General features: G+C 45.2%; 2 protein-coding genes across 2 annotated transcripts; one reads left to right on the top strand and one right to left on the bottom strand.

Moving 5' to 3' along the window:
- Nucleotides 1-20,350: 20,350 nt before the first annotated feature.
- On the bottom strand, nucleotides 20,351-47,912 carry SDHD (succinate dehydrogenase complex subunit D). The gene is made up of 4 exons (XM_063943195.1): nucleotides 47,754-47,912; nucleotides 33,720-33,824; nucleotides 31,549-31,690; nucleotides 20,351-21,185 (listed from the first exon to the last, which is right to left on the bottom strand). The coding sequence occupies exons 1-4, from the start codon at nucleotides 47,797-47,799 to the stop codon at nucleotides 21,020-21,022; spliced, it is 459 nt and encodes a 152-aa protein (XP_063799265.1). The 5' UTR covers nucleotides 47,800-47,912; the 3' UTR covers nucleotides 20,351-21,019.
- A 102-nt stretch (nucleotides 47,913-48,014) lies between these two features.
- On the top strand, nucleotides 48,015-49,937 carry TIMM8B (translocase of inner mitochondrial membrane 8 homolog B). The gene is made up of 2 exons (XM_063943196.1): nucleotides 48,015-48,248; nucleotides 49,582-49,937. The coding sequence occupies exons 1-2, from the start codon at nucleotides 48,132-48,134 to the stop codon at nucleotides 49,747-49,749; spliced, it is 285 nt and encodes a 94-aa protein (XP_063799266.1). The 5' UTR covers nucleotides 48,015-48,131; the 3' UTR covers nucleotides 49,750-49,937.
- The last annotated feature ends 22,152 nt before the right edge of the window (nucleotides 49,938-72,089 follow it).

Genomic DNA, 72,089 nt, shown 5'->3' with positions numbered 1-72,089 from the left:
TCAGCCTTTTGTTAGAGACACGTGTACGCTGGCCACAAAAATACAATTAGCACGTTTATCAATGCAAATGGCAAACAGGAAGGTGAGATATGTGAAAGTACACAGATGAAAATGCAATTCTAAATTTAATCTAATAACATACATTGATGTAAGCACACGCATATAGATATTACATATAAGTACCAATCACTATTACTTTTGATTGACTATGATATAGATTAAATAAATGCATAAAAAAAAAAAAACCTCATTAAATGATGATTTCTTTTTGACAATGGATGGCTGATTGTTTCCTGAGTCAACTGAAAATCAGCCGCTCAGAAAAAAAAAAAAAAATTGACCTTCCCAAAATGGCCGCTGCTCCTCCCCCTTCCACCTCCATGAGGGTCACACAAAATGGGGGACAGACCATGCGGCCTCTTATCACAAAGAAAGTCATCATTCAAACTCCTAAAGTTATTCTAGGCCTGAGTTTTTTTTTTTTTTAAACTATATCAAGGCTATGCAGCAACTACTTTTAAACCTACTTAAACAGATAAACCATCCAATCTGCGTGTGTTGTTAGGCACAAAATAGAAATAAAAAAAACAGATTTTCAAAGACAATAACGTACTGTTCCTACCTTCCAGTTCCCGAATTTCCTCAGCACTCCTTACCAAGTAAAGCAGGCGCTTATCTGGTCAGCACTGCAGTATCCCCGACCTCCAAACGGTTTAACGAGGGATACTACCTTCTACCTTCTTTGCTGACCGATAATGTCTGCTGAAGTTACCTAGTGCAGATATGTGAATCCCGGAGGACGAGTCCCCCAATTGACAATGTCTATAATATTTGTCCTATTAAAAACACGTTAAAGGTTAAAGAACACAGTACGCAATTGGCGCAAAAAGTACCGCAAGGGTACTCCCTTAACTATACCTTAAGGAATGTACTTATACTGTAAACCTCTGTGTAGTGGTAGAGTGTAAATGCAACACAGAATAACCTTATTACCTTTAAAGCTGTTCGAGCGTCACCGACGCTCTGAGAATACTTAACACTATAAGAAATACACAGATACCGTGCTCAGGGTCCAACGCCTAATATATATATTATGAATGATATACTTGCAAAAGAATTAATACAAATATAAATCATACACTACAATATAACATAGACTACCTAACCAGATAACTACACAGGAAATACAATACAATACAATACTATTTAAGGGAAAATAAGAGAGAAAGAGGGGAAGAGAGAGAGAAATGGCTCACAATAACAAGAAGATCAATATGATTGCAGAGAAGCTTACACATGTGAGGAACAATCGCTGCGCAGTTATTCAATGCTGAGAATCTTTGTGGAGAAAATACTTGACCTTACCCATACTGGCTGTCCCTATATACACACCCTACAATACCGCATGGGACAGAAGCTAGACTCCATTTTGAGAAAACTCCCATGAAGACTGCAACACATGGTTGAAAGGGGGAGGGGAAAACACCCGGCAGCAGCCATTTTAGATTTGCAGGTCCAAACACATGGCACTCTCTACTACACCACAATCACATAACAGAAGACACAAGACTCCATTTTATTCCAAAATGTCCAAGCCTCCGAACAATGCATATGTTCTGATTTTACAATTCCAAACCATCTAAATCACCTTTCACAATTTCAATCCAACTTCCTAGAACCATCTCATTCACTTTCACATTCCAAACAACTTCAGTATCTCAATAACCAGAGCAAATTCATCACAAGACCAGATCACAATGTAACCACACATCTCAGCCTGCCATTGCTACAAGCACATGCCCAAACGCAACTGCATGGTGGTATTTATGATTAACAAGATATATATTATAACTAACCAGTACAATCTATTTTAAATCACCATAGGCAAACAAACACCACAAATGCTATAGGTTGTCCAATGTCCCAGCTACCATCACAGACTCCCAGATCTATCACACACACACCCAACAATCACACAACCAAGTTACAACATCCTATCTAAACCAGAAAGCAATCTGTCTATATTTCCTTATCTAGCCATGTGAATTCAATACTTAGCCTTTGGTGCCTGGTGATGATCCAGCCATGCTTCCGAGAGCTTCGTTCTGAGTGTAGCTTCATTACATCTGTTCTCTGAGGCCACCAGCATCACTGACCCCCAACCCCCCCAGACAGGAACTATCCTCCTGTGTGTCTGTTCCTAGGGGAGGGGTCTCTCTCTCTCCTTTGTATATGTTAATCAGGTTCAGCCCTGAAAATCTTAGTAAAAGGTTGGCTTGATCATCCATTGTTCATCTAACAAAGTGATCTTAGCTTTTATACATATAATCATATCTATCCGCTGCAATGTCCCACAACTTCACAACCAGCATCAAACTAACCCACACATCATTCTGCTTGCTTCAATACCAAACATGATGGGCGCATCTGGTTCTGTTCAAATAATATTCATGACATCAATTCATCAGCCAATTCTAAATCTCCATGATGTCTGGTGCTTGACATTATTATAACCATGTACTGTATGAAACAAGCGCCGAATCCATCTCCGTGCCATGTCCGAGCAAATGCGTGTGTTTCCATATATTGCTGTGCTCGCTGCGCATATTTGCAAGTATAGCGACTTAAATGTGTGTGTGGTTTGTATGTTCTCTCTATGTAATATTTTTGACTTTGACAGTCTATGCCCCCCTACCAGACTCAGTCTAGAAACTGTGCCCGAGGAGACGGACAAACTTCGAGAGAAGGAAATACACAGATAGTGGTGAGATTCACACCAGCTCACACATAACAAGGCAAACCAGACTAACCTGTCTGAACAACTTCAGCAACAGCTGAACAACAGTACTTAACCAAGTAATAATGCAGTACTTAACCAAGTAACAAGGCAGTACTGAACTAAGTAACTACTGTAGGAAAATGAAGCGCTGGGCGGGCACCCAGCATCCTCTACGGACTTCGGGAAAAGGATTTATTGGTAGGTAATTAAAATCCTATTTTCTCTTGCGTCGTAGGAGGATGCTGGGGTCCACATTAGTACCATGGGGATGTACCAAAGCTCCCAGTACTGGAGGGAGAGCGCGGAGGCTCCTGCAGAACTGATTGACCAAACTTTAGGTCCTCAGAGGCCAAAGTAGTGAACTTGTAGAACTTAGCAAACGTGTTCAACCCTGACCAAGTAGCCACTCTGCAAAGCTGTAAAGCCAAGACACCCCGGGCAGCCGCCCGGGACGAACCCACCTTACGAGTAGAGTGGGCCTTAACAGATTTTGGACATGGCAAGCCTGCCGTAGAATAAGCATGCTGAATAGTAAACCTGATCCAGCGAGAAATTGTCTGCTTAGAAGCAGGACACCCAAACTTGTGGGGATCATAAAGGACAAACAGAGCGTCCGACTTCCTGTGACGCGCAGTCCTCTTCACATATATCTTCAAAGCCCTCACAACATCCAAGGACTTTGAGGGAATTGAGGAGTCAGTAGCCACTGGCACCACAATAGGTTGGTTGATATGAATAGCCGACAAAACCTTTGGAAGAAACTGCCGATGCATCCTGAGCTCAGCTCTATCCTCATGGAAAATTAAGTAGGGGCTTTTACAGGACAAAGCCCCCAATTCTGACACACGTCTAGCAGATGCCAATGCCAACAGTGTGACAGCCTTCCAAGTGAGAAACTTGACCTCCACCTCCTGTAAAGGCTCGAACCAATCCGACTGCAGGAACTGCAGCACCATGTTAAGATCCCAAGGTGCCGTAGGAGGCACAAAGGAAGGTTGGATGTGCAGAACCTCTTTCAAGAAAGTCTGAACCTCAGGGAAAGCAGCCAATTGTTTCTGGAAGAAGATGGATAAGGCTGAAATCTGGACTTTTATGGAGCCCAGGCACAAGCCCACATCCATCCCTGCTTGCAGGAAGAGGAGAAACCGTCCAAGTTTAAACTCCACAGTAGGATACTTCTTGGATTCACACCAAGACATGTACTTTTTCCAAATCCGATGGTAATGTTTTGACGTTACTCCTTTCCTAGCCTGTATCAGGGTAGGAATAACTTTGTTCAGAATGCCTTTCCGAGCTAAGATCTGGTGTTCAACCTCCATGCCGTCAAACGTAGCCGTGGTAAGTCTTGATAAGCGAATGGCCCCTGTTGCAGAAGGTCCTCTCGAAGAGGAAGAGGCCTCGGGTCTTCCAGCAGTAATTCCAGAAGATCCGCGTACCAAGCTCTTCTTGGCCAGTCTGGAGCAATGAGGATCGCCTGACCTCTTGCTTTCTTTATGCGTTTTAGAATTCTTGGGATGAGTGGAAGCGGGGGGAACACGTACACGGACTTGAACACCCATGGAATTACCAGAGCGTCCACCGCCACTGCCTGTGGATCCCGCGACCTGGAACAGTACCTCCGAAGCTTCTTGTTGAGGCGGGAGGCCATCATGTCTACTTGAGGTACACCCCAAAGATTTGTTACCTCCGTAAACACCTCCGGATGGAGGCCCCACTCTCCCGGATGGAGATCGTGTCTGCTGAGGAAGTCCGATTCCCAGTTGTCCACTCCCGGAATGAAGATTGCCGACAGCGCCACTGCGTGCTTTTCTGCCCAAAGTAGGATCCTCGTTACCTCCGACAGTGCAGCCCTGCTCTTTGTTCTGCCCTGTCGGTTTATGTATGCCACTGTCGTTAAATTGTCAGACTGCACCTGAATGGCTTGATCTTGTAGAAGATGTGCCGCTTGTAGAAAACCGTTGTATACGGCCCTTAGTTCCAGAATGTTTATTGGAAGAATGGATTCCAGACTTGACCACCTTCCTTGGAAGGTTTCCCCTTGGGTAACAGTGCCCCAACATCTGAGACTTGCATCCATGGTTAGAAGGATCAAGTTCTGAATCCCGAACCTGTGGCCTTCGAGAAGGTGAGGCATTTTTTAGCCACCATAGGAGCGAAATCCTGGCTTTCGGCGACAGCTGTAGTCTCTGGTGCATGTGCATGTGAGATCCAGACCACTTGTCCAGGAGATCCAGTTGGAAGGACCGCGCATGAAATCTTCCATGCTGCAGAGCCTCGTAGGAGGCAACCATCTTTCCCAGAAGGCGAATGCACTGATGAACCGATACCCAGGCAGGCTTCAAGACATCCCGGACCATTGTTTGTATCACCAACACCTTCTCCACTGGTAGAAACACCCACTGCACTTCCGTGTCGAGGATCATCCCCAGGAAAGACAATATCCTTGTCGGCTCCAAATGTGACTTTGGAAGATTCAGGATCCATTCATGATCCCTGAGCAGTCGAGACGTGAGAGCAATGGACTGAAACAACCTCTCCCTGGACGACGCCTTTATCAGCAGATTGTACAGATATGGAATTATGTTCACTCCCTGTCTGGGGAGTAGCATTATCATCTCTGCCGTGACCTTGGTGAACACAATTGGTGCTGTGGAGAGGCCGAATGGCAGTGCCTGGAACTGATAAAGACAGTCCAGCAGTGCAAATCTTAGATAAGCCTGGTGAGGCAGCCAGATTGTAATGTGAAGGTACACATCCTTGATATCCTCCTCCAGACCTGAGATCACCGCTCTCAGAGACTCCATTTTCCCTCAAATAAGGGTTTAACGACTTCAGGTTCAAAGTTGGGCTGATCGAACCATCCGAATTTGGTACCACAAATAGGTTTGAATAGTAACCCTTGCTTTCCAGAAGAGGTGGAACCGCAACAATGACATTTGCCCTTTCCAATTTTTTAATGGCTTCCTGTAGGATAACCCTTTCTGTCAGCAAAGCTTGTAAGCCTGATTTGAAGAATCTGTGAGGTGGGAGCTCTTGAAATTCCAGTCTGTACCCCTGGGACACAATTTCCTGTACCCAGGGATCCAGGCCGGATGATACCCAGACGTGGCTGAAAAGTCTGAGTCTCGCTCCCACCTGCCCGCTCTCCAGGCTGAGAGGTCCACCGTCATGCTGAGGATTTTGAGGAAACAGAGCCAGGCTTCTGTTCCTGGATTTTCCCCGACCACCTCTGAAGAAAGTGGTAGGGACTTTGGACTTCTTAACCTTTGTAGATGCAGAAAAAGATTTCTTCGTTGTCTGAGTGGCTGAGGGAAGAAAGGTTGACTTACCTACCGGCGGTTGCCATGGAGTTCCACGCATCCAAAGAGTTCTCCACACTTCTCTTTGATTCCGGGTCTGCAGACCATTGGCGCAGCCAGAGTCCCCTGCGTGCCGAGACAGCCATGGAAGATGTCCTTGCAGTCAGATGACCCAGGTGCTTCATGGCCTCCACCATGAAACCTGCAGAATCCTGTATGGGACGTAAAAACATTTCAACGTCACTTCTATCCATAGAATCTAATTCCTCTAGTAATGTGCCTGACCACTTTACTATGGGTTTAGAAATCCATGCACAGGCAAAAGTGTGCCTTTACGCCACACCTGAAGCAGTGTATATGGATTTGAGTGTAGTCTCAATTTAGCGGTCTGCCGGTTCTTTCAAAGCGGTAGACCCAGGGACCGGTAAAACCACCTTTTTAGACAGTCTAGATACAGAAGCATCTACTATAGGTGGGTTTCCCACTTTTTCCTATCCTCCTCAGGAAAGGGAAAAGCCACCAGGACCCTCTTTGGGATCTGGAATATTTTCTCCGGGTTTTCCCAGGATTTTTCAAATAATGCGTCTAAGGAATTTAAGTCAGGGAGGCTTTCTTATTGTCTGTAAAGTAAGCCTCCTCGACTTGCTCAGGTGCTTTGTCAGTAATGTGTAACACATCCCTAATGGCCTTAATTATGAGCTGCACCCCCTTTGCAAGGGATGCCTCACCCCCCCCCCTGCATATCCCACTCACCTTCTCCCGTATCAGAGTCGGTATCCGTGTCGACTTGCATAATTTGGGCAAGAGCGCACTTCCTTGGGCAGATACCAGGGGAGTTTGAGGAGACTGTGGGAACAGAACCAGACAAAGGCCCTCATTCCGAGATGATCGTAAGCACAGATACGATCATTCACACTGACATGCGGTGGGATGCCCAGCACAGGGCTAGTCCGCCCCACATGTCAGTGCCGCCCCCCCCCCCCCCCCCCTGGCAGAAGTGCAAAGGCATCGCACAGCGGCGATGCCTTTGCACTTCAACAGTTGTTCCCGACCAGCGCAGCTTTAGCGTGCTGGCCGGGAGCTACTCATCGCTCCCCGGCCCGCAGCGGCTGTTTATGTTGTCACGCAGCTGCTGCGGGCCGCTCCCCGCACAGTCCGGCTACACCTGCGTTGGCCAGATTGTACCCACAAAAGGGCGGGCCCCCTCCCGCCCAGCGACCGCCTCTGCCTGTCAATCAGGCAGAGGCGATCGCAGCCCAGCTACGGCCTTCGGCCGTCTGGCATGCTCTGGCGCACTACGGCACTGGTGCATGCGCAGTGGGTACCTGTTTGCTCGGCTGCGATAAAAAGCAGCGAGCGAACAGGTCAGAATGACCCCCAAAACCTCTACAGATTTTCCCAAAACCTGCGTTTCTGTCTCATTATGAGCTATCCTAGATGAAATCTGGGATATCATTCCCTTAAGAGTAGCCAGCCACAACGGTTCGGATTCAGAAGGCTGAGACATTACATTACATTCCTGAGTACATGGAATAGGTTCCTCTGGAGAAGATACATACTCCGCAGCACAAGATACAGAGTCCCTGGACATCATAATGTGAGAAAATGTACACACACACAAAAATGGCAGACACAGTTTCCCCCAAGTACCTTCAGAGGGGCACAGAGTTAATGGAGCCAGCACCCACACAGCGCCCCAGTAGGCAGTTATATCATAAAAGCCTGGCGCTGACTGTTCAACCTTAATAGACTACAGTTAAAATTGTGAATAACAACTCTCCCACTCTGCTATAACCCCCTGGTACTGCACAGGATAGCTGGAGATATGTGGAGGGTCAGCGCTCCCTGTCAGCGTCTGTGTGCCGATCTGCAGGGAGAAAATGGCGCTGGTGAGCTGCTAGATACGCACTGAGAAGCTCCATCCACTATCATGGCGCATCTTCCCGCACTTTATGATTATACTGGCCTGAGGTAAATTACACAGCTGGGAGCTGGCAGTAGAACACATTCCCTGATAGCCCAGTGACTAGTTGTAAGGGTGTTGCGCTGGCCCAGGGCGACCCCCACAGCACCGCACCATAGTACCGCTGAGCCCTCTGGAGCGCAGCCTTAACACTGCGCTCCAACCCTGATGCCATCATTCAAACCGGCTCCCCGCTTGCCGGGTCGCCGGTAATCTACTCACCACCGACGTCTTCTGGCTCTGTTAGGGGGTGTCGGCATGCTGCGGGAGTGAGCGGTCGCCTCGGGGGCTAGCGATCATCACCCTCAAGAGCTCAGTGTCCTGTCAGCAGAGATAGCGGCCATTAACCTCAGAGGGTTGGATACTACTCCCCCACTAATTCCCACGAGGCAGAGAGGCTGTTGCCAGCAGCCTCCCTGTGCCTAACTCTATTTAAAATAATAAAACTAGAAAAACTCTTATGGAGCTCCCCTAGCTGTGACCGGCTCCTCCGGGCACATTTTCTAAACTTAGTCTGGTAGGAGGGGCATAGAGGGAGGAGCCAGCCCACACTATTAAACTCTTAAAAGTGCCCATGGCTCCCAAGGGACCCATCTATACCCCATGGTACTAATGTGGACCCCAACATCCTCTAGGACGTAAGAGAAAGGGATATTTACATGTAATATATCACAGGCTATATCACATGCTGGATCTGGGGCTCTGTTACTGGATCTGTCAGTGTACTCTTTGGTCCCTCAGGGCCCTGATAGCCTTGCTGGGACTAGTAGCCCACCTGTAAATAACAATATTATCTATACTATTATCTTATCATTACAACCGTACACAAAGCCCTGGGGGTTCAAAGATGATCCATAGTGCTATCGGCACTAGGATGGTTGTACCCATGAGGGGGCAGGTTATATCCCAGAGGGGGGGAAAGCAGGTATTGTTTTGCGTGGCCTACTCCACTGGAGAAATCAGTCCTGGTGCCAACTAGCCTAGGGCTGGTAGAATCATGGTGAGGGGGCCCCCACACTGCAGATCTCCCCTCTATGGTTCCACTAGCCCTGGCTGGTCAAGCTTAGTGCTAGTAATGGATAAATTGAGGGAAGCCTGTGCTCTTTGGTCCCCCCCAATTTTTCCAAAACCATCTTAAGCAGAAGCGCTTCGAGGAAATGACCCTACAGACTTTCTTATTTTAAATTACTTATTTTAAACATCATTAAGACAGTTGGGGGGGGGGGGGAGGGGGGGTTATTCAGATGTGGAAGCAAACTAAAAAAGCAAGCAACTGGGCAAAAGCATGTTGCACTGCAGGTGGGGCAGATGTAACGTCCAGAGATATTTAGATTGGGTTGGGGTGTGTCCAAACTTAAATCTAAATTGCAGTATAAAAATAAAGCTGTCTAACATTTCTGGGCTACATGCAAAAGCAGCCAGTATTTACCCCGCACAGAAAAAAACATTAATATATTTCCTCCCCTTGCATTGCAAAATGGTTTGTTCCAGATACAAACTTACATGCATTTTCTTCCTTGCTTCCAAATCTGAACCAGGCCCATGGAGCACAATAAGATCGCTGCCCTCAAATCAGTCTATTGTTTAGTGAGTGAGTTTCTGCCAAATGTAAAACTCACTAGCTATTACATCTGGCAAGTTGTATGTTTACGATAGTAAAAATCGGGACATCAAGATTTGCCATGACAAGATTACTAGTGATCGTTTCTGGCGAGTTTGCCTGTACTTTGTGTTCTATTACATATAGGAACTTGAAGATCACAAGAGACATGCCAGATTTGGACCTTATTGTGATTTCTCCTATAATGTAGAGTAGATGACAGAGGGATTACTATACAGGAAGAAAATGTGTCTAGAATTACAAAACATTCTGTAATAAATTAGTTGTATGTGAGTGTAAACATTCTGTGTAAAGTAATTTTAGGCTGTGAGGAAGAAAGGGAGATGCGGTGCATGTGGGCATAGACGTGACTTTACAAAGTAGTGTGTAAATAAGAAAAGTGAAGCCAGTTTGCGTGTCAGGTGAAACAGAGTTGTAGAATGAACGGATTGTGAAGAAACATTCCAGAGTATCTTGTAATTGTCAAGTGCATTTAGCTTTGTTTAGTAATAGCTGATTGGCAGATATATAGTAGTAGGTATCCAATTCTTCTGCTGTACAGTACTTCTTCATTTGAATAATTATCCAGATACCATTTCCAAGTATTGGCTTGTCCCCAGCTATTGTAGAATCATAGAATTTTGACGGCAAAGTAGGTGGGCCACTTGGCCAACCTAGTCCCTAAATACATGTAACACGCATACTCTAGTTCATTTTTGTTGGGAGCCAATTCACCTAACCATATACTTTTGGATTGTGGGAGGAAACCTGGGTACCCAGAGGAAACTCCATAGAGTTAGGGCCGTGGTGGGAATAGAACCCATGACCTCAGTGCTGTGAGGCAGTAATGCTAACCATTACACTATCTGAACTAGGATCAGTACGAAATCCCGCTGGACGGGATCTCGGTGGTCGGAATACCGACACCGGAATCCCGACCAGCACAATCCCGATGGGGGCGAGCACAACGCAGCCCCTTGCGGGCTCGCTACGCTCGGCACACTAATCTATTCTCCCTCTATGGGTGTCGTGGACACCCACGGGGGGAGAATATGTTGGGATTGTGCCAGTCGGGATTCCGGTGTTGGTATTCCGACCACCGGGATTCCGTCCGGCGGGATGTTGACCACATCCCTCTGTACTGCCCATTACCCATCCGTGCTGTATGCTTCCCAAATTCATCTACTTCTACTCTGTCTTTGCTCCCCCTTGGATTCTCCCTAAAACCCCAGTATCTAATGTCAATGTTGGATATTTTCATGTCTCATTCATAATAATGCTGCTTTTAAACTTAAAATACATTTGTAGTGAAGCTACAATACGTTGCAAAATAGAAATTCCACTGGAAAAACTACATAGCTGGTAAGAATCTGACATTTACTCCAGTTTCAGGCAAAAATGTAACAAACTTTACCAGGAGTTATGAAGATGAAAAAGTTGCAGAAAAGAGAACTTAAGTACCCAGAAGCACCACTTCCTCTTAAAGAGAGATAAGACCTCTGTATGTAACAGAACAGAAAAGTGTTACATTGTAAGTAAAGCTCTATAAATGTTTGTTGAAAGCAATAAAATATAACTATCAACTACAAAATAATTATGGGCCCTCATTGTGTTCTATAACCACCTGTCATGCAGATTCCTCTGAGTGATTTGTCACATATTCTGTCACACCAGGCAGCCCCTCACATTATTATATTGTGAGGTACCACAATTCAGTTGAAGTGTACAAAATGGTGAAGTCTACAGGTAGATTAATCAGCATAAAACTAGGTAACGTGTTAAAACAAGATTATTTCTCTACAGACATTTGTTAATGTGAGGAGGAAGAATCAAGGGGCGGACAATGGTGAAGTATGTCAACATAATGAACTTCATTGGAGAATAAGACACTGTTATAAGTGAATGTTATATAGACCTACAGTATATCCCAAATAGAGCCCGAAAATAGATGCGTTCCAGTCCACCAGCCAAATGTCAGTAATCACAGTCGTCTACTACACTCCAAACCTAGTTCCTGGACCAGTGATGTCAGTACATCTACGTCTCTGCTAATCCTTCCCAAACGCTGACCCTATGAGACGAAACACATTTAAGTGGGACTAGCAGAGATGATTACACAGTGCAGTCACTGGTCAGGGAACGATGCTTCCGTGGTTTACCGGCATTTGGCTGATGGAAGGGAGCACTTATGTTTTCAGGCTCCATTTGTGATTTATGTCTATATCACATTTACTTACTGTATGTCAGTGTATTTTGTACTTCGCAGCTGAAATTTGTCTGGCATATTCTTAAATGTTTTATCAACATCTGTAGCTTTCTGATAGATTTCTTGAATAAAATACTTAGATTATATAGATCAGTGATCCATCATGTCAATGTTGAATCATTAAGAAAAGAAAACCTTATACTAAATATGAACTAAGTGTAAGAGATTTGGGTAGTTGGGTGCAAATGAGGTGTCCATTACAGTCCCTACAAAACTGTAATAACAATGAATTCTCTGTACAAACAAAATAGTGTTGTAAAACATGCAAATTGCTCTCCAAAGTAAATTTAGGGGCTCATTTATCAAGCCTTGGAGAGTGATAAATAGCACAGTGATAAAGTACCAGCCAATCAACTAATAACTGCCATGTCACAGGATGAGTTTGAAAAATAAAGGTTAGGAGCCGTTTGGTTAGTACTTTATCACTGTGCTATTTATCACTCTCCGAGGCTTGATAAATCTGGGCATTCATCTGTTGAGATTATAGTTTCTTACCAAAAATAGTAAGTGCCCAGAATTCATTGATAAGACACTTAGGGGGGTATGCAATTAGCTCCAATCATGTCAGAGCTAATGAATTCATCCCACTGAGTATTCCATTTGGGCTGTTTTCATCCATTTTGAAGGCATTTTAAAGACAGTTTATTGTTTAGTGAGTGAGTTTCTGCCAAATTTAAAACTCACTAGCTATTACATCTGGCGAGTTGTAGGTTTACGATAGTAAAAATCGGGACATCAAGTTTGGCCATGACAAGATTACAGTGATCGTTTCTGGCGAGTTTGCCTGTATTCCTATTCTATTACATATGGGAACTTGAAAAATCACAAGAAACATGCCTGATTGAATAAGAGACGTAAAGCAAGTTTCATGGCATGTGAAAGAGATGTGGAATGAACAGATTGTGATGAAACATCCAAAGAATTTTGTAATTTCAAGTGGAATAAGCTTTGTTTAATAATAGTTAATTGACACATATACAATGACTTGCTAAAGTATTCACCCTCTTTGCATTTTTCATGTTTTGTTGCCTCACAACCTGGTATTAAAATGGATTGTTTGAAGGTTTGCATCATTTCATTCACAGAACATGCCTACAACTTTGAAGATGTTTTCTTTTTTCTTTATTTATTGTGAAGCAAACAACAAATAATACAAAATAACAGAAAACTTCAATGTGCATAACTTTTCATCCCCCTAAAGTCAGTACTTTGTAGAGCCACCTTTTACGACAATTACAGCTGCAAGTCGCTTTGGATAAGTCTCTATGAGCTTGCCATTGGGATTTTTGCCCATTCCTCAAGGCAAAACTGCTCCAGCTCCTTCATGTTGGATGGTTTCTCCTTGTGAACAGCAATCTTCAAGTCTGACCACAGATTCTCAATTGGATTGAGATCTGGGCTTTGACTAGGCCATGCCAACACATTTAAATGTTTCCCCATAAAACACTTGAGTGTTGCTTTAGCAGTATGCTTCGAGTCATTGTCCTGCTGGAAGGTGAACCTCCATCCCAGTCTCAAATCATAGGCAAACAGGTTTTGCTCAAGAATATCCCTGTATTTAGCACCATCCATCTTTCCCTCGACTCAATAGTTTCCCAGTCCCTGCTGCTGAAAAAACAGCTCCACAGCATGATGCTGCCACCACCACCACCACCATGTTTCACTGTGGGAATGGTGTTCTTGGGGTGATGGGATGTGTTGGGTTTGCGCCAGACTTAGCATTTTCCTTTGTGGCCGAAAAGTTCAATTTTAGTCTCATCTGACCAGAGCACCTTCCTCCATACATTTGGGGAGTCGTCCACATGCCTTTTGGCAAACTCAAAACGTGCCTTATTTTTAACACTATGTAATGGCTTCTTTCTGGCCACTCTTCCATAAAGCCCAGCTCTATGGAGTGTACGGCTTATTGTGGTCACATGTGCAGATACACCAGTCACTGCTGTGGAACTCTGCAGCTCCTTCAAAGTTACCTTTGGTCTCTGTGCTGCCTCTAATTAATGCTCTCCTTGCCCGGTCTGTGAGTTTTGGTGGCCGGCCCTCTCTTGGCAGGTTTGTTGTGGTACCATGTTCTTTCCATTTGAAGATGATGGATTTGATGGTGCTCCAGGGATCATCAAAGATTTGGATATATATTTTTTTTTTTTTTTATAACCCAACCCTGACTTGTACTTCTCAACAATTTCGTCCCTGACTTGTTTGGAGAGCTCCTTGGTATTCATGGTGTGATGCCTCTTTCTTAGTGGTGTTGCAGCCTCTGGGGACTTTCAGAAAAGGTGTGTTTATACTGACACATCATGTGACACTTCAATTGCACACAGGTGGACTTCATTTCATTAATTATATGACTTCTGAAGGTAATTGGTTGCACCAGAACTTTTGAGGGGCTTAATACCATATGCACATGCCAATTTTAAATTATTTATAAAAAATATTTTTTATTTAAAATTTTCTAATTTCACTTCACCAACCTAGACTATTTTGTGCAGATCATCACATGAAATTCAGATAAAAAAAATTAAAAATTACAGGTTGTAATGTAACAAAATAGGTAAAAAGCCAAGGGGGTGAAAGAAGTAGGTATCCAATTCTTCATCAAATGCTGTACAGTATTTCATCTGAATAATTATCCGGATACCATTTCCATGTGTTGGCTTGCAGCAAGGTTGTATGAGGTCACAACTGTAGGTTCAGCAATGAAGGGGTCAAGTAGGGCACCCAATCTCAGAGTTACAGAAAAAAAATCCCCTAAAAAAACCCCAAACCTATATTTACTGTTATGGACAGGTATATTATTTTATTTTCATCTCTGTTTTTACTTACTCTAAACAGCATCTGGAACTTAGTTTTCCTTTTAAGAGAATTCGACTTAAAAAAATCAAAAACGACCAAATTTTATACAGACTGTGTATAAACTATACGCAATGAAAAAAATTCAGTCTATGTTCCGAAAATTCTTACAATCCCTTACAAACATATAGTTGTTTATCGCCACCTGGTGGGCAATTGTGTGTTTTATAGTCTTTAGATCTCCAAATTTCCAGTGAGTAGGTTTACAGGAGTGATGCTACGTAATAGTATTCCAAGGGGTATATGCAATTGCAGTCGAATTGCCGCAAATGTCGAAAAACGGGCCATTCGACAATGCAAAACAGTACTTTTCGCCAAAAAAACACAGACGTTTCAAATTTGACATTTCTCAAATTCGACATGTCTGCACTGTTAAAAATGCGGCTTTTCGACAAAAGTATATTCAATTGAAGTTTGTCGATTCGACAACAGTGCTTTTCGACAGTAAATTCGTCAATTTCATTCCGCCTCACTTTGCTGGTGGAATGTAATAAAAAAAATAATTAAAACATGTTTTTTTGTGTGTTTTTTTAATTGCTAATAGCATATCTATTTATATTAGAAGAGATTATGTACTTGGTTTGTCTATTAGGAGACACAAGTATTATTTATAGATTTTTTAACCTCCTAAGCATAACCAGCCTCGGGCTCTTTGAGCCGGTCCTGGTTGCAAAAATATGGGGGGGGGAAATCACAGGGGATCCCCCGTATTTTAACAACCAGCACCGGGCTCTGCGCCTGGTCCAAAAAATACAGGGGACAAAAAGCGTAGGGGTCCCCCGTTTTTTTTGTACCAGCACCGGGCTCCACTAGCTGGACAGATAATGCCACAGCCGGGGGACACTTTTATACCACTCCCTGCGGCCGTGGCATTAAATACCCAACCAGTCACCCCTGGCCGGGGTACCCTGGAGGAGTGGGTACCCCTTAAATCAAGGGGTCCCCCCCAGCCACCCAAGGGTGAAGCCCGAGGCTGTCCCCCCATCCATGGGCTGCGGATGGGGGGCTGATAGCCTTGTTGAAAATGTAAGAATATTGTTTTTTGCAGGAGAACTACAAGTGCCAGCAAGCCTCGCCCGCAAGCTGGTACTTGGAGAACCACAAGTACCAGCATGCGGGGGTAAAACGGGCCCGCTGGTACCTGTAGTTCTTCTGCAAAAAAATATCCAAATAAAAACAGGACATACACACCTTGAAAGTAAAACGTTATTACATACATGCCGACACATACATACTTACCTATGTTGACACGCCGACTCGGTCCCCTTCACCAGTAGAATCCATGTGGTACCTGAAAATAAAATTATACTCACCTAAATCCAGTGTCCTGTTATTATTTGTAATCCACGTACTTGGCAAATAAACAAACCGCATACCCGATCCACACGGACTGAAAGGGGTCCCATGTTTACACATGGGACCCCTTTCCCCGAATGCTGTCACAGAGGGTCCCTTCAGCCAATCTGGGAGCACCACGTCGTGGCACTCTCCTGATTGCCTGTGCGCGTCTGAGATGTCAGACGCGCATCGCACAGCTCCTCGATTATGTTCAATGGTGGGAATTTTGCGGTCAGCGGTGAGGTTACCCGCAGTCAGCCGCTGACTGCGGGTAACCCCACCGCTGACCGCAAAATTCCCACCATTGAAACTAATGCAGCGGCTGTGCGATGCGCTGACAGCTCAGACGCGCATAGCCAATCAGGAGAGTGCCACTACGTGGCGCTCCCTGATTGGCTGAAGGGACCCTCTGTGACAGCAGTCACGGGGAGTCTCTGCATTCGGGGAAAGGGGTCCCATGTGTAAACATGGGACCCCTTTCAGTCCGTGTGGATCGGGTATGCATTTTTTTTTTTTTGCCAAGTACGTGGATTACAAATATCACTGGACACTGGATTTAGGCGAGTATAATTTTATTTTCAGGTACCCCATGGGTTCTACTGGTGAAGGGGACAGAGTCGGCATGTCAACATAGGTATGTACGTGTCGGCACGAATGTAATAAAGTTTCTTTCAAGGTGTGCGTGTACTGTTTTTATTTGGGTATTTTTTTTTGCAGAAGAACTACAGGTACCAGCGGGCCCATTTTACCCCCCGCATGCTGGTACTTGTGGTTCTCCAAGTACCAGCTTGCGGGGAGGCTTGCTGGGACTTGTAGTTCTTCTGCAAAAAACAATATTCTTTCATTCTTAACAAGGCTATCAGCCCCCCATCCGCAGATCATGGGGGGGGGGAGGGGGGGGGGGGAGGAGAGACAGCCTCGGACTTCACCCCTGGCCCTTGGGTGGCTGATTTAAGGGGTCCCCACTCCTCCAGGGTACCCCAGCCAGGGGTGACTAGTTGGGTATTTAATGCCACGGCCGCAGGTAGCGGTATAAAAGTGTTCCCCGGCTGTGGCATTATCTGTCCAGCTAGTGGAGCCCGGTGCTGGTACAAAATATACGGGGGACCCCGACGCTTTTTGTCCCCCATATTTTTTGCACCAGGACCAGGCGCAGAGCCCGGTGCTGGTTGTTAAAATACGGGGGATCCCCTGTCATTTCCCCCCCGCATTTTTGCAACCAGGACCAGCTCAAAGAGCCAGAGGCTGGTTATGCTTAGGAGGGGGGACCACACGCATTTTCCCCCCGTGTTTTTTAACCATTTCTGCGCCGTCGGAAAAGTCGAATCCAGAACGCACTTATCCGTCAATTCCTCCGTTTTTCGACAGCGGGACTGTCGAATCCGTTTTGTATTGAATATGTCGAATTCCGGCATCCCCCGGCCGGAATTCGACTGTCGAATTGTGTCGAATTTAAAAACGGTCGAATTCCAGACGTAATTCGACCGCAATTGCATATACCCCCAAGTGTACGGTTTGTGTTTTGGAATGGTTTTTCTTCATGAATACTGATGCGTATGCAATATGTAGGTGTGAGCGTATTGGAGGTGGCTGTAAACTCCTAGTGTATAGAGTGCATATTTGTGAAGCCGCAGCACTGCAGTTAGCTAGCCCAGTATCTACAGCATGATGGGGCAGATGTATTAAGCCTGGAGAAGTAATAAAGTGGAAGGTGATAATACACCAGCCAGTCAGCCCCTATCATTTTTTGAACCCAGCCTGTAACTTGACAGTTAGAAGCTGATTGGCTGGTGCGTTATCACCTTTCACTATCACTTCTCTAGGCTTACTAGGACATATGCTACTATTGAGGACATATGCTACTATTTACAAGCTGTGAATTAGTGTAAATGCATTGTGGAAGCTCTGAAGCCTACTGTAAATCATCAGAGTATAACACAGCTACCACAGATAGTAATAGATCACCTTATACATACTCTGCCAATGTGGATGACAAGAAATGTATCTGAATAAAGGATGATCATTTCAAAACTGTAGGGCTCAATGTACTATAGAGCTGTGGTGCGCCATCATATGTAATGTTTGGTTATTATAAACAACGTTGCTCTGCTCAATTAACAAAGGTGAGCTGACCAACTCCAGCTCGGAGATGGCAGAGATCTAGGAGCACAGAGGAAGGGAGATAGCACACACGTGCTCCTTGATAATGATTAATCAAGTTTCCTTGAGTACGCTGGACATCCTTACTCTGGTCTAACGTATCCTCCAGGGGGTATATTTACTAAATTGTAATTATGAGATCACTTTCATTTATCTACAAAATCAACCGAAATCACTTCTATTTGATTTTCTAAATCCCTGAAAAGATCCCTCATTTACTAAAAATCGTTTTTGCATTTGATTTTCAAATCAAATTCGATTCATGTTTAGAAGGGGATTTTAGGTTGAGATTTTGAAATCCCTTCCAAAAATGTAACCTTAAATCACCATTAAAATCCCCAACAAAATCGAACAGAACTTCCTCATTGCTTCCAACTGGTCCAAATGTATCACATGCACACTAATTAAAGGGGAAGCTCTCTGTTTACAGTTTTATACAGTAAACCTAACTGATTAAAATGTTTTTATTTTTTAAATACTTACAGCTGAAATAATTGGCAATAAATTAAGCCCTAATCTGCCTTCCACTTTCTGTGCTCACATGGTCAGTTGTTGGTAGCAAAACCTCTGTCTGCTCCCTGTTTATTGCATAATCTGGGGTGGGGGGGGGAGTGCTTTATTTAATGCGTGATTAACTAATAGACAGCAGCAGACCACAATATCGGACACGTCTGCCAAATTATATAATAATATGCCTCCTGATTTATTTTTAATAGACTAAAGGTGCATTCTGTCATGGATTAGGTGGCATATTAGCGCAACGGAATATGCTGCGCTATATAAGAAACTGTTAATAAATAAAAAAAATTTTTTATATATATATATATATATATATATATATATATATATATATATATATATATATATATATATATATATATATAATGTAACTTACCCAACAACCATCCCTCTGGCATTTAACTCACCTCAAATTCTGCAGGCAGGGATGATTTGCGGAGGATGGAGGCATCATGGCACAGACTAGGATAGCTAGTTACAACACTCATGAATTTAAGGTGCATCATATCATCCGACAAAAGTGTCAGATATTGTGTTACGCTGCTATCTATTGCACATTCATGGACTAGGTATGATGCCCATTGGTATAAAAATGTGCAGTATTCAACTCATGAAACGGTTGATGTTGCTCTGATGATTGCTCCTGGGGTCTCTTAGGCGATAATTGCATACTGCAGGTAGGTGTACAACAACCGTGGACAGCTATTATTCCTACATATACATTGCTCCGCATGCATTTGGGTACTAGAATGGTGTTAAGAAGCTGAAATCAAATGTCTAACTTCATTCTATTCATTTGGGGATTTCAAGTTCGATTTAGAGTTCGATTTTACTTTAGTAAATGAGGAGATTCTATATTGGACTATGGGAAAACTATTTTTTATTTTTATTTTTAGAAATTCGATTTTGAGTGGGATTTGAATTAAATTTGGTGATAAAATCAATTTGTCATTCGATTTTGACTTTAGGAAATCTGTTCAATCAAAATCGAATAGAAATAGAACGCCAAAATCCCTTCTAAATCAAAAGATAGTAAATTCTGCCCCAGGTGTGCACCCCGGCAGATAGCTCTGTACAGCGGCCCAGAGGAGGCAAATACGCGTGGAAATGTAGCTCCTCACTCTTCCATACATGCCTTAGTACAGAGACCACTAAGACTGCAGTAGTCATAAAGAATTATGAGCTCATAATGAACAAGGATTGAATTAGTTCACCCACTTAATAGCTCTGAATAAAGCTTTCCTATTCACTAATAATCTTCCAGACTAAGGTCACGCAATCCTCTATGTGTTACTCGGGAGAGTAACCTAAAAAGTGTAAAATATGTATTTCCTGCAGTTTAAACAGAAATAAAATGAACGCATTCAACAAACAGAAATATAACAGATTGTTAGCTCTTTAGAAAAGGATTTCATGCCACTTAATGTTGAGATATGGATCTTTACAGTTTTTCATCTTTGTATAAATAATTGCAATTATGCAAAGCAATACACTGCAAAGATACAGTACACACAACACAAGTTATGCTATCATACACAATGATACCCATGTATATCTGAATGAAGTAACAATGCTTCAGTTGCAAGTAGCTCTTATTCTTTATTCAAGCATTAAGTGATGTCTTCCAAACACGATTAACATTGAAAATAAACTCTTAACTGTTTTAACAAGTTTCTTCAATGCAATAATTATTAAAGTACAGTTGCAGACAGTGCAATGTACTGGTGTCTTTACCATCTGGAAGACACACATTTATGTTGGATTAAATTGATCAGATTGGCAAATCCTGTCTTTTATTGTTTTACTAGCCGGACCATCTTGTTTGTGACGGTAACACTTGAGCCAGAAGAAAATCTGACTTCACTCGTCCACTGCCAAATTATATACAAAATCTGCATGAAATATATGTTGAGGTTCTCTTACAATGAACAGAAATTGGAACGGTAATTTATAGATCCAGTTCATGCTCTTCAATCTACAGACTGTAGCTATAGGATAAAGTAGCCACCCATAACTTAACCACTTTTGTGGCATGACTTAGCCTTCTTAGATGTGTATATGCAATGGTGAGTGGAGGTGTTCTCTGTGGAAATCACATTACTCCAGTCCAACCATGAAACAATTAAATGTACTGTAACCTGCAAAGAAGAATCTCCAGCGTATGTCAAGCGGTTACTGTTGCTGTCCACTGTATTATCCCTCTACTGTATAAAACAATAGTGATGATATACATTCATCTGCTGATCAATTACAGACTCCAAAGCATGGCGACTGCTTTGCAGATGCCGACATCATTGTAGTTGAAGTAACACAGGCCGGCAAATGTCAAGGACGAAAGCGCGAGCAGTCCAAAGTTGGCCAGTTTGACCTTCGAGTCTCCATGAACGTAGTCCGTCACCACTTGCCCAAAACCCCTTAAAAAACAAAAAGGATACAGGTTAGAAAGCAAGTTTTAGCAACAGTTTACCATTTCTTGGATAACTGAAGAACGGAGGGTGTGTTGCAGGGGCGTAACCAGAACTTTGTGGGCCCCATAGCAACATATTGAAGGAACCCCTGTCCTAATGGTTCGAGACACCTCTCCTCAGCACTTATTAATATTATGCCCCATAATACTGCCCTAGTTCATTTTCTGAACCATAATAGTGCCCTAGTTACTATTATTACCCATAGTAGTGCCGTGGTTTATTTTATGAGCCACTGTAGTTCCCTAGTTTACATGTCGTCACATTGTAGGACTGCAGCACACATTTTGCCATATAATAATATCCCCAAATCACTTTAAGACAGTGTCAAAGCCAGTTAATATTAAATTAGGTTAAAAAAAAAAAAAAAATATTCTGGGGGTGCGGGCGCTCTCCACAAGGGGAAGGGCGTGTATCTGTGTTTGCCATTTTAACTTGATCAGGAAGCCAGTAACATCTTCCCAGTGAAATTTGGGAAGAGAACGTTGGCAACTAGAGAGGAAAGACTCTGGCACAGTACCAGAGTCTTTGCTTTCAATGAGCGGGCGCTATCTTCCCGAAGATATTACCAGGAAGATAGCGCCGGCCACAGGTATACTCCAGACTGTGGGGGGTAGCTGACTCGGGCCCCCCCTAGCAGCCCGGTACAGGTAATTAGTACCCTCCTCCTCAGCGCCACTACAATACAGTGCCCCAGTTCATATTATGCCACGCTATAGTGCCCCAGTTCTTATTATGTAACATTCTAGTGCCCTCCACATCAAAATGAGCAGACCAAAGTATGCCACATTACAGTGCCCACAAGTTCATATTGTGCCACATTAAAGTGGCCTTCCATTCAAATTATGCCACATTACAGTGGCACCCATACCATTATGACATCCACTACACATACCTCTCACTGACAATAATGTCACACAACTCAGACTAGGCAATGGATCAGGGCCAATTGCTTAGCAGGCAAATCTGGCAAAATTGTATGCAACTAACCTGGGTCCAGGCCCCACTAAGCCTCTGGGCCCCATAGCAATGGCACCTCTTACACCCACTATACTTACGTTCATGGAGTGTCGTATTAAACAAAACGGGAACATTTCCGCATCACAGAACTAACTAGGCTACTTTCCTATTAGAACGTAGAAGTGTTCAGCAAAAGGTATACATAGCAGAGTACATTTATGAAGCATCAAACAGCCGAAGACAGTTAGATATAACATCTGGTCCCAGCGTGAGCCAGATACCCACAAAAGACCTTTACTTATGAAGCGGCGGCTTTCAGCTGAAAATTTAAAGAGGCACCAACATTGAATGTATAAAACGCCAGGCTTTACAATTAATGTTAGTGCCGCTTTACATTTTCAACTGAACTCATAAAAAACAGCCCTAAATATAGCCCTAAAACGCATACGTTTTCTGAGAATGATAGCTGAGGAGCAAAAGCTGAACTGATTGAGAGCATCCATTGTGAAGTATTGAGTGGTTCCAAAACAAGCATTCGTATTGCAGACTGTGATTACTGACAAGTTCCACATGTGGATGTGATACATTTCAGAGGTACTGCTTTCTGTGCAGAGAAGTGCATGGCCATAGTCACTCTGGCAAAAGGACTTTTGCACAAAATAAGAACTGGCAAAGATTGTGTTTTGACCTATAGTATTAATTAGGCCAGAAGTCGGTTGTAACTTCCGCGTTGTAGGATCAAGATTCAATGAAACCACAAATTAGTCTAAAATGTGCAGTATGTTAGCTGCAAAAAGTTTAAATTGCGGTGATCCTTAGGTAATATATTTGCACCTTTACACAATGGGGCAGATGTAAGTACGTGCACTTTGTGCTTTTTGTACATAGTGCACGCTAAATGCCGCTGTTACCGCATTACCGCTATGTATGATCCGGATCACAGCAGCATTTTAAGGAAATCGCATAGCGCATGGTGCCACTTCGTCTGGTGCGCTGTGCCTAGTGTGTTGGTGTCGGCTAGCTGATGTACGATGTGGGTGGCCGCGCCTTACCGCTCGTTCCCCCCCCCTCTGTCAGTTCGGCAGGGCTGGGTTGGAGCTGCCGTTGTGGCTCAAGGATCGCTATGGGATTTTAAACAGAGGATATGTAGTGCAGCGCCTCCCTGCATTTGCCGGGCACATTGCGCGGCCGCTGGCTCAGGACCCCGCACCACCGCCCGTTCTGTTTAAATGGCGGGAGTCTGCATTCACTGAGGAGATCAGGCGCATTGAGCGGCCGCTGGCTAAGGACACTGGGGCCAGCTTACAAGATGTGCATGCCTCAGTTCTCTGCCTCAGCCATGTCCCGGCTGCCTGGGGAGCCCAACGTCCGTCTCCATCCAGCGTGCATGTGCAGACACAGGCGCGCGGAGGACGCTGGGCAGCAGGTACAATTGCGCATGTGCAGGGACACAACGAATGGGGAAGAGAGGGGTGTGACTGCATTGGCATCCCTGCACATAACGATTCCTTAAAGGGCCGGGAGCAGCAGTCGTACATAATGGAGAAAAGTAAGTTCATAACAGCGAAAATGTGGTGAAGTGACAAGTGCACATACAGAACGTTAGAGCACACTTTCATACATCTGCCTCAGTGTGCTCTCTGAGACTTTTTGCCACTTTCCATAGACCTCTAGTTTGCAGACATCTGCAAGTGGAGAGTAGGCATGCATTTAGATGTGCCCCATGACAGACCATTAAGACATGTGGGGCTAAACCAAGATGTTTTGCATCAAGGCCCAGTGAATGGAGAATTTTTCCTGGACTATAATTACATTCATGGACTGATACATCAGTATAGCAAACTGATATGAAATACAATACTGTGAATACAGATTGCAGTGGAGTGTCTCTGGACTATATTATTACACGCATCCTTTTCATCCATTTACAGCAATAGTAGGAAACTTTTTACATTTTAAAAAAGTGATTTTAATCTCACATAACTTCTGCAGAGATTTATCTGACATTCTATAATAATGGACCAGCATAAAGGGATTACAAGATCCTAACAGAACATTAATACACATTTGGCTAGCCTGTTTAGAAAAAAAATAAATTACAGCCATGGACTGTCATACAACATGTTTTGGGTGAATGCGTTCACTAATAGTTATTTACACACTCAAGTGCCCAGAAAGTCTGATACAGAAACATATTTTATTTTAAGAGAAGAATGCGGGGTATATTTGCTAAAGGTTGATTGTGTTTTCCACTGATTTTTGCTTGATTTTGCATATTGGATATTTACTAAAGGTAAAAATCAACTAAAAAATAAATAAATGAATTTTTAATCAATATTGGGAAAAAACAGCTATGTTTTTCTGGTGTGTTCAATGCAAATCAAAGATTTACTAAGAGTCGTAAAAACCAACCAAACAATAGAATAAACGATAAGCATTTTCACTTCTAAAACTAATTTTATTGCCAAAGTCAATTAATCAAATGGCTCAAGGGGCACTGCATAGGCACCCCACCATCAGAAATGTACGCAAACCAGAATTACAGCAGCCTCTTGCATGTGGTATGTTATGTCCAAAAGAAAATAAGCAGGAAGTGGTAGTCGATTTTTGACAGATTTATATTTTTACCTGTAGTCGATTTTGAATGAAACTGACAAAAATTGACTGACTTTAAAAAGCGACCAACATGGACAATGAATGTATAAAAAAATAAGAATTTACTCACCGGTAATTCTATTTCTCGTAGTCCATAGTGGATGCTGGGTACTCCGTAAGGACCATGGGAATAGACGGGCTCCGCAGGAGACTGGGCACTCTAAAAGAAAGATTAGGTACTATCTGGTGTGCACTGGCTCCTCCCTCTATGCCCCTCCTCCAGACCTCAGTTAGGGAAACTGTGCCCGGAAGAGCTGACACTACAAGGAAAGGATTTGGAATCCCGGGTAAGACTCATACCAGCCACACCGTACAACTTGTGATAACTATACCCAGTTAACAGTATGAACAACAAATGAGCCTCATTAACAGATGGCTCATAACAATAACCCTTTAGTTAAGCAATAACTATATACACGTATTGCAGAGAATCCGCACTTGGGACGGGCTCCCAGCATCCACTACGGACTACGAGAAATAGAATTACCGGTGAGTAAATTCTTATTTTCTCTGACGTCCTAGTGGATGCTGGGTACTCCGTAAGGACCATGGGGATTATACCAAAGCTCGCAAACGGGCGGGAGAGTGCGGATGACTCTGCAGCACCGCATGAGCAAACTCAAGGTCCTCCTCAGCCAGGGTATCAAACTTGTAGAATTTTGCAAACGTGTTTGACCCCGACCAGGTAGCGGCTCGGCAAAGTTGTAATGCAGAGACCCCTTGGGCAGGCGCCCAAGAAGAGCCCCCTTCCTCGTGGAATGGGCTTTTACTGATTTAGGATGCGGCAGTCCAGCCGCAGAATGTGCAAGTTGAATCGCGCCACAGATCCAGCGAGCACTAGTCTGCTTAGAAGCAGGAGCACCCAGCTTGTTGGGTGCATGCAGGATAACAGCGAGTCAGTATTTTTGACTCTAGCCGTCCTGGAAACTGAAATTTTCAGGGCCCGGACTACATCCAGCAACTTGGAGGCCTCCAAGTCCCGAGTAGCCGCAGGCACCACAAAGGTTGGTTCAATGAAACGCGGATACCACCTTAGGGAGAAATTGGGGACGAATCCTCAATTCTGCCCTGTCCCTATGGAAGATCAGATAAGGGCTTTCACATGACAAAGCCGCCAATTCTGACACACGCCTAGCCGAAGCCAAGGCCAAATATATATGACCACTTTCCACGTGAGATATTTCAACTCCACGTTCTGAAGTGGCTCGAAACAATGTGATTTTAGGAAAACCAACATTACGTTGAGATCCCAAGGTGCCACTGGAGGCACAAAAGGGGGCTGAATATGCAGCACTCCCTTAACAACGTCTGAACTTCAGGCAGCGTCTTTCCTAGCCTTTAACAGCGTAGGAATCACTTCATCTGGAACGCCCTTTTCCGTTAGGATCCTGCGTTCAACCGCCAAGCCTTCAAACGCAGCCGCGGTAAGTCTTGGAACAGACAGGGCCCCTGCAGTAACAGGTCCGTCTGAGAGACAGAGGCCATGGGTCCTCCGATCATTTCTTGTAGTTCTAGGTACCAAGTTCTTCTCGGCCAATCCGGAACTACGAGTATAGTTCTTACTCCTCTCTTACTTACTATCCTCAGTACCTTGGGTATGAGAGGAAGAGGAGGGAACACATAAACCTACTGGTACACCCACGGTGTCACTAGTGCGTCCACAGCTATCACCTGAGGGTCTCTTGACCTGGCGCAATACTTTAGCTTTTTGTTGAGGCGGGACGCCATCATGTCCACCTGTGGCCGTTCCCAACGGTTCACAATCTGCGTGAAGACTTCTGGATGAAGTCCCCACTCTCCCGGGTGGAGGTCGTGCCTGCTGAGGAAGTCTGCTTCCTAGTTTTCCACACCCGGAATGAACACTGCTGACAGTGTTAGCACGTGATACTCCGCCCATCGGAGAATCCTTGTGGCTTCTGCCAACGCCATCCTGCTTCTTGTGCCGCCTTGTCGGTTTACATGGGCGACAGCCGTGGTGTTGTCTGACTGAATCAGCACCGGCTGGTTTTGAAGTAGGGGTTCTGCTTGCCTTAGGGCATTGTAAATGGCCCTTAGGTCCATAATATTTATGTGTAGGGAAGTCTCCTGACTCGACCGTTGTCATTGGAAGTTTCTTCCCTGAGTGACTGCTCCCCAACCTCGGAGGCTTGCATCCGCGGTCACCAGGACCCAGTCCTGAATGCCGAATCTGCGGCCCTCGAGAAGAGCACTCTGCAGCCTCCACAGCAAAGACACCCTGGCCCTCGGGGACAGGGTGATCAGCTGATGCATCTGAAGATGCGATCCTCACTTGTCTAACAGGTCCCACTGAAAGTTCCTTGCATGGAACCTGCCAAAGGGAATTGCTTCGTAAGAAGTTACCACCTTTTCCAGGACTCGCGTGCAATGATGCACCGACACCTGTTTTGGTTTTAGGAGGTCTCTGACCAGAGATGACAACTCCTTGGCCTTCTCCTCCGGGAGAAACACCTTCTTCTGTTCTGTGTCCAGAACATGCCCAATATCAGCAGATGCGTCGTAGGAACCAGCTGCGACTTTGGGATATTCAGAATCCAGCCGTGCTGTTGTAGCACTTCCTGAGATAGTGCTACTCCGATCAACGACTGCTCCTTGGACCTCGCCTTTATAAGGAGATCGTCCAAGTACGGGATAATTATAACTCCCTTCTTTCGAAGGAATATCATCATTTTTTGGCCATTACCTTGGAACACACCCTCGGTGCCGTGGACAGACCAAACGGCAACGTCTGAAAATGGTAATGGCAGTTCTGTACCACAATCTTGAGGTACTCCTGGTGAGGTGGGTAAATGGGGACATGTAGGTAAGCATCCATGATGTCCAGTGATACCATGTAATCCCCCTCTTCCAGGCTTGCAATAACCGCCCTGAGCGATTTCATTTTGAACTCGAACTTCCTTATATAAGTGTTCAAGGATTTCAAATTTAGAATGGGTCTCACCGAACCGTCTGGTTTCGGTACCACAAACATTGTGGAATAGTAACCCCGTCCCTGTTGAAGGAGGGGAACTTTTATTATCACCAGCTTGTGAATTGCCGCCAGTATTACCTCCCTGTCCTGGGGAGTAGTTGGCAAGGCAGATTTGAGGTAACGGCGAGGGGGAGACGCCTCGAATTCCAGCTTGTATCCCTGCGATACCACTTGTAGAACCCAGAGATCCACCTGTGAGCGAACCCACTGGTCGCTGAAGTTCCGGAGACGCGCCCCCACCGCACCTGGCTCCGTCTGTGGAGCCCAGCGTCATGCGGTGGACTCAGTAGAAGCAGGGGAGGATTTTTGTTCCTGGGAACTGGCTGTCTGGTGCAGCTTTTTCCCTCTCCCCCTGCCTCTGGGCAGAAAGGAAGCACCTTTGATCCGCTTGCCTTTCTGAGGCCGAAAGGACTGCACCTGATAGTACGGTGCTTTCTTAGGTTGTGAGGGAGCCTGAGGTAAAAATGTCGATTTCCCAGCTGTTGCTGTGGATACGAGGTCCGAGAGACCATCCCCAAACAATTCCTCACCCTTATAAGGCAAAACCTCCATGTGTCTTTTAGAATCAGCATCACCTGTCCACTGCCGGGTCCATAATACCCTTCTGGCAGAAATTGACATTGCATTAATTCTAGATGCCAGCCGGCAAAGATCCCTCTGTGCATCCCTCATATATAAGACGACGTCTTTAATATGCTCTATGGTCAGCAAAATAGTATCCCTGTCGAGGGTATCAATATTATCTGACAGGGTATCAGACCACGCTGCAGCAGCACTACACATCCATGCTGAAGCAATTGCAGGTCTCCGTATAGTACCCGAGTGTGTATATACAGACTTCAGGATAGCCTCCTGCTTTCTATCAGCAGGCTCCTTCAAGGCGGCCGTATCCTGAGACGGCAGTGCCACCTTTTTTGACAAGCGTGTGAGCGCCTTATCCACCCTAGGAGATATCTCCCAACGTGACCTATCCTCTGGCGGGAAAGGGTACGCCATCAGTAATTTTTTAGAAATTACCAGTTTCTTATCGGGTGAACCCCACGCTTCTTCACACACTTCATTCAACTCATCTGATGGGGGAAAAAACACTGGCTGCTTTTTCTCCCCAAACATAATACCCTTTTTAGTGGTACCTGGGGTAATGTCAGAAATGTGTAACACATTTTTCATTGCCGTAATCATGCAACGGATGCCCCTTGTGGATTGTGTATATGTCTCATCCTCGTCGACACTGGAGTCAGACTCAGTGTCGACATCTGTGTCTGCCATCTGAGGTAGCGGTCGTTTGTGAGCCCCTGATGGTCTTTGAGACGCCTGGGCAGGCACGGGCTGAGAAGCCGGCTGTCCCACGGCTGTTACGTCATCCAGCCTTTTATGTAAAGGAGTTGACACTGTCCGTTAATACCTTCCACATATCCATCCACTCTGGTGTCGACCCCGCAGGGGGTGACATCACATTTATCGGCACCTGCTCCGCCTCCACATTAGCCTCCTCATCAAACATGTCGACACAGCCGTACCGACACACCGCACACACACAGGGAATGCTCTGACTGAGGACAGGACCCCACAAAGTCCTTTGGGGAGACAGAGAGAGAGTATGCCAGCACACACCACAGCGCTATATAATTAGGGATTTACACTAACACCAAGTGATTTTTCCCTATAGCTGCTTTACATGTATAGTTTGCGCCTAAATTTAGTGCCCCCCCTCTCTTTTTTACCCTTTGAGCCTGGAAACTGCAGGGGAGAGCCTGGGGAGCTGTCTTCCAGCGGAACTGTGAAGAGAAAATGGCGCCAGTATGCTGAGGGAGATAGCCCCGCCCCCTTCATGGCTGACTTCTCCCGCTCTTTTATTAATATTATGGCAGGGGATTTTTGCACATAAATAGTTTATTAGACTATATTATGTGCTGTTTTGACACTTTAAGGTACTCTAATTGCAGCCCAGGGCGCCCCCCTCCAGCGCCCATCAGTGACCGGAGTATGTGGTGTCCATAGGGAGCAATGGCGCACAGCTGCAGTGCTGTGCGCTACCTTAATGAAGACCGGAGTCTTCAGCCGCCGACTTCCAGGACGTTCTTCTTGCTTCTGGCTCTGCAAGGGGGACGGCGGCGCGGCTCCGGACGACCGAGGCTGGGCCTGTGTTCGATCCCTCTGGAGCTAATGGTGTCCAGTAGGCTAGAAGCCCAAGCTAGCTGCAAGCAGGTAGGTTCGCTTCTCTCCCCTAAGTCCCTCGTAGCAGTGAGTCTGTTGCCAGCAGATCTCACTGAAAATAAAAAACCTAATAAATACTTTCTTTACTAGAAGCTCAGGAGAGCCCCTAGTGTGCAACCAGCTCGAGCCGGGCACAGATTCTAACTGAGGTCTGGAGGAGGGGCATAGAGGGAGGAGCCAGTGCACACCAGATAGTACCTAATCTTTCTTTTAGAGTGCCCAGTCTCCTGCGGAGCCCGTCTATTCCCATGGTCCTTACGGAGTACCCAGCATCCACTAGGACGTCAGAGAAAAAAAAAAAAAAAAATAAAATAAATGAAATTTTAATGCATATACACAGCAAAAAGGTGCACAGATCAAAAAACAGGAATATACATATAATAAAACAAATTTTTATGATAAAGTATTGTCAAAAACCCCTAAAACGGTGAAATAGTAAAATTAAGTGTACAGAATTTTTTTTTTTTTTTTTTTTTTAAATACAGGTGGATCCTTATACATCTAGCTTCAATACGCCACACAGTGGGAGATGCCTGGTGTGAGCAAGCAGACAGGTCCTGCCTGGCATTTTTTTTTTTTTTTTTAAGAAAATGTGTCTTATTCGCATCACTGTGTGAGTAAGACCCACAGGCAGACTCTGCTGATTGTAATGATATGCGGCATGCCTACATTCTGTGTGACCATGGCTGTATCTGCATATGAAATGCTATGTTACACTGATTTCTGGCAAAACACTAATGTCGCCTTTCATATGCAGATACAGCCAGCAACGGTCGCACACAGAATATAGCCATGCCGCATATCATTTTAATCAGAAAAAGCTGCTTTTGCATCCCATTTGCATCGGTTTGCGAATAAGACACATTTTAATGGAAAAAGTCGCACAAAAAGATGCTTGGCGCTACTAGAAGGGCTGTTTAACATGCATGGAGGCTAGATGTAAGTGGACACATCTGTACACAGGGGATAGCCACTTCTATAAATTTGGAACAGCTTGCACTATCCACTGGGCTGGTGTCTCACCTATAAAAAATGAAGAAGCTATGCTAAACATCAGGGTGTATAATTATTTGGTTGGTCACTATCATTAGTAGTTAGGAACATGTGCTTCAATTTGAGCAGAAGAACAATGTTTGTTACGTTTTGCATGGGCCAATGGTTTATTTGCTGAGCTGCGCTCACTGCTGCTTCACACAGCCAGATATAACTGCACCTATGGTTTACTGAACCCTTATAACACTCACTAGCAGTACACATGAGGGTTCACAGTGCACTCAGCAAACATGGACACAAGGCAACACTACATACCGCACCCATGTCTTAACGCTTGTGTGTACCCAGAGTATTTTTTTATTTTTTTTATAGGGTTCAAGGAACGCTACATGCAATGGCAGTTGTGCAGCATTCACCAACCATTGAAAGTAGCTCAAAGCAAATGCACCAACTGCCTATGTGCATGAGCTCTAAATGTGTAATGTGAATTATCCTTACCAGTGCCCATGTAGGGTGAGGGCTGCAGCCAGCGAGTAGTCCATAGCACCTCCAGGATACATGTAAGCTGCGGGTATAAGGCCTAGCAGAACCACACTTAATGCTCTCTCACTTGTCCAGTGTAGGGAGGCGGCTTTAGATCCTGCTGACAAAATAGGACACAATAGTTGTAGTTCTATGCTGTACTGTAATATACAGTCCTCTCACGCTGGTCAACTTTTCTCTAACAATAATTATGTATGTTGAGCGGGTAACCAAAGTTTAGTATGCATCAGTGGCATTGTGTGCTTTAAAGCATTGAAGCTGAAGACTGGCACTTTCTTTTCTCTCTTCTCCCCATCTACACCTAGCTACAGGGCTACTTGCCATACCATGCCGCCTCTCACGTACTGTTTACCCCCTAAAAGGCATTCCCTCCTGTCCTGTGGCTGCTGCTTCTCATCTGTTACTGTTACGTAAATTCAGTTTACAATGTGCGACACCAACGTAACAAAAGCAGCAGGCAAAAGGGGACGTCATTACGGCTGAAATACAGGAAAGCAAAGAGAGCTGTAGTAGCAGCATTAGCTGGCAGGCCATCATGTTGGGACAGAAGACAACCAGGGGAAAGTGGGTTACGTGATTTAGGGCAACCAAGATATGCAGTCTAGTGGTTCATTTCATCAGCAGGCGAACAGCAGAGAGAAAAGTTAATTTGTTTACTGTGGTAATCTATAAGCAAACCAAAACCAGGCGCTAATCAATCCCTACTTTATCCTGGTGATCGTATACCAATAATCTATACCAATTTGAATATGCTGCAGGAGAGTGCTTGACTTGGGGCTATCAAGTAAAAAAAAAACCCCAACACTGGAAATACCAGTGTCAGTATCCACAAAAACGGTCACAAATACCCTCTTGCGCAATAAAAAAATAAAATTATATACATACATACATATATATATATATATATTATTCCAACGTGCGGCACTCCGCTATCTCAGCTAGCTTATTAAACTGAGTACATGGACTGAGCTCTATCCGTGTCTGACATTATAGTTATCTGTGCACAGAATACGCTTTGATCCACCTCCATAGGAAGCTTATTATAGTGTATATGAATATTTGATTAAGTGTTGTGATGACCGGTCATGTTTCTTATTTATGAAATTCATTTCTTTTTATTAAATATATAAAATGTATAAACAAGTTTTGGTTTATTGAACTTTCAGCCATATCATATATATTTTTTTTTTATTGCGCAAGAGGGTATTTGTGAGAGTTACTGTGGTAATCTGTACAATAACATTAATACACCAAACTTCGTAATAACCCAAGATTATGATGAATGACAAAGAGATGGAAATCACTCAGTGCCAGGTCAAGGATGTAGAGGGGATGGTCCAGTATCTCCCCGTGGTAACGCCGTAACAACTCACGTGTGGTTGGCTAACGGTGACCTGGTGTTACCGTGATGTAATACACCACCTGTTATCACCGTAAACATTGACAAGTTGGCGACTAATTTCAGCTGCGGATGAGCCCTTTAGATGCAGATCTGATCACCTCACTGTGGCTATGTTTCTACCAGCCCGCCGAGGCGCAGTCTAATGGTCATGAGGGAAAGAAGTAGTCTACCTGCACTGGCCTGGCAGGAAATTAAAATGAAATGGAGAACATTACACACGTGAGAGTGCTCGTTACCTTACTCATTGAACCACCCTCGTAATAAAGTTTATCATTTTTCCATTGTTTCAATGGAAAGTACAAAATTAATGTTAACTTTCTAATATACCCAAGAATACCACTTCCAACTTGGTGAGTAATGTCTTCAGACCAAGTGTTACTATTGTGAAATGTATGGCATCACCCCTCCGGTCAACAGGAACGCCATAAAATGATAAACCTGCTCTGCAATACAATCCAGATCTCTGATCCATAATTATAATCAACAACATATGTTCCAACCAGCAAGTTGAGTATGAGCCATCGGCAGCTACTGAAGAGTTTTAGAGCACTGGATGAACCTGGAAGATCTGTATTGAATAACATTTTCGCAATAGGATTACATAATGGTTATAATACTATATAAGCCATCTTAAACACTATGAGGAAGAAGAGTAAACAGATAAAATGTGCACCCTGTGTATAAACCATATGAAGTGTGCAGATTTTTTTTTCTTTTGGCATACCGTGTCGATTTGGGGAAACATGGATTGGGAAAGCTTGCAATGAGGGGCGATCTTGTGGTAAAATCGCAGCTGGTCTTATCAGGAAAGGTTTACCAAAGGCAAAAGCTGAAACAGGAAGATATAACAGGGTAAATGCAACATGAAAACAAAAATATGAACATAATCAGGCACTAAATAATGTTTAACTACACAAATAAGCAACTATAGAACAAACCTGAATAACCCCCATAGTAATCAGCCTACAGAATAACACATACCTAGAACAAAAGAAATGGTGCTGTGTAACTAACCAATATTAATTGCATCACAATAAGGAAGCCAGTTCTGTCTGAAAACCAGCAAACATAGGGGATAATTCAGAGTTGATCGTAGCAGCAAATTTGTTAGTAGTTGGGCAAAACCATGTGCACTGCAGGGAGGAGGGGGCAGATGTAACATGTGCAGAGAGTTAAATTTGGGTGGGGTGTGTTCAAACTGAATCTAAATTGCAGTGTAAAAATAAAGCAGCCAGTATTTACTCTGCACAGAAACAATATAACCCATACAAATCTACCTCTCTCTCTGCACATGTCATATCTGCCCCCATGCAGTGCACATGGTTTTGCCCAACTGCTAACAAATTTGCTGCTGCGATCAACTCTGAATTACCTCCATAGATGACAAAAGAATTTTTAGCAAACCGGCTGACCATTGCGAAGAGAGGATCACATGACCAGTGGGGGCAGCATTTCCATGGAGATTACAGGTAGAAGTACAGTTTACCCACAGACATATCAATATCCTTACAAAGAATTAACAAAGAATTAAGGTTCAAAAAGGGTTGAGATTAAAGGATAAAAAAAAGGGGGCAGACTAGATGAGCCAAGTGGTTCTTATCTGCAGTCAAATTCTATGCAAAACGAAAAAACAAGACCCATATATTAAATCTTAAACTAGACATATCTAGTCGTAGATGGGAAATAATAAATAGGTATTATACACGTATATAGGAAGTTCTGCAGTCATACCTTTGCTCACATGGGGTTGGCAGGATGATGAATAAAAATAAGAATTTACTTACCGATAATTCTATTTCTCGGAGTCCGTAGTGGATGCTGGGGTTCCTGAAAGGACCATGGGGAATAGCGGCTCCGCAGGAGACAGGGCACAAAAGTAAAGCTTTCCGATCAGGTGGTGTGCACTGGCTCCTCCCCCTATGACCCTCCTCCAGACTCCAGTTAGATACTGTGCCCGGACGAGCGTACACAATAAGGGAGGAATTTTGAATCCCGGGTAAGACTCATACCAGCCACACCAATCACACTGTACAACCTGTGATCTGAACCCAGTTAACAGTATGATAACAGGGGAGCCTCTGAAAAGATGGCTCACAATAACAATAACCCGATTTAGTTAGCAATAACTATGTACAAGTATTGCAGATAATCCGCACTTGGGATGGGCGCCCAGCATCCACTACGGACTCCGAGAAATAGAATTATCGGTAAGTAAATTCTTATTTTCTCTATCGTCCTAGTGGATGCTGGGGTTCCTGAAAGGACCATGGGGATTATACCAAAGCTCCCAAACGGGCGGGAGAGTGCGGATGACTTCTGCAGCACCGAATGAGAGAACTCCAGGTCCTCTTTTGCCAGGGTATCAAATTTGTAGAATTTTACAAACGTGTTCTCCCCCGACCACGTAGCTGCTCGGCAGAGTTGTAATGCCGAGACCCCTCGGGCAGCCGCCCAAGATGAGCCCACCGTCCTTGTGGAATGGGCTTTAACAGATTTAGGCTGTGGCAGGCCTGCCACAGAATGTGCAAGTTGAATTGTGCTACCAATCCAACGAGCAATCGACTGCTTAAAAGCAGGAGCACCCAGCTTGTTGGGTGCATACAGGATAAACAGCAAGTCAGATTTCCTGACTCCAGCCGACCTGGAAACTATATTTTCAGGGCCCTGACAACATCCAGCAACTTGGAGTCCTCCAAGTCCCTAGTAGCCGCAGGTACCACAATAAGCTGGTTCAAGTGAAACGCTGACACCACCTTAAGGAGAAACTGGGGACGAGTCCGCAGCTTTGCTCTGTCCGAATGGACAATCAGATATGGCTATGTGAGTCAAAGCCGTCAAATCTGACACTCGCCTGGCCGCGGCCAGGACCAACAGCATGGCCACTTTCCATGTGAGATATATCAAATCCACAGATTTGAGTTGTTTTAAACCAATGTGATTTTAGGAATCCCAAAACTACGTTGAGATCTCCCAGTGCCACTGGAGACATCAAAGGGGGGTTGTATATGCAGTACTCCCTTAACAAACTTCTGGACTTCAGGAACTGAAGCCAATTTCTTTTCTGGAAGAAAATCGACAAGTCGAAATTTGAACCTTAATGGACCCCAATTTGAGACCCATAGACACTCCTGTTTGCAGGAAATGTAGGAATTAACCTAGTTGAAATTCTTCCGTGGAGCCTTCCTGGCCTCACACCATGGAACATATTTTCACCTAAGCGGTGATAATGTTGTGCGGTCACCTCCTTCCTGGCTCTGACCAGGGTAGGGATGACCTCTTCCGGAATGCCTTTTTCCCTTAGGATCCGGCGTTCACCCGCCCTGGCGTCAACGCAGCTGCGGTAACTCTTGGAACAGACATGATTCTTGCTGAATCAAGACCCTTCTTAGTATCTCTTGAAGTTCCGGGTACCAAGTCCTTCTTGGCCAAACCGGAGCCACGAGTATAGTTCTTACTCCTCTCCTTCCTATCATTCTCAATACACTGGGTATGAAAGGCAGAGGATGGAACACATACACCGACTGGTACACCCACGGTGTTACCAGAGCGTCCCAGCTATTGCCTGAGTGTCTCTTGACCTGGCGCTTCATGTGGGACGCCATCATGACCACCTTTGGTCTTTCCCAACGGTTTACAATCATGTGGAAACTTCCAGATTAAGTTCCCACTTTTCTGGGTGGAATTCATACATGCTGAGGAAATCTTCCCAGTTGTCCACTCCCGGAATGAACACTGCTGACAGTGTTATCACATGATTTTTCGCCCAGCGAAAAATCCTTGCTATCATTGCCCTCCTGCTTCTTGTGTCGCCCCGTCTGTTAACGTGGGCGACTGGTATGATGATGTCCTACTGGATCAGCACCGGTTGACTTTGAAGCAGAGGTCTTCCTAGGCTCAGAGCATTGTAAATTGCCCTTAGCTCCAGTATATTCATGTGGAGAGAAGTCTCCAGACTTTACCACACTTCCTTGGAAATTTCTTCCCTGTGTGACTGCTCCCCAGCCTCTCAGGCTGGCATCCGTGGTCACCAGAACACAGTCCTGAATGCTGAACGTGCTGCCCTCTAGAAGATTAGCACTCTGCAGCCCCCACAGAAGAGACACCCTTGTCCTTGGAGACAGGATTATCCGCTGATGCATCTGAAGATGCGATCCGGACCATTCGTCCCGCAAATCCCCCTGAAATTTTTTTTGCGTGAGATCTGCCGAATGGAATCGCTTCGTAAGAAGCCACCATTTTTCCCAGGACTCCTGTGCATTGATGCACTGATACCTGGTCTGGTTTTAGGAGGTTTCTGACTAGTTCGGATAACTCCCTGGCTTTCTCCTCCAGGAGAAAACCTTTTTCTGGACTATGCCCAGAATCATTCCTAGGAACAGCAGACGTATCGTCGGAAAACGGCTGCGATATTTGGAATATTTAAAATCCACTCGTGCTGTCGTAGAACTACTTTAGATAGTGCTCTTCCGACGTCCAACTGTTCTCTTGAACTTGCCCTTTTCAGGATATCGTCCAAGTAAGGGATAATTAAGATGCCTTTTTTTCTTTGAAGAATCATCTTTTCGGCCATTACCCTGGTAAAGGCCCGGGGTGCCGTGGATACTTCAACGGCAGCGCCTGAAACTGATATTGACAGTTCTGTACCACGAACCAGAGGTATCCTTGTTGAGAAGGACAAATTTGGACATGGAGGTAATCCTTGATGTCCAGGGACACCATATAGTCCCCTTTTTGGTTCGCTATCACTGCTCTGAGTGACTCCATCTTGATTTGAACCTTTTTATGTAAGTGTTCAAAGATTTCAGATTTAGACTACGTCTCACCAAGCCGTCTGGCTTCAGTACCACAATATAGTGTGGAAGACTAATACCCTTTTCCTTGTTGTAGGAGGGGTACTTTGATTATCACCTGCTGGAAATACAGCTTGTGAATCTTTTCCAATACTGCCTCCCTGTCGGAGGAAGCCGTTGGTAAAGCAGACTTCAGGAACCTGCGAGGAAAAGATGTCTCGACTCTCCAATCTGTACCCCTGGGATAATACTTGTACGATCTAGGGGTCAACTTGCGAGTGATCCCACTGCGCGCTGAGACTCTTGAGACTACCCCCCCCACCTCACCTGAGTCCGCTTGCACGGCCCCAGCGTCATGCTGAGGACTTGGCAGACGTGGTGGAGGGCTTCCTTTCCTGGGAAGGGGCTGCCCGCTGCAGTCTACTTCCCTTACCTCTATGTCTGGGCAGATATGACTGGCTTTTTGCCCGTTTGCCTCATGGAAACGGAAGGATTGAGGCTGAAAAGACGGTGTCTTTTTCTGCTGAGATGTAACTTGGGGTAAAAAGGTTGGATTTCCCAGCTGTTGCCGTGGTCCCCAGGTCCGATGGACCGACCCCAACTAACTCCTTCCCTTTATACGGCAATACTTCCATGTGCCGTATGGGATCTGTATCACCTGACCACTGTCGTGTCCATGACATCTTCTGGGAGATATGGACAACGCACTTATCTTGATGCCAGAGAGCAAATATCCCTCTGTGCATCTCGCGTACATATATATAGAATGCATCCTATTAAATGCTCTATATCAATAATATATTTTCAGTCAGGGAATCCGACCAAACCAACCCAGCACTGCATCTCCAGGCTGATGGCGATCGCTGGTCGCAGTATAACCACCGTATGTGTGTATATACTTTTTAGGATATTTTTCCAGCTTCCTATCAGCTGGCTCCTTGAGGGCGGCCGTATCTGGAGACGGTAACGCCACTTGTTAAGCGTGTGAGCGCCTTATCCACCCTAAGGGGTGTTTCCCAACGCGCCCTAACTTCTGGCGGGAAAGGGTATAACGCCAATATTTGCTATCGGGGTAACCCCACGCTTCATCACACACTTCATTTTATTTTATCTGATTCAGGAAAAACTACAGGTAGTTTTTTCACTCCCACATAATACCCTTTTTTGTGGTACTTGTAGTATCAGAAATATGTAACACCTCCTTCATTGCCCTTAACGTGTGGCCCTAATGAGAAATACGTTTGTTTATTCACCGTCGACACTGGATTCAGTGTCCGTGTCTGTGTCGACCGACTGAGGTAAATGGGCGTTTTTTAAAAACCCCTGACGGTGTTTCTGAGACGCCTGGACCGGTACTAATTGTTTGTCGGCCGTCTCATGTCGTCAACCGACCTTGCAGCGTGTTGACCTTCTCACGTAATTCTCTCAATAAGCCACCCATTTCGGTGTCGACTCCCTAGAGAGTGACATCCCCATTACAGGCAATTGCTCCGCCTCCTCACCAACATCGTCCTCATACATGTCGACACACACGTACCGACACACAGCACACACACCGGGAATGCTCTGACAGAGGACAGGACCCACTAGCCCTTTGGAGAGACAGAGGGAGAGTTTGCCAGCACACACCAAAAACGCTATAATATATATAGGGACAACCTTATATAAGTGTTTCTCCCTTATAGCATCTTTATATATATATTAATATCGCCAATTAATGCCCCCCCTCTCTGTTTTAACCCTGTTTCTGTAGTGCAGTGCAGGGGAGAGCCTGGGAGCCTTCTCTCCAGCCTTTCTGTGAGAGAAAATGGCGCTGTGTGCTGAGGAGATAGGCCCCGCCCCTTTTCCGGCGGCCTCGTCTCCCGCTCTTAACGGATTATGGCAGGGGTTAAATATCTCCATATAGCCTCTGGGGACTATATGTGAGGTATTTTTAGCCAATATATAGGTTTTCATTTGCCTCCCAGGGCGCCCCCCCCCAGCGCCCTGCACCCTCAGTGACTGCGTGTGAAGTGTGCTGAGAGGAAAATGGCGCACAGCTGCAGTGCTGCGCGCTACCTTTAGAAGACTGCAAGAGTCTTCTGCCGCCGATTCTGGACCTCTTCTTACTTCAGCATCTGCAAGGGGGCCGGCGGCGCGGCTCCGGTGACCATCCAGGCTGTACCTGTGATCGTCCCTCTGGAGCTGATGTCCAGTAGCCAAGAAGCCAATCCATCCTGCACGCAGGTGAGTTCACTTCTTCTCCCCTCAGTCCCTCGTTGCAGTGATCCTGTTGCCAGCAGGACTCACTGTAAAATAAAAAACCTAAGCTAAACTTTTTCTAAGCAGCTCTTTAGGAGAGCCACCTAGATTGCACCCTTCTCGGCCGGGCACAAAAATCTAACTGGAGTCTGGAGGAGGGTCATAGGGGGAGGAGCCAGTGCACACCACCTGATCGGAAAGCTTTACTTTTGTGCCCTGTCTCCTGCGGAGCCGCTATTCCCCATGGTCCTTTCAGGAACCCCAGCATCCACTAGGACGATAGAGAAATAACATTTGCAGGGTAATGAGTAATTGGCACAAGTCTGGGTAATGGCTCAGGGTCTGCCCCTGTAAGAAGTGTAAGTGATCAACTTCTATTTCATATGGTTTGCTAGAATTCTAGTAAAGATCTCTTCTCAATAACCTTGTGTACTAGACGTCCTGGCTATGTATGTATGTATGTATGTATGTATGTATACATACATACATACACACACAGTATGTACCATGGATTTTTAGATTTACGCAATACACACTGCCTTGTGTCTCCTCCACCCTGTCTTTCAATAGGTCTTTTCTTCTATGGAAATTTAAATTCATGGTGATTATTAACTTGTGTTAGAGACTGTGGAAGGGAACAGTATAGTCCATTAACGACGGTAAGGGTTCCAGAATCCGTGGGACTCTAGGAATATTTACTTCACTCTGTATTTTTGCTTTGCGCTTACTGTATGTAGATATTGTGTGTATAATATTATATATATATATATATATATATATATATATATATATATATATATAACGAGTCGGGTAGTCAATGATTTGTGAGCGTTCTGTTTGTTTAAGTGGCAATCATGTACATGGTAAAACCAGGTTGATTTTGCCATGTACATGATTGCCGCTTTAAAAATTCCAGGAGAACTCTCACTTCCTGATTCTCACACCCTATTACATTCCCCCCCATATACTTTTATGTAGACCATGCAAACTATAGAGCTTCTCACTTACAGGTTAAAGGAATTGTCCCCTTTGGGATTACTTGCCCTTGTTAGTAACCAACCATTAACCCTTATCGCTTCTAAAGGGAGACACTAAAACAGATGTTGCCGATTCACCCAAGTACCAATCAGTATGCAATCTGGCCACACATAGGTGGCAAAATTGGATGAGTGTGCACACAGCACAACAACAGTCTGGCCACATTTTCCCAAATGTCAAATAATGGATAATGATCCAATCAGATGGTTATTATTGGACTTGCACAACATTAATGAGCGAGTACCCTATAAGCACAATTTGGCAGTCATATCTATATAATTAATTATTGCATGTCCTAAGATTAACGTGCCTTGTTACAGCTCTCCCCCACACTAATGACTCCCTCTGTGGGGGGACAGCAAGCAAGAAATGATGTCCAGAGCAAGTGTAGGGGTGGGAGGATAAGAGAGCCCTCAGCACAAGCATTCACTGGGCCAAATATACTAGCAATATGTATAATAAGGCTATGCACTGGCAAGTTTTATCATTCAAATTAAATATCTGGAATGTTTATTACTGAGTAAATATCTCACCCATTCTGACCGTCACACCTCACTGTAGCAGAATGCCATCTTATGAGGGAGAAACTCCTCTAGACAGATTGGAGGCTTGGAATGCTTGCATTGCAGAAACACACTAGTAGTGATGCCGTATTGGGAATACACTGTTTAGCATAGAACAGTGTTTTCCACCCCAGTCATCAGGGAACAGTGCACGTTTTCCATATTTCATGCTGAAGCACAGGCGTATTCATTAGTGCGGACATATTTTAAATGATGATATAAGTTATTTCACTTGTGATACTGTGAAGAGAGCTGGTATGCGTACACTGCTAGGCTTCCCTGAGGACTGGGCTTGGGAAAGAGTGCATAAAATATGCAAACTTGTACTGCACATGCCCACAACGAACGGAAAATACAAGTAAAAAAAACCCAGTGGACAGATTGAGTCTCCCATTACCAAAATATTCTAGAGCAGCCATGACCTGACGTCATGACGTAACCTAGGGTCAGTGGCCAATGACTGGCGCTGTGGGCGTTGCTTTGCAGCCATTCCTTCACCTGGAACTGCTTTGCCATCTTCTCCACCCCACGGAACCCTACAAGAACCGCCAAAGGTATTCAGAAATGGTTAATGTTAGGTAGTGATCAATACTTTTCTTGTGTTCCTTCAACACGCTGTAAATTTGCTGTTGTTCTTCTTCACCCAAGGCAAAATCGCACCGTGTTTGACTCTACTGTATTGTTGTGTGGGATATGCCCGATTCCTATACTGTTGTCCTATAGTTCCTGTAAAAAGGCACTCGTTCTCATGGTACAGTGTCTGAATCCTGCCCAGAATTGCCGTTGTATTTATCATACTGTATTAAAAAAATGTTTATAAAGTTTTCAGATGAAAAAAAAAATTTGTGTATTTTTTTTTTTTTTTTTTTAAATGTAATGGTTACATTTGTTATTGGCAAAAACGTGCTATGGCGTTTTTAGGTGGGGGATGGGTGCTGAGTGTTCCTGAGGCGGAGGTGGGGGGGGGGGGGATACTTAGTTGGCAATTATAGGCCGTTTTTAGGGCATATTAGATTTGCCCTAGTCAATGCCTGTGCCTATTTTTCAACTGGTTGAGAAATCCAGCACTGTCGAAAATAACAAATTTGCAGATCCACGGCCTAGATGTAATAGGGTGCATTATTTTTAAGTGTCTTTAAAATATTGCACGTTTCTAACTTGCTAAAAATTGCAAATGTAATGGGGTGCAATTTTTAAGGTTAAAACGGAATTTGCATGCGATTATTGGGGATTTTTAGTAAAAAAAACATGCAAATTTTAGTCATAAAAACATTTTTTGGTTATGTTTTTATTACATAGTCAGAAGCAAACACAAATCAGTGAGATCCGTGCATGCTTCTGTGTGAAATTGTTAAGAAAGTGTTAAAAGTTTAAAAAACAAACAAAAAAAAAACATGTGCAGGTCCCCCCCAAAAGCATAACCAGCCCCGGTCTCTTTGAGCCGGTCCTGGTTGCAAAAATACTGGTAAAAAATTGACTGTGTTTCCCTCGTATTTAAGCAACCAGCATCAGGCTCTTGGACCGGTCCTGGCTCCCAAAATACGGGGGACAAAAGAAGTAGGTGTCTCCCGTATTTTTGAAACCAGCACCGGGTTCCACTAGCCATGGAGGTGATGCTGCACCCGGGGGGACACTTTTATACAGGTCCATGTGGCTGCAGCATCACACACCCCAACTAGTCACCCCTGGCTGGGGTTTCCTGGGGGACCCCTTAAATAAAGGTGTGCCCCCCCCCCCCCCTCCAGGCACCCAAGGGCCTGGGGTGAAGCCAGAGGCTGTCCCCAGCACCCTTGGGCGGTGGGTGCCAGGATAATAGCCAAAAATGTGTTAAAAAAGAATATTGTCTTTTGCTGTGGAACTACAAGTCCCAGCAAGCCTCTCCCGCATGCTGGTACTTGGAGAACCACAAGTACCAGCATGCAGAGAATTAAAGGGCCTGCTGGTACCTGTTGTTCCACAACAAAAGAAATACCCCAAAAAAGACATTAACACACACACCGTATTTACACACACACACTCACACATACTTACCTAGTGTCCCACGCAGCCCCTCGGTCCTCTTGTCCATGTACTCTATGGGGTATCTGTAAAATTAAAAAAAATATGCCCACACACTGCACAGCCACAGAGCAGAAATGCACTGTTCTAAAATGGCTGCCAGTATTTATTTGAAAGAAAAAGACACTCCCCCCAAGCCTGTAATGTCATCCCACTATTATAATGAGAGTCAAAATCGCACAGTCAAAATCTCAAGAAAAGTTAGTCAAAATCGGTGGTGCTGGGCTCCGGGGAGTTCAGGGGAAAATCGCATAGTCAAAATCACACACAGACAGAATCTCACCATGTGTACACACCTTTAAGCCCCGTACACCCGGGAAGAGATGTGTGCTGAGTGATCTAGCACCGACCGCTCAGCACACAGCGCAGGGGGTGGCGCTCATTTTACCCAGGGGTAAAATGAGCGATGTGCTAGGCCAATCTAGTACCGGCGATAGCGCTATCGCTGTGGGGCATACACATGGGAGAGATCCGTGCTTAACTTCTAAGCAATCTAGTCAGATTGCCTCGAATTTAAGCACAGATCTCTCCATGTGTACCCCCTTTACTTCTGGTTGGCTGACTCACCTGCTGCTATGGTTTTACTTTTACTACTGACCGCTGTTATTTGATCTGTGCTCATTGGGGTCAATTCTATTCGGCAACTAAAGAATAGCGCCGGGAATTAGCTCCCGACGCTATTCAATTCAGCTAAAGTTAAGTCGGCGATGTCCCGTTCTCGCCGACTTAACAGGTAGTTTTGTCGGGAGAACGGGCATTCTCCGACTTAACTACCCGGCGCGAGGCTGATTCCCGACAGAATCAGCCTCGCGCCGGCCGCGAAGCAGCACTTTTGTTGGGTTTCTTCTCTCATCCCCCGGGGATGAGAGAAGAATTCCCGACAATTGCGGGCAACTAGTAGCAGAATTGAATAGCGTCGGGAGCTAATTCCCGGCGCTATTCTTTAGTTGCCGAATAGAATTGACCCCATTATGTAATATGGGGCAGGGTTGCTGTGAAGCATTTGTCTGTCTGCTGACACTTGTTTTAAACAGAGATATATAATAAAAACAAATAAATTACTGCAGTTTGGGGATCATTTGGATCTTGCCTAGTTTGATTCTCTACAAACTATTTTTCTTCTTCGCTATGAACTAGTTTCAGATAAAGATTAACAAATAAGTTACACATTTTATTAGAGGTTACTAATAATTTCCTTACACAAGCTTTGGCCCTGGCTACAAGTTTGTGACTTTTTTGACTGTGGAGTCATCTCTAAAATGTATGTGATTTTTATTGGTTCCTTCCTTCATATAGTGCATGCATTTTTGCAAGTATTTGTTTTCCTTTAAATTCATACACAAGAAAGAGAACCCAACCTGCTGTATTTGAGGCATTTTTCTATTTATGTCAAACCTAATACTGAATGCACATTTCACCATCAAATTATTCAGCACAGTCTTGTGTGCCCTAGCCACATTGCGTTACGACTAAGATGCATCTTAAAAAAAAAAAAAAAAAAGTCTGACGTTAGAGTTGCACAGGACCTGGCGGCTCACTCACACCAGGTAACGCACATTGTATGGTATTGAGGCTGGATGTATGAAGACACATCTGTAGGTAACTTATAGGGCATAAAATTAACAACTGCTGTGGAGAGGTATCTCTCTAGGGAAACTTCAAAATGTTGCCATGGGGCCCTACACTCCTGGATGTGGGTGGTATTAAGAGAGGCGATAGATAGATAGATAGATAGATAGATAGATAGATAGATAGATAGATAGATAGATAGATAGATAGATAGCAGGGGTGGATTGGCCATAGGGCTTACTGGGAAGATCCCTGGTAGGCCGATGTGTCTGTGGGGCCTGTTTTGTGTGTTGTCATGTGGACCCACCCACATGACAGGCAGCCCACCACACTCGGTACACTGCATTGTCTCCATTCTTTCTGTTATTCCATCTCTGCAGTACAGCAACTCTGCCATCCAGTGATGACGCCATAGCTACACAATGGGGGTCATTCCGAGTTGTTCGCTCGCAAGCTGCTTTTAGCAGCTTTGCACACGCTAAGCCGCCGCCTACTGGGAGTGAATCTTAGCTTATCAAAATTGCGAACGAAAGATTCGCAATATTGCGAAAAGACTTCTCTGTGCAGTTTGAGTAGCTCGAGACTTACTCTGCCAGTGCGATCAGTTCAGTGCTTGTCGTTACTGGTTTGACGTCACAAACACACCCAGCGTTCGCCCAGACACTCCTCCGTTACTCCAGCCACTCCCGCGTTTTTCCCAGAAACGGTAGCGTTTTTTCACACACTCCCATAAAACGGCCAGTTTCCGCCCAGAAACACCCACTTCCTGTCAATCACATTACGATCACCAGAACGAAGAAAAAAACCTTGTAATGCCGTGAGTAAAATTCCTAACTGCATAGCAAATTTACTTGGCGCAGTCGCACTGCGGACATTGCGCATGCGCATTAGTGACTAATCGCTCCGTTGCGAGAATAAAATAATGAGCGAACAACTCGGAATGACCCCCAATATGTTATACCTCTTCTTACCTCGCCCATCTCGGGCCACTTCTACAATATTTTTCAGGGCCACTTTTAGTTCCCAATCTGCCCCTGGATATACACACACAGTATATATAAGAACGTAAAGAACATCCAACACCCTTTATGTGTGACAGAGCACTAGGAACAGCTCATCTGGGGTTGAGAGAGAGAAAAGTAAACAAGAAGATACTATAGCTGGCCATACACCTACAGATTTATTGTCAGATCTGGCTGGTTGGAATTAAAATCTGGTAATGGATGAGAGCAAATGACCATTTGCTCCCAAACACTGGGAAACAGACAAATTGGTTAAATCCACATCCATTTTTTTGACAGTTTTACAGCATTTAGGAGCAAATGGCCAACTGTCATTTGCTCTCATCCATTACCAGGCTTTCATTCCAACCATCCAGATCTGACAATAAAACTTTAGGTGTATGTGCAGCATTATTTATTATAAAACCTACTAAAGAGGACAGGTGGAAGTGTTGCACATAGCAACTTATCAGCTTTGAGCTATTATTTATTTCGTAGTCAATAATATAGCCAGAATGGTTGTACTCTTTGGAAAGTTCGACGCCACTCTGTCAGTTATGTGGCGGCAGCTGCAGATACCATGAGTAAAGGTGCATACACACTGGGGTCGATTCAATTCGTCAACTTAAGAATAGCGCCGGGAATTAGCTCCCGACACTATTGAATTCAGCTGCTAGTTACCCGCAATTGTCGAGAATTCTTCTCTCATCCCCGGGGGGTGGGAGAAGAAAAACGACAAAAGTGCTGCCGCGCGGCAGGCGTGAGGCTGATTCGGTCAGGAATCAGCATCGCCGCGGGTAGTTAAGTCGGAGAATGGCCGTTCTCCCGACAAAACTACCTGTTAAATCGGCGAGAACGGGCTTTCGTCGACTTAACTTTAGCTGAATTGAATAGCGTTGGGAGCTAATTCCCGGCGCTATTCTTAAGTTGCCGAATTGAATCGACCCCACTGTGCGCTTTTCCCCCCTGCCCAGCAATGTCAGCAGGGGTGAACGGCTTTCTATAGCATGACGCTATGGAAAGCTGCTCACCCCGCCGTTCATCTACTGGTAATACCAGTAGATGAACAGCGGCCACCAGCAACGAAGCAGGAGCATGCGTTCATACACACTGGGCGGCTTTGAGCTGAAAGCAGCTCAACACACCAAAAATTAGCTGCTTTCAGCTCAAAATCACCCAGTGTGTATGGGCCTTATCAGAGATAAAGGGGGATATTCAATTGTTTGAAAAGTCAGTTGGGTGTCTTTTTTCCCATATCTAATAGACAGGTAAAAAAAAAAAAAAAACACCCAACCGGCAATTCAAAAATGTGAATTCCCCCCAAAGCATCTAGTACAGGGAATTAATAGTGCTAATGGGGACATGAAAAACTCAATGAGGAGCTACTCTCCCCTTGGCAGGTTTCCCTGTGTAAGCACTGCACTACTGTACTGTTATAGGAGCACGCAGCAGCAACAAGTGTGTGTGTGTGTGTGTGTGTATATATATCAGAGCTCACCTCTGCTTCCCCTGCACAGAGCGCCCACTCTCATCAGAGCCGCCATCTTGCCCAATCCCCAACCAAGGTGACCCTGTGACTGGGAAGTGATACAGGCCGCTTACGATAGAGCTGAAGGGTACGCCGCCAGACAGTCCCGTCCGACCAGCGCGTGCACTGAGCGAACCAAACCATCGCTGGCTCAGTGACCAATCACAATAAGAAACAAAAAGGGCGTTGCATCCTTTCAGCCAATAGTAACGCGTCATCGCGTGTCACGCCTCGCTTTGGACTGATCACCACAGCACGCGTTGCTCCGGTGATCTCGGCACCAGGCTCGCGTCACGCAGCAGTGTCTTTTGTCGGGGGTGACACTGACAGGAGGCTGTAGCCGCGGCTATGGGGGACTTCTCCTCGGATCTTGACCTGTCCGGTGTGGATAGCAGTAGTGCGGAGGGGGCGGAGCTGCTGCGGATGATCGCGGACGAGCAGAAGAAAGCGCAATACACAGCGCAGGTGAGGCGCACATGGTGCAGCAGCAATTCCAATAACGGCGCACATGGTGCATGTGCCTTCCTAGAACAGCACCCACACATGGGTAGCGTCTAGTTTACCTTCGTGGGGAGGACCTTTCCCATAACCCCCTGGGTCCATGTCACAATCTATTTGGAATAGTAAAGTGTGGCGAGCGGAGCGAGACACCGAGCCTGATGCGTGGCGAGCGCCCAATGCTGCATAGAAAGAAAAAATTACCCCAAACGAAGGGAGAACGAAGAAAACATTTAGCTGCTGTAAGAGCGGAAGTTCTCTCCTGCTCTCTCGTTATGTCACTTCCAGATCCTGATCACAAAGGTAACATAGACGCAACGCCCACACATGGAGCCCGAGTCGGACGCAGTGTTGTCCTTGTCAGCGGCTTAATGCGAATACTCTACAAGCGTTAAGCTGGGTACGCACTAGACGATATGTCAGGGGTAAATGTATGAAGCAGTGATAAGAGTGGAGAAGTTGCCCATGGCAAGCAATCGGCTGCTCCTTACAATTGTATAGTATGCAAATTATAAATGTTACTTCAATGCTGATTGGTTGCCATAGGCAACTTCTCCACTGGCTCACTTCTCCACACTTTTCCCTGCTTCATGAATAGACCACTATGTCGCTGATGATGCGCACATCTTTAGAAGGCATAATACAGCTCAAATTCAAAACATGAGTCTCCTGGGCTACACTATCCACGTGGGTATCTAATGGAAATAGTAACCTGTGGCAAGCGTAGCGGAGTGAGCCACTGTGCCCAAAGTGTGGAGAGCGAATCAAGGGCAAGAGTGTACACTTTTTTTGTATACGGTTAACATGCCAGCTGTCGGGATCTCCGTGAGTGTTGGGCATGTCTCCTACATATTTGGGATATTCCTTTTTAAATCACATGAATTCATGTTGTATGATGCTTAATGTACACTTTTGTGTTTTTTTTTTTTTTAATTCATTTATTTCAAAACTAGTGATTATTGTTTAAATGGAGCGCAGCCTCCACTTTGTTATTTCTTTTGCTATAGTGGGAGTGACTTCCCTCCTAATCTTGGCTGCAGCTTAGCAAAGGATCTCATACACTTAGCGGCCGAATATACCTCTGTATACCTTTTTCTTGCATAATAGTATTAGCTGCCTGCTGGCAACTCAACTAGCATTCAGGGGAGATTATAACCTATTCCAGAAATGTGGGGTGTATACTGGCAGAGGGATGCTGCAGTAAGTCATTTATTGCTGGTTACTGCCACAGCAGGTAGTTATAACAGGCCTGTCTTTCTCCGTTTAGTGGTCAGTCACCATTTCAAATCATTGTTTCTAGGTGCACAACTTTATGGATGTCTGCTGGGACAAATGCGTGGACAAACCTGGGTCAAAGCTGGATTCAAGGACAGAAAACTGCCTGTCTAACTGTGTGGAGCGTTTTATTGACACCACCCTATCCATAACCAATCGTTTTGCTCAAGTGTTACAAAAAAGAACGCACTGAGATCCATGGACTCCTAAACACTGTCATTCACCGCTACAGGAAAGCGCAATCTCAGCCAATAGACTGAACATCCCCGTTTTTTTAATGGTGGTGCTTGTAACATCTAGCTTTTTTTCCCCCCCCCCCCAACAATTGATCTAAACATGCAATAACCTGTTATGATTAAAAGTGTACTATAACCATTCTTACATGTGCCTGGTATGTTTTATTGTACAGGTGAATTTGATAATTAATGGAAAAATGTAGTTAGGGGAAAACTACTGTACGGTAATCTTTTTTGCCGTATTCTCATTATTGTGGAAGAGAAAAAGAAGAGACTTAAGTAAATTATGCTTTTATTTTCTCTGGGTCCACAGGTTATCCAGAGGATAATATTGGGATATGCCGGAGCGACAGCGGAAATGGCACCAAACGGTCACAAGCTTTCTGGCCTCCCAGGATGCATCGGGGCTTCACCATATAATCCCGCCCACTGACTCAGTCAAATAATTTTTTTGTTTTGTGCGGCAGGAGCCGGACCATGGTCACTGGGCTGCTGTTAATAGCAGCCTGAAGCTTTTATTATTTTATTTTTATAGTCTTACTATGATTTTTTTGAGTGACTTTTTTCTTAACAGCGTCTTAAACGCATATTAGAAAGAGTCGCTCCAACAACTCTCCACCGGGTCGCAACAACGCTTACCTTTGCGGTATAGTGCTGTCTCAACGGGTGTCTGTGTTGGATGATTCTAGCAGGTCCAGCAGAAATAACCAGGCTGTGGCCGGAGCATGGGGAGAAGGTAAGTCAATGGATTCCCTCTTACTAGGGGTTCCGGACACAGCTACACTGTATTGGTGCAGACTACAAACAGTGTGTTTATGCGCTGGCCACTCTTAGGTGGGACAGCGCTATGCTTTAGGGATCATAGGCGCCAGGACTAGGTTGAGGCCCCGATCCTTAGAGTTTAAGTCAACAGGGGGAATTAGACGCTCTCCTGGCTGCCCCTCCCCCAAGTTCATGACCAGTTTCCGCGCTTCTCCCGTCCATGAACTGAATGACCTCACTTCCGTCTCAGACGCTACCACGAGGGTACTCTGTCGCAGCTTAGACGCTGCGGTTGTGTACACTAGAGTTGCCGCCTAGACCGAGTCGCAGGTCTTAGCGCCTGCATACACGTGGCATTCACTGAACGTCTGTGTCCGTTAATGAGCGTCCGTGTCTCTCATCAGTTATCAGAACGGCAGTGTACACCAGTAGCATCTGAATCCACTCAGCGTCTTGCGAGCGTATTGATGGATATGGAAGTGTGGTAAGTCTCCCTGTATCCCGCTCTATGGAGGAAGGGTTATACAGTACTAAAATTCTCTCTACTTGTCAGTATGAATTGTTAATTTTGGTACATATTGCATATGAGACCTGTAGATTACTGTTGTTTCTGCATGTTATGTTTGAAAAAAAACAGTTAAAAACAGAAATACAATTTTCCTACTTACTTGTAAGTTATTATGATGGTGATTGTATTCTCATATGACAATGTTTAATGTTTTAACATGTGACTGACGGACGGCTAGTATGTGTGCTGACTTTTATATGTTGTCAGTTCTGTTCTGAACCTCAATTCAGGTGCACGGTTGTGGCCAGATTGATCTCAATTCTATATATTTATGTATAGGTGATTTTCAGTCACAAATTGTGTAGTCATAAACAGAATATTACCATGTCTGTGAGCGGCAAAAGTGACGAGGAGAATTTATCAGGCACTTCTACATCCTTAACATGTTTATCTTGTAAAACAGGGTTAATTGGTATAGGCCAGTTGGTCACTTATGAGGGGTTATGTGCGAACTGTTTTGCTTTTCAGCAAAGTAAAAAACAGGAATTGGTTCAACAACCAGCAGAGCCACCATGGAGTATGTTCGCACAGACTTTGTCTTCAATAGTGGACAGATTAACTCCGGCAGCGCCACCCCAGGGAATAAGTTACACTATTAACCCATGCATGCAGCTCCCTTCCTATGGTTTGGTTCCAGTAGCTTCTACAAGTAACCAAGGTACAGGTAAGACTGGGGCCCTACTCACTGGCCGACCCGCCGCCGAGCTGCCCGACGGCGGATACGGCCGACGAGCGACCCGGCGGCGGGGGGGCAGTGACGGGGGGAGTGAAGTTTCTTCACTCCCCCCGTCACGCGGCTGCATTGAAGTGCAGGCAAATATGGACGAGATCGTCCATATTGGCCTGCATGCACAGCCGACGGGAGACCAGCGATGAACGAGCGCGGGGCCGCGCATCGTTCATCGCTGGAGTCTCCACTCTGAAAGATATGAACGAGTTCTCGTTCATTTATGAACGAGATCGTTCATATCTTTCTAAAAATCGGCCAGTGTGTAGGGCCTATAAGACAGATACGTCTATGTTGCAGAATACACAAGATGATACAACAGATGATGATACAGTATATTCAAATACTCCGTATGATGATCAATCGCAGAGTTTCAGCTCAGAGGATGTAGCTGAACTTATTGATGCAATGAAGGCTATTCTCTCTCTGGAGGAAACAGCCAAAACAGTGTCAAAATGTAAAGCACCTGTGTTTAAACGAACAAAAACAGTTAAGACTGAATTCTCAGCGTCAGAGGATCTGACGGAAATGATGGAAGAATCCTGGGCGACGCCCAGTAAAAAATATAAGATTCCGAAAAAATGGGATTCTTATTATCCATTTCCAGCTGCGGATTGTTCAAAAAGAGAAATTCCTTCTAAAGTAGATGCGTATGTATTGCGACTTGTGCATAAATCTGCTTTGACATTGTCGTCTACCTCTTTAAATGATGTCACTGACAGAAGGGTAGATAGCTTCTTGAAAAATATATTTTCTCTCTCAGAAGCAGTGGTAAGGCCTGCTATGGCCTCAGCCTGGATGGCAAGGGCAATGGAAGAATGGATGAAGGAACTAGAGAATGGCCTCTCCCCTCTTAATAGGGAGCAGGAGTATCATCTGGCCGTTTAAGACAAGCTGCCCAATAGTTGGAAGAAGCAGCAACTGATATGGGTACGATTGCTTCGAAAGCATCAGCCTTGACAGTAGCCGCTCGTAGAGCAGTTTGGCTACGCACTTGGAAAGCAGATGCTGAATCCAAGAAAGAATTGGAAGCATTGCCTTTCATTGGTAATATATTGTTTGGGAAACAATTGCCAGATATTCTAGAATCAGAAGCTGAATCCAAAAAGGTCACATTTCTGGCTAGTTATAACCATAAGACTAGGGGTTTAAAGTTTCGGCCATTTCGATGGCAAAGCAAAGGCTAAAGAGGAGTCTAAGCAACCCCAGTTCAATAGATTGGCCAGGGGTAGGAAGCAATGGGCTAGTAGAAAGCCAGCTTCCAAGCCTGAACAGAAACCATCAGCCTGAAGAGACTGGCCTCCACCTGGAGGATTCCAGGGTTGGGGGCCGACTCCTTCGTTTTGCACACATATGGCAACAGTCGACGACAGATGCTTGGGTGCAGAAGGTGGTGTATCTCGGGTATGGGTTCCCATCCAGGAGGCAGCCTCCTCAAAGATTTTTTTGCACCAGCCCGTCTCGTATAGAGCGAAGGCCAATGCCCTGCAAGAAGCAGTTCAGAAATTGCTTCAGTCGGGTGTGATTGTCCCAGTTCCCCCCCCATCACAGAGGGGACAGGGTTTTTACTCCAATGTATTTTTGTTTCAGAAGCCAAATCGGTCATTCCGACCAATTCTCAATCTCAAAATGTTAAACAAATACATTTGGATTCCAAGGTTCCACATGGAGATGTTACGCTCCATAGTGTTGGCTATGGAACCGGGAGATTACATGGTATCTCTGGATATACAGGATGCTTACCTACATGTGCCTATAGCAAGGTCTCATCAATGTCACCTCAGGTTTGCCATCCTCCAGCAACATTTTCAGTTCCAAGCCTTGCCCTTTGGGCTAGCAACAGCACCCAGGGTGTTTACCAAAATTATGGTGGTGATGGCAGCTTATCTCCACGAGCAGGGGATAAGAATATTTCCATACCTCGACGACCTGTTAATCCTAGCACATTCACAGGAGTTACTTTTGAGCCATCTTCAACAGACAGTAGTTTGTTTACAGAGACACGGGTGGCTCATAAACTGGGAAAAGTCGTCTCTGAATCAGTCACAGCGGATGGTTCATCTGGGGGCCATATTGGATTCAGTTCTACAGAGAGTTTTCTTACCAGAGAAAAAGATAGCCAAGGTGCAGGTCATGACTAAGGAGGCATTGCACACTCAGACAATGTCAGTCCATGCAGCAATGCGACTGTTGGGTCTGATGGTGTCAACGCGACATGGTGGAATATGCGCAATTCCACTCTAGACCACTACAGCACCTTATTCTGTCCAAATGGAACGGAAATCATCACAATAAAAAAGCAGATGATAAAGTTTCCGGTAAACGTAAAAAGGTCTCTAGCGTGGTGGCTACAGACAGACCATTTAAACAAGGGGAGACCCTTTTGGATAAAAGAATGGCAAGTCCTGACAACAGATGCCAGTCTTCAAGGCCGGGGAGCGGTACTCGAAAGCCTTTGGTTCCAGGGAAAATAAGGGAAAGTCGCCTGCCAATAAATCTGTTGGAAATAAGGGCCATTTATATGGCTCTAGTTCAGGCAAAGGACAGTCTGCAAGGAAGACCGGTCCATATTCGCTCAGACAATGCAACAGCAGTAGCGTACCTCAATCATCAGGGAGGAACTCACAGTAAAAGATTGATGGAGGAAGTAACTCCCATACTAAGGTGGGCAGAACTACATCTTCCAGCATTGGCAACAGTGTTTGTCGCAGGTGTACTGAACTGGGAAGCGGATTTTCTCAGTCGACACACCATTCAGGAAACCGAATGGGCATTACACCCAGAAGTGTTTCAGACGATAGTGACCAGATGGTGTCTACCAGAAATAGACCTCATGGCGTCTCGTCTAAACAACAAAGTTCCGAGGTACGGATCAAGAACAGAGGATCTTGGAGCGGTCCTTGTTGACGCACTGTCAGTGAAATGGAAATTTCATCTGGCATATCTGTTCCCTCCAATCTCTCTGTTACCCAGAGTAGTGAGGATAAATAAAGCAAGCAAAGGGAGCCATAATTCTAATAGCTCCAGCTTGGCCAAGAAGGCATTGGTACACAGATCTACTAAGGATGTCTGTGGAAGCACCAATACTGCTCCCTCAACGTCCAGATCTGCTAATGCAGGGTCCTTGTTGTCACAGCCATCTGGATCGTCTGTCTTTGACGGCGTGGCTGTTGAAACCTCTATCCTAGAAGCTAGAGGATTTTCGAAGCAAGTAATTCAAACTATGCTTAGAGCAAGAAAGCCTTCCTCAACTCGTATTTATCATCGAATATGGCAAGCCTATATTCATTGGTGTAGTGAAAAAAGTTTTAATCCAAGATCTTTTAAAGTATCCAGGATTTAGGATTTCCTTCAAGCAGGATTGGATAAGGGTTTGAAAGTTGCTTCCTTGAGAGTTCAACTATCAGCATTAACTGTATGGTTTCAGCGAAAAATTGCTGATTTACAGGATGTGCGTACTTTCTTTCAGGGAGTCGTACACATTCAACCTCCATTTGTTCCTCCTGCAGCTCCCTGGGATTTGAATCTAGTTCTTAAATTCCTTCAGGGACCTCCGTTTGAACCACTTAAAAGAGCAGATCTTAAATGGTTAACGGCTAAAGTACTCTTTCTACTGGCAATGGCCTCAGCTAGAAGAGTATCAGAATTAGGAGCACTGTCGTGTAAGTCTCCTTTCCTAAGTTTTTTTTCCAGATAACCAGATCTAGTTCTGAGAACTGCTTTATCTTCCGAAGGTGGTTTCAAAGTTTCACCTTAACGAAGAGATTGTAGTCCCAGCTTTTCAGGTATCGGGACTGTCTGCGGGAGAAGCGTCACTGGACGTGGTCCGAGCATTAAGAATCTACACAGATCGTACTAGTGCCATCAGAAAAACAGATTCTCTCCATCCTCTACGGATTTCATAGAAGAGGATGGCCTGCTAGTAAACAGACGCTGGTAAGATGGCTCCGAATGGTAATATCAGAAGCTTATTCTCGCGCAGATCTCCGTACTCCGGCTAATGTCTCTGCTCACTCTACACGTAAGGTGGGTCCTTCATGGGCAGCACAACATGGTGCTTCAGCAGAACAGATTTGTAAGGCAGCCACATGGTCTTCCATAAACACATTATCAGACATTATGCCTTGGATACTTTTGCCTCTCATGACGCAGAATTCGGGCGAAAGGTCCTCCTGTCTAATCAGGAGCGTCCCCACCACTAAAACTGGCTTTGGGAATCCCAATGTTATCCTGTGGATAACCTGTGGACCCAGCCAGAGAAATAGACGTTATGGTAAGAACTTACCGTTGATAACGTGATTTCTCTTATGTCCACAGGTATCCACAGGGGTCCCTCCCTGACGCACCTGATTTGAGGATCTTTACAATCACTAAACCTCTTCCCTCTTGTATGGAAGGGTGTGCATGTGTGTTCTTATCGCCTGAATAGGTTTCTACCTGATGCTCCTGCCTAATTGCTGTGGAAAGAACTGATTTGAGTCAGTGGGCAGCATTATATGGTGATGCCCCGATGCATCCTGGGAGGCCAGAAAGCTCGTGACCGTTTGTTGCCATTTCCGCTGTCGCTCCGGCATATCCCAATGTTATCCTGTGGATACCTGTGGACATAAGAGAAATCACGTTATTAACGGTAAGTTCTTACCATAACGTCTATATAGTGTTTAGTGTGTATGGATATATTTCATATGACAATGGAAAACAAAGTACTGGATGCTACTCCTGTCTCTTAAAATGTAATACTACTTGATTAGCTTGTGAATTCATATATAATTAACCATAGGACGATTAGTGAAAGGGTACTGGTCTTTAGGTCGACCACTATTGGGCGACATGGTCTGAAGGTTGACATTGCAATAGACGACAGTTTTTTCAATTTCTTTTTTCTTTTTTTTTCCCTCTATTTTTACCATCCACGTGGACCACGTTTGGAAACTGTGACCTGTACCTAGCAGAGTGAGGCACCTTGCCAAAAGCATGACTAGCAAAGCGGGTACACTAATTCGGGGTCCATGTGCTAAAAGTTAATTGACACTGCAAAAAAAAAAAAAGATCACATGGAGTTTTTCACATGTCGACCATTTTCGTGTCGCCCTTGTGCAAGTTGTTCTTTTGGGGTCGACCTAGACACTGTCGTCCTTTTTACTATTGATCTAATGAACCATACCTAGTGAAAGGGATTGCTGGGACAATAAGAGTAATTCAATTAGGAGCTTGCTCTGTGAGAACTTCTATATGCCTATGCCTCATGTACAGTAGCTCTAAACTGTAGGTTTCTCTTACGTCCTAGAGGATGCTGGGGACTCCGTAAGGACCATGGGGTATAGACTGCTCCGCAGGGGACATGGGCACTGTAAAGCTTTAGAATGGGTGTGCACTGGCTCCTCCCTCTATGCCCCTCCTCCAGACCTCAGTTAGTTCCTGTGCCCAGTGGAGACTGGATGCACTGCAGGGGAGCTCTCCTGAGATTCTCTGAAAAAGCTTTTGTTAGGTTTATTATTTTCAGGGAGCACTGCTGGCAACAGGCTTCGTGGGACTGAGGGGAGAGAAGCAGACCTACTTAAATGATAGGCTCTGCTTCTTAGACTACTGGACACCATTAGCTCCAGAGGGAGTCGGAACACAGGTCTCACCATGGGGTTCGTCCCAGAGCCGCGCCGCCGTCCTCCTCACAGAGCCAGAAGATAGAAGCCGGGTGAGTATAAGAAGAAAGAAGACTTCAAAGGCGGCAGAAGACTTCAGATCTTCATGAGGTAACGCTGCGCGCCATTGCTCCCACACACAGGCACCACAGTAAGGGTGCAGGGCGCAGGGGGGGCGCCCTTGGCAGCATTAATATACCTCACATAACACTGGCAAAGTCCTTATATACACTATAAAGGCTATATATTTCAGAATCCCCCCGCCAGTATAAAGATTTAGAGCGGGAACGAAGCCCGCCGTCGGGGGACGGAGATTGTTACCTCCAGCACTAACCAGCGCCATTTTGTCTCCTCCGCATACAGAGAAGCAGCCCCGGACTCTCCCCTGCTGTTAGTTAACACAGAGGGTCAAAATGAGGGGGTAGGGGCACATTTATTTGGCGCAAATATGTGGTGTTTTACACTTGTAATAAAAAGCGCTGACAGACTGGGTTTTTCATCTCGGTATACAGTGGTGCTGGGTGTGTGCTGGCATACTCTCTCTCTGTCTCTCCTAAGGGTCTTATGGTGGGTCAGTCCCCATTACATTAGGTATCCCTGTGTGTGTGGGGATGTCATTACGTCTGTGTCGACATGTCTGAGGTGGAAGGTTCATCTAGGGAGAAGGCTGAGCAGATGATTGTGGTGCCTCCGTCAGCGCCGCCGACACCTGATTGGATGAATATGTGGAATGTTTTAAATGTTAATGTGACTTTACTACAAAGTTTGGACAAAGCTGAGTCCAAGGATTAAAGCAGGGAGTCAATCCATAGCTTTTACTGTGTCACAGGGCCCTGCGGGGTAGCAGAAACGTCCCTTTTCACAGGTAGTAGACACTAATACCGACACAGAGTCTGACTCCAGTGTCGACGGTGATGATGCGAAGTTGCACCCAAGGGTGGCCAAGTGTATTCAATATATGATTGTAGCAATTAAAGATGTTTTGCATATCACTGAGGACCTCTCTGTCTCTGACACAAAGGTCGGCATGTTTAAGGGAAAGAATCCTGAGGTAACTTTTCCCCCATCTCGCGAGCTGATCGCCCTGTTTGAAAAAGCTTGGGAAACTCAAGATAAGAAACTGCAGATTCCCAAGCGAATATTAGGGCGTAACCTTTCCACTCCCAGGACAGGTTACGGTGGGATTACTCAACCACGGAGGACAAGGCATTTACGCGCTTGTCAAAAAAGGGGGGCGCTACCTTCCCCTGATACGGCAGCCCTTAAGAGTCCTGCTGATTGCAGACAGGAAACTACCTTAAAATCACTTTATACATACGGGTGCCCTACTAAGGCCGGCAGTAGCGTCGGCATGGGTGGGTAGCGCAGTTGCAGCGTGAGCAGATAACTTGTCATTTGACATTGACACCCTAGATAAAGATACCATTTGGGTGACCTTGGGTCACATTAAAGACGCAGCATAATATATGAGAGAAGCTGCGATTGATATTGGGCTGTTGGGTTCAAGAGCCAATGCCATGGAGATTTCTGTTAGACGGTCCCTGTGGACATGCCAAGGGACAGGTATGCGGTTTAAAAAAAAGACTTTGCCTTACAAAGGTGAAGTTTTATTTGGGAAGGGCCTCGCGGATCTGATAACCACAGCGACCGCGGGTAAATCTACTCTTTTGCCTTAGGTTCCCCCACAGGAAACAATATCAAATGCAGTCCCTTCATCGCATAAGTTCAGAAAGGGTCGTGGCTCTTCCTTCCTTTCCAGAAGTGGAGGTAGAGGGAAAAGAACACCAGCTACGGCTATTTCCCAGGGACAAAAGTCCACCCCGTCCTCTACTAAATCCACTACATGACGCAGTAGCTCCGCTGAGGGAGTCCGCGCCGGTGGGGGCACGGCTTCGACTCTTCAGACAAGTCTGGGTTCAGTCGGACTTGGATCCTTGGGCGGTAGAAATTATATCCCAGGGATGCAAATTAGAATTCGAAGATGTGCCTCCTCACCGATTTTTCAAATCGGTCTTGCCAGTTTACTCCTCAGAGAGGGAAACAATGGCAGCTACCATACAGAAACTGTATCATCAGTATGTGATTATCAAGGTTCCCCTTCTACAGGGGAAGGGGTTTTATTCAAGCCTTTGTTGTGGTCTCGAAACCGGATGGCTCGGTCAGGCCCATTCTGAATCTAAAATCCCTGAACCTATATCTGAAAAGGTTCAAATTCGAGACGGAATCTCTCCGGATGGTGATCTCCAGCCTGGAAGGGGAGGTTTTATGGTGTCACTTCACATAAAGGATGCATACCTTCATGTCCCCATTTATCCTCCTCATCAGGCGTACCTGAGATTCGCTGTACAGGATTGTTATTCCCACGTCCGACATGTTAATGATGGTGCTCCTGCGTAAGCAAGGCGTCACATTTATCCCATACTTGGACGATCTCCTGGTAAAGGCGAGTTCAAGGGGAAAATTGTTACAAAGCGTATCTCTCTCCCTGAGAATACTACAACAACACGGCGGGATCCTGAATCTACCAACGTCACAGTTGGTTCCAACACGACTGCCGTTTTTGGACATGATTCTGGACACATGAAAAAAAAAAAAAAAAAGGTCTTTCTCCCAGAGGAAAAAGCCCAAGTACTCCAGAACATGGTCAGAGACAACATGAGTGTCAGTTCATCAATGCACTCACTTATTAGGAAGGATGGGGGCGGTCTACGAGGCCATTCCACACGGACCTTTCGGTGGGACCTTCTGGACAAGTGGTCAGGGTCCCACCGGCATATACATCGGAGCCCGGTCCCCCCAGACCAGGGTCTCTCTCTCTCTCTCTCTCTCTCTCTCTCTCTCTCTCTCTCTCTCTCTTCCCCCCCCCCCCCCCTGTGGTGGCTCCAGAGTGCTCACCTTCTAGAGGGTCGCAGGTTTGGCATTATAGATTGGGTTCTTGTGACCACGGACGCGAGCCTCCGAGGATGGGGAGCAGTCACACAGGGAAACAATGTTCAGAAAATATGGTCAGGCCAAGAGGCTTACCTACACATAAATGTGCTGAAATTGAGGGCTATTTCCAACAGCCTCAAACAAGTGGAGAATTTTCTTCGCAATCCTGCCTGTTCTGATCCAGTCAGACAACGTCGCGGCGGTGACGCAAGTGAACCGCCAGGGCGGGACAGAAAGCAGAGCAGAAATGGCAGAAACCACCAGGATTCTTCGCTGGGCGAAAAATCATGTAAGCGCTCTGTCAGAGGTCTTCATTACAGAGGACACAATCTCCATCTAGGAGAGTGGGGACTTCATCAGGAAGTCTTTACAGTGGTGATAAATCGTTGAGGACTTCCTCATATAGACATGAGGGCATCACGCCTCAACAGGAAGATTCGGACGTATTGTTCCAGGTCGAGGGACCCTCAGGCAGCGGCGGTGGACGCCCTGGTGACACCATGGGTGTTCAGTCAGTCTATCTGCTCCCTCCACTTCCTCTCATCTCAAAAATATTGAGAATCATATGACAAGAGTGCAGACGATACTCATTGTTCCAGATTGGCCTCGAAGGGCCTGGTATGCAGATCTTCAGAGATTGCTCTCAGAAGATCCGTGGCCCCTTCCTCACAGGGAGAACCTGCTACTACAGGGGCCGTATGTGTTCCAAAACTTACAGCGGTTACGTTTGACGGCATGGCGGTTGAACACCAAATCCTAGCTGAAAAGGGTATTTCAGAGGAGGTCGTTCCTACTCTTATTAATGCTAGAAAAGATGTTACGGCGAAGCACTATCACCGTATCTGGAGAAAATATGTGTCTTGGTGTAAAGCCAAGGATGTTCCTACTGAGGATTTCCAACTAGGACATTTTCTCAATTTTCTACAGACAGGAGTGGATATGGGCCTAAAGTTAGGCTCAATTAAGGTGCAGATTTCTGCCTTATCCATATTCTTTCAGAAGGAATTGGCTTCTCTCACAGAAGTCCAGACTTTGGTAAAAAGTGCGTTACACATCCAACCTCTTTTTGTGCCCCCAGTGGCACCATGGGACCTTAACGTGGGGTTAAGTTTCCTTAAGTCTCAATGGTTTGAACCGCTTCAAACATTTAAATTGAAGTTTCTCACTTGGGGAGTGGTCAGGTTTTTGGCCTTGGCATCTGCGAGGCGGATGTCCGAGTTGGCGGCCTTGTCTCACAAGAGCCCCTATCTGATTTTCCATGCGGATCGAGCAGAGTTGAGGACTCGTCCTCAAGGTCTGCCTAAAGTGGTTTCGTTATTGCATGTAAACCAATCTATTGTGGTGCCTGTGGCTACGGGTGACTAGGAGAATTCCAGGCCCCTTATTGTAGTCAGGGCCTTAAAGTTTTACTTAGCCAGAACGGCTAGGGTTAGGAAAACGGGATCAGTACTAAATGCCGCCGGTCGGAATCCCGGCGGTCGAAATACCGACGCCGGAATCCCGACCACACAATCCCGACAGGGGTGGTGAGCGGAACGAAGCCCCTTGCGGGCTCGCTTCGCTCGCCACGCTGCGGGCACGGTGCCTCGCTACGCTCGGCACACTATTATATTCTCCCTCTATGGGTGTCGTGGACACCCACGGAGGGAGAATATGTCGGGATTGTGGCGGTCGGGATTCCGGCGTCGGTATTTTGACCGCCGGGATTCCGTCCGGTGGCATCCTGACCGCATCCCAGGAAAACAGGTGCACTGTTTGTCCTGTAGGCAGCCAACAAGGTTGGCGCTCCTGCTCCTAAGCAGACTATTGCTAGCTGGTTCGGTAACACGATTCAGCAGGTTCATTTTACGGCGGATTTGCCGTTACCAAATTCAGTAAAGGCCCATTCCACTAGGAAGGTGGGCTCTTCTTGGGCGGATGCCCGAGGCGTCTCGGCATTACAATTTTGCCGAGCAGCTACTTGATCGGGTTCCAACTGAAAAATTCTATAAGTTTGATACCCTGGCTGATGAGGACCTCGTGTTTGCTCAGTCGGTGCTGCAGAGTCATCCGCACTCTCCCGCCCGTTCTGGAGCTTTGGTATAAACCCCATGGTCCTTCCGAAGTCCCCAGCATCCTCTAGGACGTAAGAGAAAATACGATTTTAAACCTACCGGTAAATCTTTTTCTCCTAGTCCGTAGAGGATGCTGGGCGCCCGTCCCAGTGCGGAAACATTCTGCAAGACTTGTATATAGTTATTGCATACTTAAGGGTTAAGTTACAGTTGAGATCAGCCTATGGCTGATGCTGTTTTATTCGTACTGTTAACTGGTTATTGTATACCACGTTGTACGGTGTGTATGGTGTGGGCTGGTGTGTATCTCGCCCTTAGATAACAAAATCCTTTTCCCCGTACTGTCAGTCTCCTCTGGGCACAGTCCTAACTGAGGTCTGGAGGAGGGGCATAGAGGGAGGAGCCAGTGCACACCCATTCTAAAGCTTTACAGTGCCCATGTCTCCTGCGGAGCCGTCTATACCCCATGGTCCTTACGGAGTCCCCAGCATCCTCTATGGACTAGGAGAAAAAGATTTACCGGTAGGTTTAAAATCTTATTTTTTGCTGCATACTAAAATCCATTAAAAAAATATATGTGCAAAGAGGTGCCTTTATAAAAGATGTATATTGAAAAAACTGAATAGGTGTTTCAGGATAAACACACTTTTAATTAGTGATGAGCGGGTTCGGTTCCTCGGAATCCGAACCCGCCCGAACTTCAGGTTTTTTTACACGGGGCCGAGCGACTCGGATCTTCCCGCCTTGCTCGGTTAACCCGAGCGCGCCCGAACGTCATCATCCCGCTGTCGGATTCTCGCGAGGCTCGGATTCTATATAAGGAGCCGCGCGTCGCCGCCATTTTCACACGTGCATTGAGATTGATAGGGAGAGGACGTGGCTGGCGTCCTCTCCGTTTAGACTAGAGTACTAGAGAGAGACACAAATTTTGGGGAGCATATTATTAGGAGGAGTACTACTTGCTGCTGATAGTGTGACCAGTGACCACCAGTTTAATTAATCCGTTCTCTGCCTGAAAAAAAACGATACACAGTGTGACACAGTCACATACCATATCTGTGCTCAGCCCAGTGTGCTGCATCATATGTAATACTGTATATCATTATTTGACTGTGCTGAGTGCTCACTGCTCACACAGCTTAATTGTGGGGGAGACTGGCGAGCAGTTATAGCAGGAGTACATATTTTAAGTACAGTGCACACTTTTGCTGCCAGAGTGCCACTGCCAGTGTGACTGACCAGTGACCACTGACCACCAGTATTGTGATTGTCTGTTGACCACCAGTATATTGTGATTGTCTGCCTGAAAAAGTTAAACACTCGTCGTGTGGTGTTTTTATAAACGCATTCTGCAGACAGTGTCCAGCAGGTCCGTCATTACATAATATATACCTGTCCGGCTGCAGTACTAGTGTGATATATATATATTTTAATTTTATCTCATTATCATCCAGTCTATATTAGCAGCAGACACAGTACGGTAGTCCACGGCTGTAGCTACCTCTGTGTCGGCAGTCGCTCGTCATCCATAAGTATACTAGTATCCATCCATCTCCATTGTTTACCTGAGGTGCCTTTTAGTTGTGCCTATTAAAATATGGAGAACAAAAATGTTGAGGTTCCAAAAATAGGGAAAGATCAAGATCGACTTCCACCTCGTGCTGAAGCTGCTGCCACTAGTCATGGCCGAGACGATGAAATGCCAGCAACGTCGTCTGCCAAGGCCGATGCCCAATGTCATAGTATAGAGCATGTAAAATCCAAAACACCAAATATCAGTAAAAAAAGGACTCAAAAATCTAAAATAAAATTGTCGGAGGAGAAGCGTAAACTTGCCAATATGCCATTTACCACACGGAGTGGCAAGGAACGGCTGAGGCCCTGGCCTATGTTCATGGCTAGTGGTTCAGCTTCACATGAGGATGGAAGCACTCAGCCTCTCGCTAGAAAAATGAAAAGACTCAAGCTGGCAAAAGCACAGCAAAGAACTGCGTTCTTCGAAATCCCAAATCCACAAGGAGAGTCCAATTGTGTCGGTTGCGATGCCTGACCTTCCCAACACTGGACGTGAAGAGCATGCGCCTTCCACCATTTGCACGCCCCCTGCAAGTGCTGGAAGGAGCACCCGCAGTCCAGTTCCTGATAGTCAGATTGAAGATGTCAGTGTTGAAGTACACCAGGATGAGGAGGATATGGGTGTTGCTGGCGCTGGGGAGGAAATTGACAAGGAGGATTCTGATGGTGAGGTGGTTTGTTTAAGTCAGGCACCCGGGGAGACACCTGTTGTCCGTGGGAGGAATATGGCCATTGACATGCCTGGTGAAAATACCAAAAAAATCAGCTCTTCGGTGTGGAAGTATTTCAACAGAAATGCGGACAACATTTGTCAAGCCGTGTGTTGCCTTTGTCAAGCTGTAATAAGTAGGGGTAAGGACGTTAACCACCTCGGAACATCCTCCCTTATACGTCACCTGCAGCGCATTCATAATAAGTCAGTGACAAGTTCAAAAACTTTGGGCGACAGCGGAAGCAGTCCACTGACCAGTAAATCCCTTCCTCTTGTAACCAAGCTCACGCAAACCACCCCACCAACTCCCTCAGTGTCAATTTCCTCCTTCCCCAGGAATGCCAATAGTCCTGCAGGCCATGTCACTGGCAATTCTGACGAGTCCTCTCCTGCCTGGGATTCCTCCGATGCATCCTTGCATGTAACGCCTACTGCTGCTGGCGCTGCTGTTGTTGCTGCTGGGAGTCGATGGTCATCCCAGAGGGGAAGTCGTAAGACCACTTTTACTACTTCCACCAAGCAATTGACTGTCCAACAGTCCTTTGCGAGGAAGATGAAATATCACAGCAGTCATCCTGTTGCTAAGCGGATAACTGAGGCCTTGACAACTATGTTGGTGTTAGACGTACGTCCGGTATCCGCCGTTAGTTCACAGGGAACTAGACAATTTCTTGAGGTAGTGTGCCCCCGTTACCAAATACCATCTAGGTTCCACTTCTCTAGGCAGGCGATACCGAGAATGTACACGGACGTCAGAAAAAGACTCACCAGTGTCCTAAAAAATGCAGTTGTACCCAATGTCCACTTAACCACGGACATGTGGACAAGTGGAGCAGGGCAGGGTCAGGACTATATGACTGTGACAGCCCACTGGGTAGATGTATGGACTCCCGCCGCAAGAACAGCAGCGGCGGCACCAGTAGCAGCATCTCGCAAACGCCAACTCTTTCCTAGGCAGGCTACGCTTTGTATCACCGGTTTCCAGAATACGCACACAGCTGAAAACCTCTTACGGCAACTGAGGAAGATCATCGCGGAATGGCTTACCCCAATTGGACTCTCCTGTGGATTTGTGGCATCGGACAACGCCAGCAATATTGTGTGTGCATTAAATATGGGCAAATTCCAGCACGTCCCATGTTTTGCACATACCTTGAATTTGGTGGTGCAGAATTATTTAAAAAACGAGAGGGGCGTGCAAGAGATGCTGTCGGTGGCCAGAAGAATTGCGGGACACTTTCGGCGTACAGGCACCACGTACAGAAGACTGGAGCACCACCAAAAACGCCTGAACCTGCCCTGCCATCATCTGAAGCAAGAAGTGGTAACGAGGTGGAATTCAACCCTATATATGCTTCAGAGGTTGGAGGAGCAGCAAAAGGCCATTCAAGCCTATACAATTGAGCACGATATAGGAGTTGGAATGCACCTGTCTCAAGCGCAGTGGAGAATGATTTCAACGTTGTGCAAGGTTCTGCTGCCCTTTGAACTTGCCACACGTGAAGTCAGTTCAGACACTGCCAGCCTGAGTCAGGTCATTCCCCTCATCAGGCTTTTGCAGAAGAAGCTGGAGACTGATAAAGCTAAATATTTATCTTATTTTAAACCCTTTAAGAGGCCTAAGAACACTGTACGCTATTGACGTATGGAGTACCGTAAGGGTACGCACGTTGCGTAGCAATCGCTTAGCCGAGGTCGAGACGCTCAAGCGTCACGTTCGCTCACGGCCAAGAGATCACAGGCAGGCACACTATTGGCTGCTGACTAACGTAATGGTTCGCTATAGCGTGGCGGACGCTCGGGACCACGAGGAGATCACCAGCGGTGCAGACGCTCACAATGTTAAACCTTTATATCTAAACCATAAACAATGTAATATGCTGTAAAACCTTAGTGTAGAGATAGGGTGTAGATGCAACACAGTGTAACCTTATTAACTTAAAAGCTGTTTGAGCGTCACCGACGCTCTGTGAATACCTAACACTATAAGAAATACACAGATACCGTGCTTAGGGTCTAACGCCTTATATGAATGTTATACTTGCAAAAGAATTAATACAATACAAGTCATACACTACAATATAACATAGACTAACTAACCAGGTAACTACACATGAAATACAATACAATACTATTACGTTTAAGAGAATACGAGAGAAAGAGAAGAGAGAGAGAGAGAGATATGGCCCATAATAACAAGAAAGACAATATGATTACGGAGAAAACTTACGCACAAAGGAAACGATCGATTGCGGAGCTATCTGATATGTCTGCCGGCAGACACCTGTTCCAGCAACCATCCTGCGACCTTGAAGTAAGTGTCTTCCAATAACTTTGGACATTTCCTAGTAAGGATTTGAGGATCTTTGACTGCATGTGCTAATTACCATTCTGGAAAAGAATCCACAGCAAGCATCAGGGATTAATCAAGACTTTTGGAATAAATTCCATACATAACAAGGGACTGTGATACAAATACCACATATATATACCTGCTTTTACCTGAGGAAAATAAAACTCCTACCTAGTGAATAAATCGCCATCTAGCGTATCACTGATATACTTATATGTTTAATGTTGTATGTGATTGTATTGTGTATACCGGTATTAGGATCACTTTTAGGGAACAAGATATTTTGTTGGAAAACTGTTTTTTCTTGTATTAATAAAATATCATATAGATTTTTAAATCAACATTGATTTTATGAGTACTTTTATTTTTTGTGCTAATATCACCATTAATTAACTACTATACACCTAACAACAATAGCGCTGGGAGACATTCTTCTTTTTTCTATCAGTAATCTTGTGGGGATAGTGGATATCCTCATTTACACTCCCTAGCTGCTTTAGTCGATTAGGAGTAGCTTACGAGCGCAGTCCTCTACTTTTGCTTTTTAGAAACGATCGCATGCGCCTCTGGACATCCAGCTCCCGATTTTCAGCAATGAGAACCGTTGAAGAGTGAGCTGGATGTGATCGACTTGTCTATTTATGCCCCACACACAATACAATTCAATGGTCCCTACAATCTCATTGTTCATTGGACACAGGAATTCCTCCTCGCATTATAACAAAAGGTCATAGGTTGATTCATACAGGTGGGCTGTGACGATTTCCAACTGCTCAGGTGGGTGGGAAACTAGGTTTCCCGCCGCATGGATAAGTAAGTGCAAATAATAGTAAATGGACATAAACTTCTTATGTCCATAACTATTCGCACGAGCGATTAATCCGCTTCAAACCAACACCGGAATATTGCTAATTAAATACTCTTCCGATGGATACTAAACACCACTGTATTACTCCTGTCTGACCCTTCGTATCAAACAAAGAGGGATTTCTCTGTCCATGAACATGCTACATTAACCAAACTTTCAGAATCTATCAAAGGGACCATGATCTACAAAATACATTATATAGTGGAAATATGTAACGATTGAGTCGCACGCTACGAACACATGAACTCTACCGTAAATGCACATACCGCGCGCCCGCGGGTGCCCGCAACAGCGAGTATGCGCACGCACGGGAGAGCGCACGCATTCGCAGCGCGGACCTGTATGAGGTGCAAATATGGCAGTGTGCATCGTGATATTTTTCTGACTTTGACAGTCCACCCTTTGGCAGTCAACAATAACTGCCACTTCCTAAAACATTTCAAAAAGAGAAAAATATATGTCAGGGGTTAATACATTTACATGGTTGGGTAGGGGAGGAGAGGAGAAGGTAGGAAAAGGGTATGACCTAGTGAGATAGCAGAAGCATGTGTGTATGAATCCGTGTTTGGGGGGTCATGTATCATCGTGCCGTACGTGTTTTAAATCAAGCTTCGAGGCATTGCGAAGTATACATTTGAATTCCTTCTTATCCCGTGGTACGGGTCTGTGGATGGGCTGTCAAACTTTACCGAGCTCTTTTCGGCTGTGGTTGTAACAAAATGGGGAGCACATTTTAGTTGATGATACATGAATGGGGGAATATGTGATTGCTGATATCTGTGCCTGTATTCCCTATCGACTATGTGTGTAATTACCTGAAGGTTGTAGAGATGAAGAAAAGACATAATTACGGTAAATGCAGTGGTATTCTATGTCAGGTAAATGAACATTTGTCGGTTGAAGTCTTGTTCGGTGTCTGTTGAATGCAGTCTTCTTTGTGCTTTTGCCAAAAGGCGTGTGGGCAAAAAGCTTTGTCAATGTCCATAGACTTACAAAAGTGTTGGGCTAGCGTAATTTTAAAATTTCTAGGGAAACTGGGGGTCTATGGCAAAGTTCATCAAATATCTGTGTATAAGGTTGTCAAAACTTCTTCTTTAATCCATCAGTTGTCTGTATACAGGATCATCAAATTCCTCGTCCAAGTGGGTCTTTTTACCTTGGAGAAAACGGAAAAACAGGTGAAAGAAACGGACCGTAGAAATCGCATTTTCATCACATCATTGTTTCTACATTTGGGTCATAAATCAAATCCATTGGAATTACAATTTCCTCACTCCTTAAACTCATCACCCTGGTACTTCGTTTACACTTCGTTAAAGCCTGACCGCATCTAAATATCAAGCCAATCGTTATGATAACACCTAAGATACATAGGAGAAACTTCCCAACATCCATTATGACTCCTTGAGCCCATTCTCCTAAACCAGAGAACCAATTTCGCGGGTTCAACCATGACACCCAACCAGTCAGCTCATTACCTACAGCAGCAAGAGTGAGATTGTGTCTCCTGCGAAATTCCCACTTCAGTTGGAGAATATCGTCCATCTTTTGGTCTATGACGTCGACCGGGTCCTCGGTACTATTTGTAATATATGTGCAACATTTCACGCCGTACTGCGTTGCCAGTGTGACACAATATCCACCTGTCACTGCCGTGAGATAATTGAGAATCATTCTATGCTGAACCAGTTCTGTTTTATAAGCTTGAAGTTCTCTTCCAGTATACCTAAACGTGTCATCATACATTTCTGTGATATTGTCTAACAAATTTGCGAGCGCAGATATGTATTTATAATTCAACACTCCTCTGGCGGTGCGAGTGATGTCTAACGCGATTAGAAACTGAATCCCGGTGGATTCATGGATCATGTCAGAGGCCGGATGCTCTGTTCTTTCTATCAGGTGCCGTTTAACTACGTGCTCGTAATGGGTGTGAGTATAAGGAGCTTGGGCAACACGGTGTATATCTTTCATTTTGGCATGTGATACAGTCATTACTTCAGGCAATACTTTTCCAATATAACACAATCCTTCAGAGTTTGGGGCAAGCCACTTATACGCCTTCCTCCCGCATATGAAATATGCATCATCGGGGAGAACATATGGGACGGAGTAGGACATAACCATATTACACATCTTCCATGTGAAATCTCCTAACCCTAATTCTCCCATCTGTCTAGTACACGTATCAGCTTGTACGATATGTGCACAGTATCCTGGTGATACCTCTCCAACTCTCGTAATCCTATTTCCTAGGGTATACCTATATCGGAAAGATTTTCCTCTACTGGCTATGTGGCGTATAAGCTCTGTATCTGTCGGCATTCTATCTGCTCTATATGAAAAGGTCATGGTTTGGTTACTCCATGACACTTCCCAATTTCCCGGCTTTCGGGGATTGGAAATGTTAAAACATATGAGGGATCTGTCCACATGATATTGGTGGAGCTTCAAACTAGGAGGACTGGAGATATTAAACCTCCTGTCCACCGGCCTCCCACCACTTAGCTCAAGTACCTCCCCTATCGTTAAAGGAAATGGTACTAGTCCTGATTTGCTATGACCTTGAGGTACTTGAGAGCATACCCAACAATCTGTTTGATTTAACACACTACCCACTAAGGAGTGATAGTCACTCAAGGGATGCCGGTCCATGTGGATATTAAAACTGGATTGGCATTTCTTGATGCACCCATCCTTTGCTTGTTGATTATGTTGTTCTTGGGAAACTACGCCTCCATCTCTGTCATCAGAACCCATTCCAGAACCTCTCTCGACCTCCATGGTACTCTCGCCGGAACAGACTGCTCTGGTCAACATCATGGTCAACAGGAAAATCCGGATCACAGTCTCTTGGGGCAAGTCCATCTTATAGGAGGAAACGAAGAAGAATGAGAAGGGGGAAAAATAATTTGAGGGAGGGGGGATGGGAAGTGGAGAAAAACAATAAAAGGGAACAGGGAATCGACAACTGCTTTTGATCTTGTGATTCTCAATGCTCAGGTGCCGCCTCAGTCCTCCTGGAACAGACACTCCAGTGATACAACTTCCTCTACCGTCTGTTCCTTATCACGGGACCTCTCTGGATCAGCAACCTTCTTACAATGGGACGAATGAACCCAAGTCTCTCTCTCTGCAACTTTCAATGCTGTAGTGCTAGTCAATAAGACTTGGTATGGTCCTTCCCATCTGTCAATAAGGCAACCTGAGCGTAGAAAATTTCGTATCATTACATAATCCCCAGGTTCAATGTCATGACAATTACTATCTGGTAAATCAGGAATCACCAACTTCAAATTATCATTTTGATTCCTTAGCTGTTTACTCATGTTAATCAAGTACTTTACAGTCACTTCATTGTTACACTTCAAATCATCCTGAGGGTTAATCATAACATGCGGTTGTCGACCAAACAAGATTTCAAAGGGAGACAGATTAAGAGGGGACCTGGGAGTGGTTCTGATGCTGTACAGTACAATGGGTAGAGCTTCTGGCCATGTCAATCCTGTTTCTGCCATAACTTTGCTCAGTTTATTTTTAATAGTGCTGTTCACTCTTTCCACCTTCGCACTCGCCTGTGGACGGTATGGAGTGTGCAGCTTGCTATCAATTCCCATCAACTTACACATTCCTTGAAAGACATCACCTGTAAAATGGGTACCCCTATCACTTTCAATTATTCTAGGGATACCATATCTACATACAAATTCCTGCACAATTTTCTTAGCAGTAAACATAGCGGTATTTGTGGCCGCAGGAAATGCTTCGACCCAATTTGAGAATACATCTATACAAACAAGTACATATTTCAAATTTCGACAAGGGGGTAATTGAATAAAGTCAATCTGTATTACCTGAAAAGGACCGCCTGTAGGTGGGATATGAGATGGTTCTGTTGGTATTGCCTTTCCGATATTCTTTCTCAAGCATGTAAGGCATGACATTGCTCTCTTACTTGCATGAGATGAAAATCCTGGGGCGCACCAATATGCTCTTACCAACTTGCACATTCCTTCCTTGCCCAGATGAGTCAGCCCGTGAGCTGCCTCAGCTAAACATGGGAGATATGCTCTGGGGGCCACCGGTTTACCTTGTCCATCCGTCCAGA

Source organism: Pseudophryne corroboree, chromosome 10, assembly GCF_028390025.1.
Source record: "Pseudophryne corroboree isolate aPseCor3 chromosome 10, aPseCor3.hap2, whole genome shotgun sequence".
NCBI lineage: Eukaryota > Metazoa > Chordata > Amphibia > Anura > Myobatrachidae > Pseudophryne > Pseudophryne corroboree.
This window is presented reverse-complemented; position numbering and strand designations above follow the sequence as displayed.

What these genes read in the sequence shown, in the direction of transcription:
- SDHD (XM_063943195.1), bottom strand. Translation starts at nt 47,799, where the DNA reads ATGGCGGCTCTGATGAGAGTGGGCGCTCTGTGCAGGGGAAGCAGAG. An exon ending in TCTGTGCAGGGGAAGCAGAG is followed by an intron (nt 33,825 to 47,753) that starts GTGAGCTCTGAT and finishes TTCCTGTTTCAG; the next exon opens with CTTTTGCCTTTGGTAAACCT. An exon ending in CTCACCCTACATGGGCACTG is followed by an intron (nt 21,186 to 31,548) that starts GTAAGGATAATT and finishes TTGTTTTTTAAG; the next exon opens with GGGTTTTGGGCAAGTGGTGA.
- TIMM8B (XM_063943196.1), top strand. Translation starts at nt 48,132, where the DNA reads ATGGGGGACTTCTCCTCGGATCTTGACCTGTCCGGTGTGGATAGCAGT. An exon ending in AAGCGCAATACACAGCGCAG is followed by an intron (nt 48,249 to 49,581) that starts GTGAGGCGCACA and finishes CATTGTTTCTAG; the next exon opens with GTGCACAACTTTATGGATGT.